The 72,089-nt window shown below is 41.6% G+C and overlaps 1 protein-coding gene across 1 annotated transcript; it reads left to right on the top strand.

The window, feature by feature from the left end:
• Window positions 1-40,300: 40,300 nt before the first annotated feature.
• Window positions 40,301-42,943, top strand: LOC148011806 (putative protein phosphatase 2C 30). The gene is made up of 5 exons (XM_087670729.1): window positions 40,301-41,194; window positions 41,296-41,472; window positions 41,560-41,730; window positions 41,867-42,046; window positions 42,237-42,943. The coding sequence occupies exons 1-5, from the start codon at window positions 40,439-40,441 to the stop codon at window positions 42,510-42,512; spliced, it is 1,560 nt and encodes a 519-aa protein (XP_087526855.1). The 5' UTR covers window positions 40,301-40,438; the 3' UTR covers window positions 42,513-42,943.
• The last annotated feature ends 29,146 nt before the right edge of the window (window positions 42,944-72,089 follow it).

Genomic DNA, 72,089 nt, shown 5'->3' with positions numbered 1-72,089 from the left:
TTCCAAGTCCAGTAAGTCCCATCAAGGCTTGCAACACTTCCATTAGAGGTGGTTGTGACGGTGGAATTGATAGAACCATTAGGTCTACAAGCTTAGATGAGTGTTCTATGAGTGGTTCTAGTTGTGCTCCTAGTAAGGCTCTTGAGAGACCTTTCCAATTTATAGATGAATCATGCTTTCGAGTAGATGCTATTTCTTTTAGTAAAAGCATGGTTCCTATGGCTAAGCAGTTGCAGAGTGGACAAAGGAAAGGGAAGACATCTCATATGAAGAAGATGCGGCATGCCAAGGTTCAACTGCACTAAATAGAAGCCATAAGGCTGTGAGGCCATCTGGTAATGGTGATAAATCCACCATGAGTCCATTGGACCAATGTGGGCAGATGAGGCAGTCCAAGAATATGAAAAGGAATATGAGATGGGTTTGGAGGCCCAAAACCCCTAAAAATACTGTTGGTGTGTTAGATGAAGGGCCAAGAATCGCATGTGGACATGCTTTGATGGATTCCCAAGAGGATGCGACTAAAGGCCATAATGCAACATCTGACAATAGGGACCGCTGCCCTGAGATGCATTTATGTGATGGGTCTAGGCTTGAAGCTCTGTCCAGTTTGGTTCGTATCATTGACATATGGAATGGTCCAATTAGAGAAGAGTTGAATGATCATAAATCCATGATTCTCCCTGTAGGAGGAGTTACTAGAAAGTTGGGGCAAGCGATCCATTTGAATGACAACCAAGGGGATGAGATATATCAACCTAATGATGTCAAAAAAAACCCTAAATATCTGAAAGAAATTATATATATATATATATATATATATATATATATATATATGTGGAGGTGTGTAAAAAGGGGTTTTACCCCTATAAAAATAGAATTGGAAAGAAAGAAAAAACCTTGAGCTATTGGTTATCGCCTTGCGAAGGCGTGGTAGGTTCCTGGGGATGAGACAAGATCCGGGGCCGATGCCTTGTCTTCCTAGGGGTAGCATCTAGCTGGAAAATAAAGAATATAAGAAGGGTGGAGCGAAAATAAAAGTGAGCATTAGAAAAGGATTACATGTCGCCTCGCGAGGGCTTGGTAGGTTCTTGGGTACCGAGATAGGACCCGAGATCGATGCCCTGTTCTCCTTGGGTCACTACGCTCAGGTCCCTCCTTTTTACATGCCCGAGTATGGAAAATGAGAGGTTAAAATCGAAATGTGCTAAAAGAAAATATTTCTTGATCAGGCTTACGGGAGTCCTCGCCTAGTAAGAGCTCTTGGTTGAGTTGTCCTTAGTTAGGTAGTTCAGACCACCACTTAGGATGACCTCTTTGATAGTTCTTTTTAGTTTGGTCATGTTGGAGCAGTTGGTTAGCGACTAGCTTCAAACTTTCTATCAGACTATGCTAGGCCTACTCCTCGTGGATTTCATGCCTTGGTTTTGTCATGGTGTAAGGTATGAGATGTGATGTGTTGTGTTGTGTATTTTTTGTATCAGCTTGATGCTCCTTTTTTGTTGTTAATGTGTAAATCTATTCATGGGATTCGACGAGCTGAGTCGCCCTATCCCATGATCGCCAATGACAGATGATTTTTTATGCCGAGAAGTGCTTAAAAATAGCAAAAAATTACGAATATTAGGGAAAAAATAGACTTCGTCGAAGGCGGTGGTGGTAATCAGTATGATTTTAAGTGGCAAGTCCCTAAAGCACTAGTGCTAATTTTCATGGAAATCAAACGGTGGCGAATGGCCGAGCTGGAGTTTTCCTAAATGCAAAATGGCATCAGGAATCCAACGCAAGTATCGGATCTCCATTCCGAGGTTGTTTGATCCCCCATTTAATCCCAGCAAGGTTTGGGGTTGTGAAGTGGCTACTGGATCTGGAAGCCGAGAAGAGCATGATGGGGCCCAGCTTTGTAGATTTCGATGCCTTGGAACTACCCGTCCAGACAGATCTCGAATCTGATGTCGTTTACTCCTCCAAAAGTGAAAAAGCCACTTGCCGGAAGTGTGAAAGCAAAAGGCATGAACTAGATATTAAGTTGATTAAGAGTTTAAAAGCTCTTAACAAAGAGCTTAAGAGCCAAAATGCTCATGAAATGAAATGATGGGGGAGGGGGGTGTCAATTTTTTGTACCCCATCTTTCCCCCCTTCATCATGATTTTCTAATCAGAACAATGGAGAGGAGCCCTCCTGGCCCTAAGATGCTTCTATCCTTTGCCCTCCATTGCCACAAACAGATCAAGGAATGATGCACTGAGTCAAGAGATAAAAAACCGGTCTTTCTCTCTCCTCTCTCTCTCTCCTGCATAGCGACAATTCATATGCAAGAAATCAAGAAGAAGAGGGGCTAAAGAATGCTTGTCCGGCTGTGATCGGATTGCTTCAAGATGAAGAGGATACTGAGAAAAGAGGTTCAACACTGAAGAATGGTTGTTGGTCGGTCTGTGGGCTGCTCATAATAATTATTAAAAAACCTGCAACATGCAAGTCACGCGATATGCTTCAATTTTATGAAGAATTTTGATTGTTTTTGTTGTTTTATGGTCTAAATGTTGTTCATGTGCGATGAATTTTTGTTTGAACCTTGTTTGCATCATGTTTGAGAGCTGTAACTACAAAAATGCAGAACTCGTGATGATTTAGAGCCATCATTAGTTCTTTAAAACCTGTAAAATGTCATTTTTAATGGAAATTAGTGGATTTTTTTCGATTTTGAGTTGGGGAAAATGAGTAGAAATGGGATAAACTCAGAGAAAATGTTAAGTTTCAGTCAAAATGATAAGCCAACACAAATAAATCAAAAAATATCTATTTTTCATTAATAATAAATAGAAAAAATAGTAAAATTTTAGGTTTTTCGCCCTTAAAAAATGTGAAAAAATAAGATTTATATGTGCGAATGTTTGGCAAGGTCAAAGCATGAGGTCAAGCCTGAGTTTGGCCTCATCCTTTGTGTTATATTACATGTTATTATTTTTTACATGCAAAAATGATACAAAACAACCATTTACACCTATGCACTGCAGCAACACCTAAATGGTGAGGGGAGGAGGAAGTTTGTGCAACGATCTAATTGTTGAAAAGATACAAATTCTGATTTCCCTCTTTGTACATAGCGCTTAGGGATCATTTCATAATTAAATATAGGAGACTAGTAGCACGGAAGTTCCAGTGCTAGTCCCTAAAGCAGCACAGCACGTAACACTTAGTTAAAATTCATGAAAGGGCTGTTTTTCGCACCTCACATGGCTGGTTTTTTAATCATAAAATGGTTGTGCACAATCGTCATACACCTTGTATCAAGCATGCCATGTGGTATCTTCTGGAATGCATTGCAATTGATTGATAAACTTTGACCAACATTGAGAGGATAGGAAATCTAAGCTGTAGATTTAGACGGGTGCTTCCGTTGGGGAAAGTTTTGTTAGGCAAATCAAAATCTCCTGGAACGCTGAATTATGAAAGAGTGGAGTTTGTGCAAATGTTATATGTGTTAGTGACACATCTTGGGGCGAATCCCCGAGGTGTAGGAGAGTCGCAGTGGAGCTATGGCAATTTGCTGAGAGGTGCTTCCCTATGTGTGTATTACGAGGCATCATGCCTATATGCTATGGGATCTCCCTCTAAGGAGAAGGGAAGGTGAACGTTGGACTACATATTGGATACAAACGCAAAATCGTCATAAGCATTTAGTGCAAAGTGAGTTTTAGATGCTCCTGGTCCCCAAGGCCATGTGATGGGGTTGTCTGTCGTATGTATGAGGTCCGACGGCTAGTGCCATAGCTAGTGCCAGCCCATTTTAGGTCCCATCATTTTGACTCCTCCCAAAAGCAAGGGAGTGTTCATACTTCCATTACTATATGTTCTTCCAATAGGCCTAAGTCTAGTCGATCATAGCTTTTGGCCAAGGTCATGAAAGTAGCGTCCAAGTGTTAAAGGCAAGCAACCAAGTCATCCCCCATATTTTTAGCCAAGTCCATGGCCAAGGTTAGAATTGATTGTCACTCATAAGAGCGTCGAAAGCCAGTGGGTGGTTGAGGCTTAACAGGACTAGAGAGTTTAGCAACTAATAGCTGCAGTTTGGGTTGCTCTTTAGGTTGGATCTTGGCCTCACATTCAATGGGTTTGATGGTATTTGCAATTGTCATACTACTAGTTGCATTTGAGATCTGATGGGTATCATCAGCACTAGAGCTTGGCATTTTGCTAGTGGCAGGCTGTGATTTTTGACGATAGGGTGGTGAGCTAGGCTTTGGAGGTTCTATGGACTTAGCGGCCTGATTTTCTTTTGTTGTAAGTGTCTCGGGCATGATTTTTTGTGTGGTCAAGCTGGAGGGTGGCAATTGAGTAGGGCCTTTGGTTGTTTTGGCTTTAGGCAGCCAAATCCAGATGTTATCTACATAGTAGCCTTGCATGTGCAATAAGGCCTTGGGGGCCCATCGTGGCTACTAGACGTTGATGTTTATAGTTTCATCTTGGCTTCCTAGGTTTTGAGTGCAGATCATTAGCTTGGTGAGGTCGTGGTTTTCTATTCCTAAGTTGCGCTTTCTATCCAGTTACCCATTTGAACTAGGGTTCATGGGCTTTAGCGTTGGTTCCAGTGGGTTGCTGGCATTGATATTTGGTAGGTTGTGACAAGTCATGACCTTCCTCCTTAGTCTTGATGGTGGATTCCTCTACTAGTGGCTTTGTGGTCTTGGAAAGATTTGTGTTGCCCTTGTTGAAAGCTATAACAATGCGAGCGTTGCCCATGGCTAGGTGGATATGCTACGACTAATCGTCGACATTGCAACGAGTTTGCTTCTTGAAATTTTGTCCTAATAGTGATTCTGTGCCTACGTTCTTAGTGTTGGGAAACACATAGAAGATTATTGGCATGCTTTCAAACTCGATAGAAACATCAACCTTGCACTTTCCTAACAGCATTAGGGTTGGCCTCCATAAGGGGTGAGATTAGCATTAGTGGGCTACAACTGCGGTTTTCCAATTTGGGTCCAATGGTCATGAGTCAAGATATTAAAATCAGCTCCCTCATTGATCAATGCATTGATGGTTCATGTGTGTTTAGCATTGACCGTCATGCATAGGTAAGTTGGCAGTAGTGCTTTCTCATCGTCATCATCCACCTTAGTGATAGTGGTTACTCGTATGTGGAAAGGGGGTGCTAGCATTGGGGACTCGTGCAATTGGTGCATGGGAGGGAAATACTTCTTTATGCAGCTGCCATTAAAGAAGCCTATGCCCTCACCCTCTAGGATTTATAGTTTGACGTTGCCAATTCAGCTGATGATTTGAACCTTAAAAGGTCCTAGCCCCCAAAACTTCAGCTTTTGCTTATGTCCTTTGATGACTGAGTATAGCAGTACTAAGTCACCTTGCCTTCTCACATATGAGTGCATGGGTGGCTAGAAGCCGGGTTTTCAAAGTTCAATCAAGTGTTCCGTCCATGCCCCCTTCCCATCCCATCTTTCTTGAAGGGCAATCCTGAGGCTTGGCACGAAGAATTCCAAGGGGATGATTGCCTCTGTACCATATTTCAATCTAAAGGGGGTCACCATCTTGTAAGCCATGCAATAGGCCCACAAGGCCACCATCAATTTGTTATTCCAATCACTACGTGAAGTAGAGACAACCTTGGTTAGGACGTTTACTAGGATTTTATTTGTTGATTCAGCTTGATTATTTGCCTGTGGGTAATAAGGTGAGGATTTTCGATGGATGATTAGGTAGACAGGAGGTGAGCTACTAATTTATTGATGAAGTGTATGCCCTAGTCGTTGACTAGTTTGATAAGGCAGTCAAATCATGAGATCACCTGCTCCCATAGGAACTTAGCAGTGGTCCTAGCGTCATTTTTTCTCATAGCTTATGCTTTTGCCCATTTAGTTAGATAGTCAGTGGGCCATAATGATGTATTTAGCTTGTGAATATTGTGTCACCGGACTAGTGGGTCCGATGAAGTCAATCCCCCATTTCTCAAAAGGTTGTTGTGTGATAATTGGGGTTAGCTCCATGCGATCTTTACAAATAGAGACTTTAGTTCGTTGGCACTCATCACAGTGCTCCAAGAATCATGTCGCATCTCGGAAGAGGGTAGGTTACCACAACTGGGACTACAACACTTTGCGAGTTGTCCTGTCTCCACTGAAATGTCCTCCTATGACTCCGCCATGTGCCTCTATCAGTATGTCATGCATCTCATTCTCACACGCGCACCTGCGTAGTAACCTATCATGTCCCATCTTGTAAAGTTGGCCAGCTATCAGCTACCAGCTGATAGGGTTGGATTTTCAAGATAAGCCACGTAAGTTGGGCCTTTTCTATCGGTTGTTCTAGTAGTCCGTGTTCAAGAACTTGAACTATGTCATCTACCCAATATGGCATCATGTTGTCTCTAAAAAAATCTTTTTTGATGGATAAGCAAAATAGTGCACGTCTAGCAGTTCGTCCACAATGACTTGTCCAACCGATTCTCCTGTGGGGATGCGAGATAGATGGTTAGCCATGTAATGTTGTTTCCCCTTACGCACCGTCATGGAGAAATCAAACTACTAAAGCAGAAGAAGTCATCTAGCAATGTGTCCTGTAGCGCATGGTTTGTTAACTAGGTACAATAAGGCTTGATGGTCAACAAAGAAAGTAAAAGACGTAGCCAGAAGATAATGTCAAAATTTCTTTACAACAAACACCATGTCCAAGCCCTCTCACTCCATTGTCAAGTAGTTCATTTCAGTCCCAATGAGTTGTCTACTAGCAAAGCTCACCATGTAGTTGAGATTGTGTTCACTAGGTTGGCACAACACCACTCCTACAGCAAATTTTGAAGCGTCAATGTGCATGTGAAATGTGAGTGTCCAATCAGGGACTCATAATATTGGTGCTGTGGTTAGAGCCTTTTTTAGTTCCTCATATGCGTGTTGGGGTTCCTTGGTCCATTCAAATATAATCAACAACTTGTATAGAGGTCTAGCAATCAATGCATAGTTTAACACAAACCGTCCAGAATACCCTATATGTCCCAAAAAGCACTGAACACCCTTGTAATCAGTTTGGGTGCTGGAAGACCGATAGTGACCATGATCTTCGAGGAATCTATGGCAATGCCATTCTTTGACACCATGTGTCCTAGGATACATCCATGCTTCACTCCAGAACTGGCGCTTCAAGGGGTTCAATGAGAGGCGGTATAGCCGACATCATTCAAAGACCGCTCGGAGCTTGTCTAACTGTTCTCGCAAAGTAGAGTGAACACACAAGTCATCCACGAAGACCTCTAACTCCTTCCTCAACATGTCTTTGAATATTTTACACATTAGTCATTGGAAAGTGGCTGGTGCATTAGTCAATCCAAAAGGCATGACTATGTAGGCAAAGACTCCCCATTCAGTGGCGAATGCAGTCGTATGCTTATAATTAGGGTGCATTGCACCTGACTGTATCTGAAGAAATCATCTAGAAAATTGTAGGCCTCTTTTTTAGCTACTCTCTCGAGCATGTGCTTCGTATACAATAGTAGATAGTTATCTCTCTTCGTAGCTATGTTTACCTTCTTGTAATTGACGCACATTCCAATCTTCACATTCTTCTTTAGTACAATGACTATGGGCGAGACCTAGTCCGTGTGTTCAATTTCGTAGATGAATCTTGCTTTTAATAGCATGAGGCATGAGCGTGCTTTGGATTCATGGGATACGATCGCTGCTTGGCAAGCGTTGCGTCAGGTGTCATGGGTATGTTATGGGTCACCACACTCGAGTCTACCCCTTTGAGTTCTTTTAGGGACCAAGCAAAGACGTCTATATACACTTGCAGGAGAGTAACAAGACTTGCTTCATCTTGCTCAGCCAAGTCATCTGCTATAAAGACAGGTCGGCGGGGGATCTCCCCCTCCTTGGCTAAATTGACCTCCTTGACCTTGGCAAGTCCCTTGATTGGTTTGCTTGCTTACCCTTGTCATTTGGGTCTCGGCAAGATCACCACCCTATCTCCCTTTTTGAACTTTGTGAATCATTTTGGCAAGTCTTGCAGTTTTGTCAGCGTTTCTTTGCTTTGTGCTTGTCATTCCTCCTTTAACCATCAGCGTCGTAGGTGGATGGGTAGGTCCCCCTTAGTGCGCCTAGTCTTGGGAGATCGAGGCATTTCTAGGTCACTATTTGAGTTGACTTCCAATTCAAAATTGAACTCTTCGTCTTCATTAGAAGAGGGGCTCTCTCCTAGTGGCCGTAGCTCAGAAGGTGAGTCCGTTTGCAGCAATGGTGCGTCACTTGGTTGGACTAGGCCTACCTACTCATAGTCAATTACACCCGTGTGCTCCAACCAAGTTTGATCTTAGTCCTTGTGTTTGACTCCTTTCTCTACTTTAAGTGCACTCTGCTTGCGTGGTCTAGGATTTACTCGTATTTGTTTGATTATATGCCCCTAGTATTGTACTCTAGGGTATCGATTTTTCTTTCTCTCTCATCATTGAAGGAACAATAGTCCTCATATTCGTCATCAAAGCTGTCTTTGTCTGGTTGCTCCTCATTCTCCTAGTTTTGACAATTCTCTTCTTGTTGGTCGAGGATTAAGGCCCACTTGTACTTCAACTTTAAATCATGTACCTTGGACCATCGCCATTTAGGCTCATCCAAGAGATCTTGGAGTGGCTTAAGATTCGTTGCTAGATTGCCAGCCAACTTGTTGGTTAAGTACCACCCTAGGATCTCTAGGAGCTCTCATCTATCATTTGGGACTTGGAATGCAACAGGGTTGGGTCTCTCACATAGGTTCCTAGTCATCATGCAAACTAGCACTGAAGGTATGTCCTTGATCTTTCCAGTTGCCTTGATGGCATGTTCATACTCCTCAATATCCGAGAACAGTAGGTTGATGGTAGCAAGAACATGCATCCAGTATCACTCATCCTCAAGGCATGAGATATACTTGGTGAGGGCCCCATAGGATCCCCTAGTCTGTGTCTGTCACCCTTCAGCATGGTGGAGATGGCATCTAGATCAACTAGTGTAGTCTTCCCAATGTCCATCTCTACTCTTACGTCTTCTGTTTGATTGCCTAAGAAGATAAGATTGTTGCCCCAGTCTTCTATGACTCTTGCATTGTGCATCCAGGGTCGGCCTAGTAGGATGTCATAGTCCACTCCCTTCATGAATATGAAGTCAATAGAGAATTGGATTCATGCGATCTTTACTGGCCAATTTTTCAACACTCCGAACGATTTCACCTTCATTTCAATTGCTAGTGTGGCATTAAACCTAGCAATATCGATTAGTGGATTACCCCAAGTTTGGAGTACCGCATGGCTTAGCACACTCACTCCTACCCCTGTGTCTGCAATCCCCTTTCTGGTGACGTCCCCCAGTGCTAAGACTGGTAGGATTTCATGCATTTCCATGCCTTTCCAAAAGGCATTGATGTGCAAGGATTTAGGCATGGAGCTTAGGGTCAAACTTAGTATTTGGATTTCTACACTGTGCTCATGCAAGTCTATGCCAATTGGCTCATTTGGTTCTTCAACCCATTGCTTTAGCCTCAGCCATGGATTTGGGTGATGTCTAAGCAGGTCAGAGTTACCAAGGTGGTCACTAGTGTATTGAGGAGGTTGCTAATCGCTTGCCTCTCTCCTAGGTCTACGGTTCTTGCCAATGGCCTTGATTATCTTACTGGCTCGGAGCATCTAGGCTTTTTGTAGGCGGCCCAACTTGTGGTGCCATTGCCTCCCTTGATCTTGGTCGTGGGAGAGAGATTGGCATGCTTATGCTTGAGAGATCATCGATCTCGTCTTCTAGTATGAGCTCAACATTTTTGAGGTGCTCTTGGGCCTCCTTCACCCATTCTTTCACCTTCTTGATGGCTTCAAGTTGGCGTTTTGGATTGGGGTACTCCCCAACCTTATCCCTTCCCTTTTTAGTAGACCAAGGAGCCAACGTTTCTTCCTCTACGTCAATGAATTTCCTTCTAATAGGTCGTGTAGTGGCACTTTCGGTTTTGAGGGTGACCTTAGCGTCTAGTCTTTTCTTCCTTTGTCTGCGACTCTTCTTTCCAATTGAGGTTTTGTCTAGGTTGCTAGGCCTTGGCAATGATGGCTTGCTTTATCTGCGTATGGGTCATGGCATGCAATGGGATAGGTGTGGCCTCCCCGTTGAGTGTCTCAACGCTAAACAACCCCAATGGAACCAATGGCTCATTTCTTGAACTAGAGGATGGTCCCCACCTAGGGCAATCGACAAAGAGATGAGTGATTCCACACTCAGTGCATCTCAGGTCTTTGCTTGCTCCCTCTCGGGGCAGCACAAAGAAACGTATGGGTTTATGTAAGGATCATCATTGCTAGGCTCATCCACATAGTGGACTAGAGTATCACTAGGTGGATGAGTCATGTAGGGTCTTGGTGGTCTAGGGATACCTATAGGATTTATTTCCATTCTAGGGATGGTCGATTTTGCATCATTAGGTGCCGAGAGAGCCAATGGGGCTCCCCTTCCAAAGAAGTTCGATGGCGTGTTTACAAGGTAGGGTTGACTGTAAGGCTACGGGTATGGAAGCCTCCAAGGGAATCGACAATGCATGGTATCATGGCCGAACCTATCACAATTAGCACAAGGTCATGACCTAGGGTCCTAACACAATTGGTAAGAGGTTTCCACCACAATGCACACATTGGATGTGTGGGCGCATTGGTCATCTCATCATCTCCTGTATTTTGGCAATGTCCATCCTAATCTTTGCTAGTTCTTGTCCTGCTGACTCAGTGTCCTTCCCTTTGTCCTAAGTTCTTGGGTATATTGTCTCACTCGGCATTGAGGTTTTCTTAGAACTCCTGGCATTGGACTCTTCTTGATTCGAGCCTTTAGAGCCTCTTTCCTTGAGCTCATCATCCACTCTAATAGCTTCTTCAAAGACCCTTGCCAGTGCGTCTTACTGCAAGCTTGAGTTGCCAATCAAGGCTTTGTAAAGCTCTTCGCTTCGTATTCTGTTGATGAATACCATGGATACCGCCCTTTCAGTTGGTCTCTCGCCCATCGAAATTCTCTTGAAGAGGCTCCTCACATGGGTCACATAATCTCGAATATCCTCTTTCTCTTTTTGCTTGACATTCATGAGTCGCACTAACAAGTTATCGGAGTATCCAGGTTTGGAAAATCTCTTAATGAAGAGACTTGTCAAGCCATTGAAATTAGCACGCTCCGCAGCATTTAGACTTGTGTACCAGGTCCACCGACCCTTGTCGCCTAAGCATAGTCCGAAGGCTTGGGAGCATTGAGTAGGATCAGTGATGTTGTTGGCCTCGTCGACCTGCTCAAACTGCTCCACAAAGCTGTATAGGTCGTCGGTTGCTTGGTATTTGTCAGCTGCTTTGCTACCATGGTGATTTTCAATTGGCTCCTAGAGCCCCAACCCTGTCAGTGTCGATTTTGCCAATGCTGCAGCACTTTGTTTTGCATCCATGTTATCTAGTAGCCGCTTTGTCAAGAGCTCGCTCAGTGTGAGATCTCCTTCTAGCACTCTCTCGCTCTCTTACTGATTTTTGCTTACTAAGGCTAGCACCCTCTGGATCTTTCACATTTCTAAGCTCTGGTGTAAGTTCCTAGTTTGATGATCCTGGTTGTACACAGCTAGGCCTTGCAGATCCCTACGTGCCAGCTTCTTCTCCTCCTCGAGATCTACTATGACGTCTTTTACAGGTCTACTGTGATACTCTAGCTGGGTTTGAGCATCGTATTTGTTCACTAACTACTAGAAAACCTCAAGAAGTATCCTAGGTTAAGCTCCTCATTGCTTCTATGGCCTGAGCTGCCCTCTTCCATGTTTAGAACTTCCTGTTCTGCCAAGTTCTCGATCAAGTCAATAAGACCGGGTAGATCCACTTTCGCAATATTGTTTGTCCTTGTTGCATTCGGATTTTTTGGCTATGTCCTTCGCTTCTATTGCATTTTCATTTGCTATGGAGATGTGTGAGAGATGGGTTACCTTCTATGGGATCCACAGGTGCGGAAAGTGATCCGCAGCCATGATGTCACCTTTCATGAGGACAAAATGCATATGCAGCCTGAGAAAGTGGTTGAGGTATGCAGAGTTATCTTTCAGAGGAGCCACCTGCTCCCGTTCAGTCCACTCCACGGCCAGCTAGACAACATGAAACATCACCTAATTCTCATGGACCAGATGCTAGACATGCTGATGTTAGACAGGATGTCAGTCAGGCAGCAAAGCCTGGGTTGAGGCATTCTACTAGAGATAGACGACCTCCGGACTGTTTGTTAGAATATCAAGCTCCCATTACTCTCCTGTTAGTATGTATAACCGACATTAGCTGTGTCCAGCTATATCAGCAAGTGTGGGACATTAAATAAGTCGGTGGTCTTAGACCCAGTGTGAATGGTCCTATGGACCTTAGTACTATTGTATACACTTATGTTATGTTAGTAGTCTATGAAATAATGGAATATGATGAACGACCACAAGGTCAGGTTGTTGCTCCATTACATTGTCTCTCTCCCTCTCTCTTCCAACATGGTATCAGAGCCATCATGGATGGGCTCTTGAAGGCATGAAGCTGTGAGAAAGACCTGCAACCTAAAGACTCATGGCAGTGGTTGAACAGAAGCAGGCTGACAGTGTGCAGGCTGTAATTGTATCTGTGAAGGTATGCATTTTGTCATTTTGGGTTCTATGGTTCATGACAGTGCTTGAGGCTTGATTAGAGCCTTCAAGAGACTTGGTTGAGCATGTAGAAGGAGACAAACTGCTGTTGTAAACTGTCATGCTGATGGCGTGTTTGCGCCTGCTGTAAATGAAGGCTGTCCTACTGCTTTCTGCTGAAGACATAAATCACTACTTGAGTGATCCAGAGCTTGTATGCTTGCTTGGGAAGACATATTAATGATCTGACATGTCAATGCTTGGTCTGGAGTTGATAAATGAGCTGGAGTACTGAAGTACATATCTAAAATTGAAGACAGACTGTTGTAAACTGAAACAGGGCAGCATACATTGATCACTCCTTGAAGCATTGAAGCCATTTGATGAGCATTTTGAGCTCTACTGAAGTGAGGGTTCATTCAGGAAGCATATGTACTGAGTTTGATGCATTTGGATTGCATTTTACTGATAAAATATTCAGATCTAAAATTTTATGACAGGCTGAAAACTGTCATCATCATACACTCATTGACTTGAAGAAATACATGCCTTTTGTTACCTACAGGGAGTTGTATGGTACATGATATGATTGTTGAATGCTATAAGCATTGAGATGAGCATTGAAGGCTCTTAAAAACTAAAATCTGAATCAGAGAACAAATGCTTTGACAGTGTATTGGTTGGTCATAAACAGTCCATGTACTTTTTGACATTACTTCTTGAAGACAGAGAGTCTGCGAATGCCTGTATGGTTATGTATTGATCTCTACACACAGTGGCATATGTATGAAGTGGCTTGAGGATCTCTTGGGCTGAAATACATCTTGGTTTGATAGTTTATTGGTTGTATACAATCTGTGAGCAGATTTATGTCACTTGTACTTGTTGGATATGCACTGTTTTGTGCCCGTATGACTATGTCTAGTTGCCTACATATACTAGCAAATGTCTGGGAAAGTTTGGAGCATGTATGACATGTTTTAAAGTGGTTTTTGACAATAAATTCACTGCTGGTTACTGAAAAATTACAGGTTTCAGACTACATATTCTCTTTACGGCAATAAGCTTGCATGACACAGAGTTACAATATCTGCAAAGTCTATGTACTGACTGATGTACCTATGGGTTATGCCACATGTTTGTGGATGTTTTTGAGGTTGTAAAGGGCTGAAATACCATGGGTTTTTGCAGAGAATAGTTGCAAAAAACTGTCACAAACAGTCAAGGGTTGAGGTTGGTCAGAGTGACTTGTTGGCTTGCAGGAAGTCAAGCAGTGACTAAATAGTGTCTGGTACAACATGGCAAATGCAGAAAGGACTGACAACCGAGCTTATCCATGAAGTCACTGCCCTATTAACATGGTACAACTTCTGTGTCTGTGCAGCCTGAAATGCCTGATTTCAATGAGCTAGTTGCATTGCTTATCCATGAAGAGGTTAAGCTTGGTTTGGCTGCAAGATCTAGTAGTTCTAAAAACAAGGATACAATTTTCTATTCCAATCAACGTGGCCATGGAAACCGTGGTAGAGGCTATGGATTTGGCAGAGGACTCCAGCAAAATGCATCCTATGGCAATAACAATCAGCAGATATCGAATGTAAGAGGTGGTGGAAACTTTAGAGGCAGGGGGAGATCTAGCCCTAGAGGTAGAGGCTTCTAGCAACAGCAGCGTCCATCTGACAATCTGAACAAGGATAAGGATTTTCATTACTACGGAAAGTATGGGCATATTGCCAAGGACTGCTGGAAGAAGTAGGGCAATCAGAAAGGCAAACAACATGGGCATTTTGCTACATCTAGTCAGGCAGATGATACTTCAGGAGATAGATTGTTTGCCATGTAGTATGTAAAAGACAGAGTTGCTGAAAAATGCATTGATGATGCAGTTTGGTACATTGATTCAGGGGCATCAAACCATACGACTCCTCATGGCGATTGGTTCATTGATATGGTGGCTGAAAAAAATGGCTATGTCTGTACAGGTGATGACACGCAGCATAGCATTGAGCATAAAGGCAAAGTGCCTCTTGTGGTTCATGATGGCAAAAAGAAAAATTTACATGATGTATTGCATGTCCCTTCGATTACAAAGAACCTACTGTCTGTTGGTCAGATGACGAAGCAAAACTTGCAGGTTAGATTCAACAAGCATGGTTGCTTTATTGAAGAGTTTGGTAATGGATGCAAGTTGATAGCTCGCGGTCACAGGAATGGTAGAATGTTTAGCAAAACTTGCAGGTTAGATTCAACAAGCATGGTTGCTTTATTGAAGAGTTTGGTAATGGATGCAAGTTGATAGCTCACGATCACAGGAATGGCAGAATGTTTACTCTTGATGCCACCTTGCCAGAGGTAAATTCAGCTATGTTTGCCCATGGTTCTAGCACTATCAGAGACTTGGAAATTTGGCATAAGAGAGTGGGGCATGTAAATTTACAAAGGCTGCAAATTATGCAAAAAAGACAGCTTGTTACAGGTTTACCCAAGTTCCAATATTCAGATATTGGTCGTGTATGTGATGCTTGCCAATTTGGTAAGCAGTCAAGATTGCCATTTGTCAGGCATGTAAGGCAGAGTACACGTCCATTGCAGTTAATGCACTCTGATGTTTGGGAGCTAGCATAATGCATGCATGGCAGGCTCGAAGTATTATGTTACATTCACTTATGATTACAGCTGCTATACTTGGGTTTACATTCTGAAGACAAAGGATGAGGTGTTTGCTATTTTTCAGCAATTTAAAAAGCAGACCGTTATATCTCTTGGTTGAGGTCAGATAGCTGTGGGGAGTATGTGTCAAATGAGTTTGACAACTTTCTGGTTGAAAATGGCATACGTAGGCAGCTTACCTGTAGCTACACTCCTCAGCAAAATGGGGTAGCTAAAAGGAAGAAAAGGGTCTTGATGGAAGTTGCTCGTGCCATGATGAATGAGAAGAAGATGCCACTCTATTATTGGGCTGAGGCTGTTATGATAGCCATGTATATCTTGAATCGGACTCCCACTGCAAGTATTCATGAGATGACACTGTTTGAGAAGCTGTATGGCTATAAGTCGGATGTAAGTCACATGAAAGTCTTTGGTTGTCTTGCTTATGTGCATATTCCAGATGAAAAAAGGAAGAAGCTGGATCCAAAAGCGCATAAGTGTGTTTTCATTGGATATTCGCAGGAAAAGAAGGCATACAAATGCTATGATCCCTCTACCAGGGAGACCTTGGTGAGCAGGGATGTTATTTTTTATGAGATGGGTTCTTTGTATGTATCACCGGCTACAGTGCCATCGGATATGCCTTCCACTCATGTATCTACAGTTGATATGCAGTAGATCACTGCTATGACAGGACCTAGTAGTCAGACAGTATCTCCATGGACAGGGAGATTGAGGAACTCACCGTCCACTGACACTAGTATGTTAGTGAGAGGGAGATATGATGTCGCGGACAAAGGAAAAGAGAAAGTTACTGAGGATGTATCTGGGATGATGACACCTGGTAGGATGACTTCTGGATATGAGTCTACTGACACTTTAGATAGTGAACTTGGTATTCCGACTGTCTATACGCCTTGGCGCAAGGCAGAGCAGGTACATTTCGCCTCATGAGAGAGGGGAATCGAGTAATGCACCACAGCTTAGATGCTCACAAAGGGTTAGATACCCTGTTGACATGTTGACATATAGTGGCTACACTGCAAAGCATTATGCTTACATGACAAAAGTGATGGAGATTAAAGAACTAGGTACATATGCTGAAGCAGTGGAAAATGAGAACTGGTGTGCAGTGATGGATGAAGAAATGAATGCCTTGGCTGAAAATAAGACATGGGATCTTGTGCCACTACCTGAAGGAAAAAAGACCATTTGCTGGAAATGGGTCTACAAAATCAAATGCAAGTCAGATGGCAGTGTGGAAAGGTACAAAGCCAGGCTGGTTGCTAAGGGGTATACCCAACAGTATGGACTTGATTATGAGGAAACATTCAGCCCTGTTGCCAAAATGGTAACCATACGCACTGTGATTGCTTTGGCTACTGCTAGAGGCTGGAAATTATAGCAGATGGATGTTAAGAATGCATTTCTTAATAGTGACTTAGCAGAGGATGTCTATATGGTTCATGTTCACCCTAATTTTCAGCATTATGTATGCAAGCTGAAAAAGGCACTGTATGGGCTGAAGCAGGCTCTGAGAGCTTGGCATGCTAGGATCAGTAACTACTTGCAGAGGTTGGGTTTTACTGTTGGTAGGGCTGATCATAGCCTATTTACAAAGAAGACCAACAGTGGCTTGGTAGTGCTGGTCATATATGTTGATGATTTGATAATCACTGGTGATGATGACTTAGGCATACAGCATGTAATGAAGATGTTGAAATCTGAATTTGACATGAAAGATCTAGATGAATTGAAATACTTTTTGGGTATTGAGGTAATCAAGGCTGAAAATGGTTTATGGCTAATGCAGAAACATTATGCCATGGAAATGCTGAAGAAGTATGGCATGGCTGAATGCAAACCATTGGATACACCCCTTGATCAGAATGTCAAGCTGGACATTAGCACTGGAGCTGAAATTCAGGATGTGACTATGTACAGGCAGATGGCTGGAAGTCTGATCTACTTGACCATCACTAGGCTAGATTTGAGTTATGCAGTTGGGCTCATAAGTCAGTTTATGCAGAAGCCCAGGAAGCCACATTTGGATGCTATTAGGCAAATTATGAGATATGTTAAGTCCACTGTAGATTATGGGCTGTTCTATATGAGAGATAAGCCCTTGAAACTAGTTGGATACACAGATGCAGATTGGGCAGGATGCTCATATGATCGCAGATCTATGAGTGGTTATGCTTTTGGCCTTGGAAGTGGCATGATCAGTTGGAGCAGCAAGAAGCAACCAACGGTTGCATTGTCTAGCACTGAGGCAGAGTACAGGGGTGCTGCATTGGCAGCATGTGAGATTTCATGGCTACTCAAGCTTATGGCTGATTTGGATATTCAGGTGGATGCTCCAGTGACCTTATTATGTGACAATCTCAGTAGTGTACTCCTGGCAACGAATCCAGTATACCATGCCATGACAAAACACATAGAGGTACACTACCATTTTATCAAAGAGATGGTTCTTGCAGGGAGAGTAGATCTTATGCATGTGAAGACTGATGAGCAGGTTGTAGATATCTTTACCAAGTCTTTGGGTAAAGATAAGTTTAGTAGTTTCAGACAGCTACTTGGAGTTCATCAGATGATTTGAGCTTGAGGGGGAGTGTTAGAATATCAAGCTCCCATGACTCTCATGTCAGTATGTATGACCGACATTAGCTATGTCTAGCTATATCAGCAAGTGTGGGACATTAAATAAGTCGATGTCTTAGACCCAGTGTGAATGGTCCTACGGACCTTAGTACTATTGTATACACTTATGTTATGTTAGTAGTCTATGAAATAATGGAATATGATGAATGACCTGAAGGTCAGGTTGCTGCTCCATTACATTGTCTCTCTCCCTCTCTCTTCCAACACTGTTTTGCGGCCTCTATGTATTATGTACTGGTTATAGATACAGGAGAGGCTCTCACTCATGATGAGGCTATGCGTACGGGTGATTGTCACTCTTGAGAGAGGGCTATACAGACTGAGCTTGACTCATTACATAAGAATCAGACTTGGGATTTGGTTTCCTTGCCTCAAGGTAAGAAAGCTTTGCCATGCAAGTGGAAGTACGAGATGAAAAGTACGCCTGGACATCCCAAGCCGGCATACAAGGCTCGATTGGTTGCTAAGGGTTTTAAGCAAGAGCATGGTGTTGACTTTGATGAAGTCTTTTCTCCTGTGGTCAAGATGATCACCCTATGCTTAGTCTTGGCCTTGGTTGCACAGCTTGACCTGGACTTGTACCAGAAGGATGTCAAGACAGCTTTTCTACATGGGGACTTGCATGATGAGATTTACATGGAGCAGCCTAAGGGCTTTGCAGACCCTAGCAGGGAACACCTAGTGTGCAAGCTAAAGAAAAGTCTATATGGCTTGAAGTAGGCACCTAGGAAATGGTACCATAAGTTTAATGCATTCATGCAGTCATAGGGCTACAACCGCAGTGCTATGGATCCCTACTTGTACACGAAGAAAGCCCGTGACGGTTCTTTACTGATTTTGGTGCTCTATGTGGATGACATGCTTTTATAGCAGGGACAACTCATGAGGAGCTAGACACTCTTAAGGCTCAGCTCAAGAAAAGCTTTGAGATGAAAGATCTGGGACATGCCTCTCATATACTTGGTATGCGCATTACGCGTGATAGACCTCAGGGACTACTCTATCTGTCATCACAAAGGGAGCATATTAATAAAGTCCTTGAGTGCTTCCACATGTAGAATTTTAAGCCTATTGGCTGTCCATTACCTTCTCATGTGAAGGTTTCACAAGACAATTATTCGCAGACAGATGAGTAGAGGGCCGAGATGGCCAAGATTCCCTATGCATTAGCAGTGGGCACTCTTATGTACGCCATGATAGCCACCCGTCCAGATATTGCTTTTGCGTTGGGGTTGTGGCATGTTATATGGCTACACCTCGCAAGAAACATTGGGATGCCGTGAAGGGTATCATGAGGTACCTGAAGGGTACAGCAAATATGTGTCTTTATTATGGTAGCCAGAATACAGGAGTCATGGGTTACACTAACTCTGATTATGCAGGACATGCAGATAGTAGAAAGTCCACTTCTGGCTATATGTTCACTTATGCTGGAGGGGCTATCTCTTGGATGTCCAAGGCACATAAGTGTATGGCCCTTTCTACTACAGAGGCTGAGTATATTGTAGCCACAGAGGCTTGCAAGGAGGCTATCTGGTTAGTCCGTTTGATTGCTGACCTTGGTATGATAGATGTTATGCCTACACTGCATTCGGATTCCATGAGTGCCATTCAGTAAGCCAAGAATCTGGTCTTTCATGCGAAGACAAAACATATTGAGGTGAGGTATCACTTCATTCGCGAGGTCGTTGAGGACAGGTCTATTAAATTTGTCAAGATTCTGACTAAGCAGCAAAATCCTGCAGACATGCTCACAAAGAGCCTCACTACCAAGCGCTTTCCCTTCCTCAGGAGATTGATGGGCATTGGATGAAGATGACATCTTTTTCCTCATCCTGTTATACATGTGTACATGTTGTACTGCCTTTTCTTTTTTCTCTCTCACTGGGGCAGATTCGCCTTTAAGTGGGAGGTTGTTGGGGGTAAAGGCACCTTCGCCTAGCCGCCCGTGTATTACTACACTGACAATACCCACCACTACACACTGTAGGTGGCGAATGCCCGTCACAGTCACTTATTCTTTATTCTTCTAGTGACAGCTTGAATAAAGGAAGGCCCAGCCACACATTGTGGTTGTTGGACTTCCCACTTTTGAGTGTCTCTCTCTCTCTCTCTCGGCTCTTGCTCTCCATCTGCCATAGCTCTCACCGCCAAGCTTCTTCCTCCTGGGTTCCCCTTCGCTTTCATCAATTAGAATTTTAAGCGACTTACCCTGATATTTTGATGGTGTTTGAATCACCGAAAACTGTCGATTTGGGCCTTTCTTATGGAGGGTGGAACTAATGCCCTCTCCATATTGGCTTCCATAGTTGGGTTTCCCTCTTCTTCAAGCTCTTTAAGAATTATAGCAAATGCTTTTTCTTTTGTAATTGAAGCTTGGTTATGATCTGTGTACTATCCTTGGCAAGGAATTTATCCAAGCTTTGGGCACTGTCTTTTAAAGTGGCCTGGCTCATTACAATAGAATCACCTAGGTACTCCTTAATTACTTCTCGTAGGTATGAAGTTCCCGACCTCATTTGTTTTGGCCCTCTTTCCTTAACCAAGCAGACGTTGACCTTGGGCTCACTTAACATAGCCCCGTGAAGTCCCTTTGTTTTGTTTCCAAAGCCTATTATTCCTTGGCTTTAACTGAATCTCCTCAACAAGAGGTGTTGGGCGAATCAAAGCATCTTGTAGATCAATTGGGCGCATAGATTCAAGGCATGTGTTCAAAGGAGCACTCAATCCATTCAGGCTCATTCCCAGCTGTCTTAAGTTAAAGAACTCGCTCATTTTTAGTGTGCGATAAGCTAGTGGAAAATATCAACCATGGACAGCTTTTTTAAGCTTTTCCCAAGTAATAACTATCTCAGTAAGTCCCTAGTCTTTACACCACTGTTTCCACCACAGGAGTGCCTCACTAGTCAATTTCAACTTGGCGATCATAGCCTGATTAGCAGGGGTAGTTCTTGTGGTAGTAAAATAGTCCTCCATGGTCTCAATCCAAATCTCTGCCTCGGCTTCAACATCTTTGCCCTTACCATCAAAATCCAGTGGCTGAACCTACTTAAGGAGATACGTCTTCTCCTAAATGTTAGTCAAACTAGTGATAGTTGTATTACCCTGGGTTATCATAAGTTTCACAATTTAGTTTAGAGCTTAAACTTTTCAGCTTCATTTCGACATTAACATACCTTACTAGTTTTGTAAAACAATGATGGGCCAAAGAGCACAACATTTTTACGAAGTCTAGCTGTTATATTTTATTGTCAGTAACCATATGCTACGATTTTTACAAGTAGGGGATATTTACAAATTGTAGATGTTTACAAGTAGAGATACATCAGCATCGATATGATTTTCAAAACAAGATATCATTATATCTTTATTTTTCAAGGATGGATATCAGTCACATTCATGTAGAAGAAAGTAGGCCAATTGTTGTCTATGTCTAGAAACCTATAATCTGGACATGGTAAATCTGGAAAACCATGGATATGGTAATCCCGATACTTGTGACATCCTTGGATTATAATCCTATCGTTTGGGATTACCTTCAGTACCTTGTCATAGACATAACGGTCTAGACATATCTGCCGACCACTAGCAATCATAAGTGGATTCCTTCTGGACGGTAAAGGCCACTACTTTTAAATTTTCCATCCATTCAAGGCATTTTAGATTAGTTTGCATGTTAAAAAATCAATCGGCCTCAATGTAACAATAACTCTCATCCTAAAATCATCTTCTTTTGGGATTCACAGGGGATGGATCATATAGGTGATCGAGTATCCTCATCATTTCTCTTCTCCACTCGTCATCCGTGGAGTTCAATGCAAATGTGTACATTGCTCGAAAAACAAGGAACTGGTTACCGGCTTCATTATTCTACTAAATTTTATGCCTTAACAATTAGCAAGCTCATTATTCCTTAGAACAATTGGTCTTTAAAACCATAGATATTTTTAATTTCAATTATGCTCTGATACCACGTGACACGTGCCTACCTAACAATTCCTTGGCAACATGTTTTAGTGGTTCATCAGGGAACTATCCTAGACGGCTTCACTTGGCACTCGTGACAATACACGAGGTCTATCATCTAGGTTTTCCAAAGTCCACCCCGTAATGGAAGCTACCGACCATCCCCACGAGGATCAACCTGCAAGCTCGGGGTCCTAATTTGACAACTGAGGTCTTGATGCATCAGCTAGCTCCATCGGAGGTGTCCCACAAGGGCTTCTCATCCAACTGGAGCGATCGTAGTTACCCTTGGTTCATGGAGTGCAACGCTTTTTTCCAGCAACCGGTTAGGATTCAACCTTAGCGCAGTTCTGGCACAGTTGCTGCACCTTTCTCGTAAGATAATTATTGATCAAGGTTTTAAGACCCGACCCTAGGTAATTCAATGCTCGGCCCTACCTAATTTTTACTAGTTAGCATTTTTTTTAATCTCTTGAGAGAAGCTCCCAGCTTACCAAGACCACCCATCCGTAGGACAGATCCATCAGGGATCTCGCCCACTTGCTTCGCACAAATGGTTTTCTTTAGTTTTCTAATTATCTATCACATTAAGTTATGACATATGAAAGAAGCTTCTTTATTTAACCTGTTATCATAGGTTCCTTCTCATAATTTTACGGCACAACACAAAGACATAGAAAATTGTATTTTGGCAAAACATATTTCGCAAAGTTATTTGCAATACTTTTCCCCTTCTGCCTACATAGAAGACAAAATCTCCATTCACTGGAAAATCCCTTCTGTCTGTGCAGAAGAAAACAAACCCTCCAAGATTTCCATCCCTTCACTAGTACTCGGGACTCTAGGATCCCATCCTGATTCACGTGAGGGTCAGGTAGTTCCTAGGAGCAATTAAGATATTTACGGCCATAGTCCCCCTAGCACTCCCGCCTAGCGAATTCCTCACTGAGTGACCTCTTGTCATCGGGGCCGATCCAAAGCTCCTCCCGGTGATATAAAAACAATCCCCCTTGGAGCAAAGTTTCATGTCTAGCCATGGGGGAGGCATAGCGCGATCTTTCCTCTTATTATCCTAATTATATATTTATAATCAAATCTAACTATTGCAAGCACAATCAATCTTTCTTGTGTAACCATCAATGCATGCACAAATTAAAAAAAAACAGCAGCAAGTGTTTTTAGCATAGAAAGCAGCCCCACCCAAATCTAGGGTTTCTCTTTTAAGGTCCCACCTTATTCTTAGGGTTTCCCTTCCTACTTACAACTCTTTTTCAGGATCCGCAAGTTATTTCGTGAATCTGAAGTCTGTTTTATCCTTATAAAAAATTTGGTATTTCTACCCTAAAGATAATATGGGCATTTATACCTATGGCAGGCAATTCATGCGTTGTCTTGCTCTATCCCGCACTTTGCATGATTTCAAATGCTTTTCCAAGTCTGTTTAGACTTCAAAATTTGTATTGACAAACTCTTATTAATGTCTAACAAGTCCTATAGACTTTCGATATTTATTTGATTTCATGATACTGATAGTTTCAGGGTTGTCGAGTATTTCATAGTTGTTTTTGCTTCAGCATTCTCGATATTTTAGGTAAGGTTTTCTCGCTAACTCATACGTGGGTCAACTCATGATATTGACACTCTCGCTAATGTAATCATTAATATTAACATTGAGTGTGTTTTTAGTGAGAAAATAATTGTTATTTTATTTTAATCATATTCCATGGTTTAATCAATGATGTCCGACCATTTGTCGAACTTTCAACGTTATCTAGAAAGATCAATTTTCATTTAGTTATGTCTTAAATGCAATGTTGATTGTTTTTCTAAAAACTTTATTCTAAGCAATGCAAAAATCATAAGTGCAATTTTTCTTTCATCTTTCATATATTGAATTATATTTTCACTCACCTAATTTACGCGCATCTAGTATATATTTTTCTATGCAATTTTCTATTGATTTAATGCATTGATTATTTCATGATATTATCAAAATGCTTTTCTATAAATCATTATAAAACTCATATGCGTTTGTTTATCATTAGCAAAATGAAATAGAGATAGTCACTTTCAAGGAAAATTTATAAAATATTCCCTTTCCCTAACACCATTTATCTTTTTTTTGTTATTATGAGCACATGCATCATTAACAAAATAACAATAAATATCATAAAATAAACCATAATTACGATATTTTCTTAATGACAGACATATAATCCTTTTCCAAGTGAAAGAGTCTTTTCACTTAATATTTAATTATTATATTGCTTAGGCTATTTATTTACGAGGTGTCTTTGCTTTTTGTTGGCTGGGAACATTGAGGCGTCTTTTCGGGTCGGATTGCAGAATTGATGTAATGCAAGACTCGATATTAAAAAAAGTTATTTACAGTCACTTATGTGATAACTCAACGAGTAATTTTTAAAATGTCTCAAGTCCGAATTCATTTCTTGATATGAAGTGTTATGGCTGGAATATTACAGACAGCCACACAACTTACTGTGAGACTGTCCACACAACTGAACGAGATCGATGAGAGTCTCTCCCACAGCAAACATTACCACTCCTACCATTATTGCTTCTAACTGTCAAAGACTAAGATGTATGGAAGCATCAACATTCTTTTTGATAACCTCTTTAGTCAAAAGTGCACCCTCTACATCGTACAACTACCCCATCAGTAGATATGTTGGCACACATAGTAGTAGAAATGTATCCCATGATTCAAGTAGTGTAACTAAGAGGAACAAGAGGAGTAGAGTACCCTTAAATTCAATCCCCTACGAAAAAAAATGATTGATAATAGAATGAAACTTATTTAACTGAACTGACATAGAAGTATCCTCTTTTATACAAAGGTCCATGAGTCACTTCAGCCAATACGCCTGAGAAGCGGGACTCTGCTGGTCATAGACATTGCAAATATTTTCCCATAAGTCCCATGCAGACTATCCATTAGATTTAACATTATAGAAAACATGCTTAGAGAGGGAGAATATGGTGGTGGACTTACATAACTCATCTAATTCAACGTAGTCCTCTGCATTAATAGGTTGGAGCTTGACACCCTTATGTTTCAAATGCCTAACCTGCATTTTATGCAGTAAAACTTGTCTAATTTGGGCCTTCCACTAGTAGTTGTAGTTAGTGCCATCCATCTTGTCAATATTAAAGATAGCATTATCATCAGCTATAATGAAGGCAAACAATTGCATAAGCTATCAAAGTAGACTGTTGTAATTACTGAAAATAGCCCTAAAACCACTACTAAATTACTGATTAAGTAATGAACAGTCCACAAAGTCAATGCAAAGAACTATCAAATGGAGGTGACTACTCGCATAAACAATGCAATAAATTGCGATTAAAACATGCTGAAAACGAAGTATAATAGTAAAAAATAAATGCCAAAGTTGGGCAATCATTGATATAAGACAAACTGCAACAACTGGTAAGGAATAGCTCTAACTAGCAATGAGTGAATATGCGACTAGCACCAAGAACTATCAAAGAATCAGTATATCAAACTAATATACATCCCATAGGCATAACCATCATGCATAGAGTGGGTCTCATAGAAGAGACCAACTAAAGGCACAACAAACTCAGCAATGTAATGGAAGCTCAATACATAACCACCAACCAAGATGCATACATTGCTAACAACATCATGACAAAGATAGGTGTCGGCCCAAGAGGAATGTCAAATCAGCCACTAAGCATCAACTACGTACATAAAGTATTACAAGAGCATGTACATGTCACCAAGCCCCATAGTCTCACTGGAAGACCCTCAAGCTCAATTGAGTAACCAAATGCTTAATGTAATATCCAAGTATCAAGTAGTGGCTCCCACTAGAACAAGAGTCAAATGAGAAATAAGCAAGCAATTAGACATAAACATCCAAGAGGATTACCCAAGTATCATCCAAGGATAAGAGGCATAAGCTGTCTCAAAGAATGCTTTGTGTAGGCAAATGATAGACAATATCAAGCAAAATGAGCTTCAATCACTACTCAAAAGCATTCTAAAATCATGAAAAATCATGTTGCATGAACCATAAGCATCAGTATATCAACCCAAGTAGTCAGTAAGCACCTGAGAAGCAATAGGCATGTATTTCATTGACCAAATGAGCTTTAACCATGGTTATTACAACAACCAGATCACTATCAAACTGAGCAAGAATAGTGCTTAAATCAGCTCCAAAATGATCTCTAGTCAATAGGTAAGCTTCCTCGAATGTATGGGCATCAATCAAGCATGAATGGGCATCATTTATACATCACCACATAGCAAGGGGCATCAAAGATAGGGGTTGCCCTGTTATTACATCCTTAATGCTAATTACACAATCAACGAACTGAATATAAGCTATCCAATCTCAATGCCAAGGGTTGAAGCCAATGCTGAGCATCCAAGAGGAGTTGTAAGTGCTCAATGAGTAGCCCAATGAGGAGGAAATGTCGAAGGAGTGTTGTTATCCTAATCAACTTGCAAACTGGCACAAATTAGCGTGGAGTTGTTGTTGCCTTTGCTGCCCATAGTTGGGGCTGAAAATAGTGATGAATGACCTCTACTAAGGTCCTAGATTAGGCTTGAAGAGGTTTTGATGAGTGTTGGAGCAATAGATGATTGGTACGAATCTCAAGAGATGAAGCAATGGCTGCCAATGGCGAATCCCTGCTATAGGTAGCTCAAATGGAAGCTGTGAAGCAATGCCAGACCAAGCTTGAGCTCAAAAGAAGAAAGCTCTAATACCAATTGAAGGGAGTGAGCCCTAAAGTGGAAGCTAGAGCAAAAGCAAGAGCTATGGTGGAAGGAGCAAGAGAGAGAGATGCACAAGATGTGGGAACTCCAAAAGTCACAATGTGTGAGCGGCCTTTCGTTTATTCAAATGTCATTGAAATAATAAAGAATGAAGTGACAATGATGGACGCCTACCACCTGTAGTGTACATGTGTGTGGGTGTGTGGGTATGTGGGTACTATCAGTGTAACTAATACATGAGCGGCTAGGCATAGGCACCTTTATCCCCAACACTTGGTTTGAATGTTGAGCTGAACCATTTGCTCTACCACTTAATCTAATTTAGAAACCAACTCCATATGTCTGATAGAGTGCCTAGTTTCATGGTTACAAGGTGTGGCATTGTGAGTGCTACAGGCACCATATTCTTGATATTCTTCCTCATCATGATGTGGCTTAGGTATTTCCTCACATGCTTCCTTGATTTGTTATTGAACACCATCATTAGCCTCATTCTTTCCTTTATTTCTAGCCATTTTTGCTCACTATCACAGACTAGTCCAAGTAGACCACCTATCACAAAAATGGCTACAATTCTTCACCACAATATTGAAATCAAGGACTCTTTGATTTAAAAACAAAGCCAACAAATAGCTCTTCAAGGTGAGCTATAGCACTTGACTTCAAAATTGAAACAAAATATTCTAGGAATATTCTTTTCTTGTTGTATAGAATAGTCTATCATCTTGTAAATACATTGTTTTGGCCTCAAGATGGTCGCTCTTCCTCTAGTATACATAGTGCTAGCAAACGTAGCGGTCAAGAATCCAAGCATGTGATTGAAGCATACATAAGGCTGCCAAAACAACTATAGATTTCACTTTTCTAGATTCATCCTGTCAATGGTTGTAGGTAACTATAGCCTAGCCTCAAAAAAGGATTTGAGTAGCCTTTGAGAGCCAAATTACTGATATTTTTCCATGATTCTTCATAGATGTATTGATTTTTGGATGAGTTTGGAGCTCCAATATGAAGCTCTGCAACAAGGGAATGCAAGAGAAGACAATTCCCAATATTTTAAAGCCAAGATATCAGTCTACATTGAAGAAAGCAAGGTAAGATGCCTCCTCACCCCCCCCCCCCCCCCCGCCCCCCACCAAATTCATCACATCTTTTTGGCTTTGTGGCCTCTAGAGCCTGGCTACAAAACATTCATCACCTTTTTTTTGGCTTTGTGGCCTCTAGAGCATAGCTACGGAACATTATTTTAATTGGTTCCTAAGCTTCTGCCTTTTCATTACTCTATCTATTATGGGGATGCCTTGCAAGTGTTTAACGAGGTGGGATTCATAGTTGGGAAATTGTTTGAAGCTATTTTATTGTAGATCTTGAAGACCCACTAAGAAAATCACCAATAGTGGGTTATGATGGATGTACGTGAAGGAAGACTTGAGCGGGTACACTTAGGACTTGAGTGCTTGCATATTCTTAGTGTACACTAGTCACCATGTGCCTTTAATAATAAAGAAGATCTATTGGGCCATTGATGCAACAAAGTCAAGATGAGACGGGCGTGGCTATCTAGCTTGGGCATTTTTCTTATTGTTGTAGTAGAGCACTGATCCTCAAGCTCTCTTGGTAATATTATGAATAATCACATATTATTCATTTGTTACCAATACTTATTAATATATTTGGACTAATTTTTGTAGCTTCTATTGTTATATTTTATTATATAGTATTAGCATGTATTTATGTATATGATGTAGTATTGATCATAATAATCAATTTTATATCTAAGAAGATATAGCATCTACACACTATTATTAGACAAAGTAAATTATATTTATAGTATTATTACATGTTATTAGTAGTGCACTACCATGTTAAAGTTAATAATAGTTATTACGTACTAATTTTAATATCTACTACGATTACCATTGTCCCTACTCACAAAAAGGTCCAAATCATGTTTTTGATATAAGTAAGCTTTCTGCCTCTATCATTTCAATCATGTGTTGCAACAATCTTGTTGTTGAATAGTTGTTCTTGATGCACTTATGTTCCTAATCATACTAACTATTATTTAGAAGGGATGCAATTGGATCTTTTTAAAATGATAAGTGCTACTATCGAGAGATGCACCTAATGGGAAATAGCATTCAATGGCACATATACTCTTGTGCTTGGAAAGTGCTAGCCTCACCTAAATGGATATGGCCTCCTCATCTCTCATCACTATATGTGGAAGTGATCCCAAAATCCTCCACTCTTCCAAGAGATTCCTCTATGCAACTATTCCTATCTATGGCCTAATTGTTTGCAACTCACATTGAGTGTGTTCATATAGAAGATGCTCTTTTCCCCTTGTATGTTACCGTGAGACCTCCTCAATTGGACCATACCATGCCATTGTAGTTCCACATTTGTGTGCTTCCACCCCTTCTCAAACCATCATATTCTCAAACCATCCCTAGTCCTAATAGGCAACCCATCTCCCCTTCTATTTAGTTGCCCATCCCTTATCCCTATTGATGACTCATTCCCCTACATTTTTAACTATGAGAATCCTTAACTATTTGGACCTTTAAAATCCTACTTGCATAGCTATCAAGACATCTCCTATGTATATTTTCTTAGTCTATACTTTTGATGATGATTTTTGAAACATGTTTTCACTATCATGCTTATACATTACAAACTTTCCCTAGTGGCATCTTCTCCGCTCTCCAAGAATTTATGAATGTTCCCCCTTCAATATGAAACTTTTCACACAAAAGACTTCACATCTTCTTTGGGGTTTTGGTCTTTGGTTAGCCCTTTTGTCCACACATTTAGAGTATTGATCACTTTTCTTCACTTTAGGCTCTCTTCAATGTGGTAGCTTTTTCATGTCTTTGTTACTATTTCCTTTCATTCTTTTCACACCATTTCAACCTATTTGTCAATGACATTAAAACTAACTCTTTTAGTTCAAAGGTTCTTTGATGGTGCACAACCTAGTATGTATATGTGAACATGTGCAAATCAACCTTGTGTAGATGAGGTCTATGGAAAGATTGGTAGAGTTTACATAGTCCATGTCACCTTAAATGGCCCCTTCAATATGTTTGAGGAGGCCATCATTTGCTTTGATTAAGCCAAGCCAGATTTCTTCTAAAGCATAAATATATCATGATATGGTCAAATACCCTGATTCAAATTGAATAATTAATTCGCATGCAAGTTATCATTAATTTGTGATGTTATTTTGTGGTGTGCAACCAATGAGATTTAGCATAGGATGAGGGAGGATAAATAGTGAGTCATAGAAAAAGATATCTTTTGGTCTAAAGAGTTTATATTTTCGTAGTGGTGGTAGCACATGTTGTTGTGCTCACTATTGTGTCATGTATGTATAGAAAGACACCTCCTCCTCCTATATCCATTCCTTCATGTGTGCTACAAACCTCTTCTTCTAACCTGCCCTGTGATTCTAACCTGCCCTGTGATTAAGTAGATTATTCGTTTCATTTGCTGGGTATGGAAAAGTGTAACACTAGAGGGCTACTAATTATGCACATGTATCAAGAAGAATGCCTCGAGTTAAGAAAATTCAATCAAAACATTTCCATTTGTTTCACTTCTACATTGGATTGGGATTTGGCCTCTAATGTACTAAAACTTATTGATATGTGTCTAGTACATGTCTTTCAATTTATTCGTAGTATATATATATATATATATATAGTGTTTAGAAATGATTATGCAAAAGGATTTATTCTTATTTTTGTAAATGATTAGCCTTTTTTGTTTACCAAACACTAGCCCATTGTGTTCATTCTTGGGGTTCCCATTTCTCCTTAATCCAAGGTTTTTAAATCATGAATTAGCTTCAAAGATCTTATTGGTTTAATGTATAATGCATTGTAAAATGATGGCTTTCTCCACATGTCATCTTATAGTTTATTCTTCCTCTTCATCTTCTTCCTCGTGTGTGTGTGTGTGTGTGTGTGTGTGTGTGTGTGTGTGTGTGTGTGTGTGTGTGTGTGTGTGTGTGTGTGTGTGTGTGTGTGTGTGTGTGTGTGTGTGTGTGTGTGTGTGTGTGTGTGTGTGATTTTCATAATACACACCTTCCGCTCTTTTGAAATGTTTGATATAAATGCTCTTTTGCTATGGCTTCTCACAATTGTAACATTTAGCCATACAAATGTTTTGAACTTTTCAGACATAATTGATAGTCTAGTAACTATTAGGCGCTCAGTTCCTAGATTCTCTTGGTGCTTTGTGCCAGTCTTCTCCCAATGCTAGTGTTCTCTCGATGCCAATTGAGAAACTTTTGTGCTGCTTACATAGCTTCTCTCACAATCCAAGTGGATCCTACTTAAGTGGTGACCCTGACGTGGTGAACACGTAGCATGTCAAAGGCTACACCAAACTAACATGTTAAAAAGTTTATTTGCCACCTCAAACTAACATGTCAAATAGTTTATTTTGCCCATTTTTGGCTCGAATCCAAATAAAAGGTGCATACATTATACCTAGGACAATTCTTTGTACTCATAACATCTCTCTCTCTCTCTCTCTCTCTCTCTCTCTCTCTCTCTCTCTCTCTCTCTCTCTCTCTCTCTCTCTCTCTCTCTCTCTCTCTCATACACACACGCACAATATATAGTATATATAGTATATAGATATATGTATGTATGTATGTACGTACATATTTGTACATTTGGATATGCATACATACATACATACATATATTTAATGTATGTGTATATTCATATTAGTATTATATAAATATACATATATGTATGTGTTGATATAAATTTATTTATTTATTTATATTAATATATATACCTTCATATGTGTATATGTATTTTGATAAGTTATTATGATGCCTATGTATTTTGATATGTTATTATGATACGTGATGATGGGCATACAAACGATGATGGTCAATGGTGTCTAGTATAGCATAATAACAATGGTACACTGTGTTATATAAGGACTGTATCATGAATTTCAAGGTGTGAGGGTGGTCGAGCTATCACTTGAATGTAGTCAGAGGTGGAGCAAGAAAGGCCAAAACCAAGAGAAAGGAAGAGGCGAGCAAGGGCACATGGAGTTGATTATTTACTTGATCTCTAATTGGACTACCAATAGTAGTACTCCTACTAATAAGCTTGACAATAACTCTCATGAGAAGCTTCACAAGATCAATGGAGGAATGTAATGTAGAGCAATGGTTAGATTTCATGGCATAGGAGCGAAGAGTTTCGAGCTTCTACTTGCAAGATGATATCAGGCACATTAATCCAATAGTCATGGGATTAATCTTTGCAAATAGATGATCGGGGAGTCTCTCAAGAGCTTACCCCTCAACTCTTTCAGTAATCGAAAGCTACTTCTATCCACCTAATTTGTATTTGCCATTCACACACACACACACACACACACACACACACACACACACACACAATCTCTCTCTCTCTCTCATTTGCTATAGGCAACCCAACACTTACCTGAATTATTGTACATGATTCATTTACCTTTAGAGTGGCCCGTTTGCATCTAAAAAGTTGTTTTTTCCTAAACTTGTTGGTCCTCATGAGGAGGCTTGGGAGAGAGAGAGAGAGAGTTTCAAAAGGTTTTGAGGAGTGGTCAACGTTTGCCAATGGCACCCCTAAGGGGTGTTGAACATTTGCCACATGCTCCCCCCCCCCCAAAACCTTCCTATAATAATAGTAATAAATGTTGTTTGCATGCACACATAAGTACATATCTCTATATGCATAAATACTTGCAAAGTTAATGCATATCTACACACACACACACACATGCATGCATGCACATGTAACTTGCACATGGACCTACAAATTGCATATATATATGCACATGCACAATTAACATAAATCGCTAAACTAAATATATATAATATAGTATGATAGAGAAATTTCTAATGGATCTTGATATATATCTTACCATTTCGCTTGTATGATAAAAACTTGAGACTAGTAGCATAACAAAGTCTACAAGTGTGAATTGATTAATTTATGTTTCAAGCTCTATCCAAAATTTGTGATGATCCGATGCAAGATTATGCAAATTTTCCATCTTACTACTATATTATTTTAGCTATAGGTTCGGAAAGCCCCGAACCTCCAGAGGGCTTCCCGAACCTACTCCCTTTTCCAAACCTCCTTTCTTTAATCAAAACCCCCTCCTCTCCTCTCTAAATGAATGAACTTGCTGGTACTACTCTTCACGCAATGTGAATCATTCCAAAGCTTAAGACTTTTATAAGAGAATATTTTTAAGGTTCATAACATCCAAGTTGAAGTGGGTGCCACTAACTTTTTACACCCAAAAAAAATCCAATAAGAGTTATTGCTTCATTAAAACCATATCTTAGACAAAGGTGAAGAATATACCTAATTAAAATTTCAATTACACTCATACAATCCATTTAAAGAACATTAGATGTTATTATTCTCATTTCATACAAATGAATAATATTACAAATTTACACACGAGATAATGCTTGCTTTTAAACATACAAAGGGATAGTATACCCATGAATGTATGTATTTAGAACAAACTTGAGGGAAGAACCTATGGATGAATATCTTAATTCAAAATCATGAATGGTGTAAGCGGTTCATTTCGACTTCTTTCATTCTCACATCATGAAATACACTCATACCAATACATATACATGTATACACCCATATCTTATCTTACTACTATATTATTTTAGCTATAGGTTCAGAAAGCCTTGAACCTCCAGAGGGCTTCCCGAACCTACTCCCTTTTCCAAACCTCCTTTCTTTAATCAAAACCCCCTCCCCTCCTCTCTTTCTCACGTGTAATATCTCATTTTGATTAAAGCCTCCCCTCCTCACCTCCCTTTTTTTAATTAAAACCCCATTCCCTTTTTAATTAAATTCATCCCCCCTCCCCCCCTCTCTCTCATGTGTGGGGCGTAGGTTTTCTCTCTCTCTCTCTCTCTCTCTCTCTCTCTCTCTCTCTCTCTCTCTTAGATTAAACTTTTTAATTTAAACTTTTTTAATTAAACATTTTAAAAGCTTTTTTTAATTTAAAATTTTTTGAACATAGTTTTTCACACACTTTGAGAAGGAGATAGAATAAGAGAGAGAGAGAGAGAGAAGAAAAAGAAGAAGAATAAGACAGAGAGAGAAGGGGGAGAAAGAGAAAAGAGAATAGTCTTTTTTTAATTAAACATTTTAAAAGTTTTTTTAATTTAAAATTTTTCAAACATAGTTTTTCACACATTTTGAGAAGTAAAAGAGAGAGAGAGAGAAGAAGAAGAAGAAGAAGAAGAAGAAGGATAAAAAGAAAAAGACGGAGAGAGAAGGGGGAGAAAGAGGAAAGAGAATAGTCTTTTTTTCATTAAACATTTTTCTTCTCCCCCTCCCCCCTCTCTCTCATGCGTAAGGCTTAGGTTCTCTCTCTCTCTCTCTCTCTCTCTCTCTCTCTCTCTCTCTCTCTCTCTCTCTCCTTTAATTAAATCAAACTTCTTTTTAAATCAAAAGTCTCTCTCTCTCTCTCTCTCTCTCTCTCTCTCTCTCTCATTAAACTTTTTAATTAAACATTTTAAAAGCTTTTTTTAATTTAAAATTTTTCGAACATAGTTTTTCACACACTTTGAGAAGGAGATAGAATAAAAGAGAGAGAGAGAATAAGAAGAAGAAGAAAAATGATAAAAAGAAGAAGACGGAGAGAAAAGGGGGAGAAAGAGAAAAGAGAATAGTCTTTTTTTAATTAAACATTTTTCTTCTCCCCCTCCCCCTTCTCTCTCATGTGTAGGGCCTAGGTTTTCTCTCTCTCTCTCTCTCCCTCTCTCTCTCTCTCTTTGTGATTAAACTTTTTAATTTAAATTTTTTTAATTAAAGATTTTAAAAGCTTTTTTAATTTAAAATTTTTCAAACATAGTTTTTCACACACTTTGAGAAGTAAAAGAGAGAGAGAGAAGAAGCAGAATGATAAAAAGAAAAAGACTGAGAGAGAAGGGGGAGAAAGAGGAAAGAGAATAGTCTTTTTTTAATTAAACATTTTTCTTCTCCCCCTTCCCCCTCTCTCTCATGCGTAAGGCTTAGGTTTTCTCTTGAGAGAGAGAGAGAGAGAGAGAGAGAGAGAGAGAGAGAGAAGAATAAGAATAAGAATAAGAAAAGAGAGGAAAAGAGAAAGAGAGATGGAGAAAAAGAGAAAAGAGAAAAGTCTTTTTAAAATTTAAATATTTTTTGAGAGAGAGAGGAAGGGAAAGAGAGAGAGAGAAGAAAAGTACAAAGAGAAGAAAAGGAGAGAGAGAGAGAGAGAGAAAATAAAAAATTTAAAAAGAGAATGAAGAGAGAGAGAGAAGAAAAAAAAAGAGGAGAGAGAGAGAAGGAAAAGAGAGGAGAGAGACGAGAGAATAAAAGGAGAGAGAGAGAGAGAGAGAAGAAAAACGGGGAGAGAAAAAAAAGAGAGAGAGAATCAGGAGAGGAAAGAAAAAACTAAAATAGAAGGCAAAGAAAGAGAGAGAGAGAGAGAAAATTAAACATACAGAATTTTTAAGGGAGGAGAGAGAAAAATAAGAAATGGATTGTTGAACACGGCAACTTCACAAGTAGCCTAGCATTTTGTGCGCGCGAAGCGCATGCAAAACGCTAGTAGAATATTAATTTTGACATTAGTGCTTTCACCTTCACTAACCCTTCGAACGTGGCCTCTACACGCACCTTGGGCGGCCCTTGTGATTGCATCACCTTGATTAAGGTTGCAAGGGGAGGGAAGGTGCCTAGGCAGTGAGGTAAAAATATCTTGGCGCAGCGCGTTAAGACAAAAATGACGTGACAATAGAGAATCTTGTTGAGATTCGGGAATCTCCAAAGGGACCCGAGACCCGCTTGCTGCCGTTCGTGCCTTGCAAGTTGCCCGTTGGCGAGTGACGTACATTCCAGGTGGCGTGGGCGCGTGCCTGCCTCCAGGGGTTCCCGCTAGTAAGAGGCTGCCACGTGGAGATCTCACCAGTCAACGGTCAGTGGCCAGTTCTTTTGCCGAAAGTTTAACTTTACGTCGCCTGCAGCCTGCCGCTGGCCGCCTGCCACGTGTCTCCAACTGGAGTTGCCCGTTCAGGAAAAGAGAATCTTCAAACGGCTACGACAAGTTATAACGCATTTTTTTTTCCTAAATAAACGGAAATTGATAAAACGAGAGGCTGCTCGAAAAAAAGAAGAAGAATATATTTTCCAATTTCAATTTTCAACCATGCGAACAAAAGAAAAAAGACATGATTTTCTCAACCCATCAAATTGAACTGTTCCATATCTTTCTTTTTGGGGGATAGAAATAAGATATTAGTTGGTTTTCTATCTAAGGAACTGTTCCTGTGAGGGGGTTTCTTGGAAGCCATTCCTAGGGGCCTTTATATAAATCCGAAACCAATAGTTGATTTTCATAAGAGCCGCCTTGCACCTAGGAGCTACGGGGCCAACGGGGATTTTATGTAGCTCCTCTCACATTGCATCACACCCAATCGTCGTTGACGTTTGTGAGTTTTTTAATGAGATGACAAAAAATCCCAGCGTTAATATGCAAGATACCCTCTTCTCATTGGCTAGCAAGCCCTACAACTTTTCCCTTGAAGAATTGCATGTGTTAGCCCTACAAGCTCTCTGTAGCACTGTGTTTTTGGCAATGGCTTGTAAGGGGAATAAAAGGGTAAAGAAACCCCAATGCCCCTACTTTGCAGAGAGTGTGACTGTGAGATTGTGTTGGGAGTGGGTTCTCACTAACCCCATTGCACCCGGGTGTGATTGGGATCTAAAGAATTATGGAATAAAAGTACCACTAAACTTGACTAGGAAAATAAATGCAAACCAAAATTCTAAGCAAGAAGTCAGAAAATCAATCAAGAAATTCACACTAAAAGTGCCACTAAACTTGACCAGGAAAATAAATGCAAACCAAAATTCTAAGCAAGAAGTCAGAAAATCAATCAAGAAATTCACACTACGAATCAAGTTATGTGAGGATTGGCCAGTTCAAGATCTCGAGGTTTAGTTCACTTGATTTTTATTTGTGGCTTGGTCCACTGGAAATTGAGGTTTCGAGTGGCTCTTACACATAGGGAGATGTACTCAAATATGTCATGGAATGTTTGTCTTGCTCACGCATTAAGGTAGAGCATGTCAAGATGCCTGGGAGCTACAACCGCTTAACATTCCTCAAATGAAGTGGGAATTTATCACCATGGACTTTGTTGTTGGGTTACCTTCAATTCAAGGAGGATACAATTCAATTATGGTTATAGTAGATATGCTCACCAAAGTTGCACATCTCATTCTAGTCAAGACAATCTATAAAGCTTCAAATATTGACAATAAGAATTGATATGTATTGGGTAGTAGATCTTTGTGGTGTGAAGAATTCCTCTTTTTCTTCATGTAGTTATTACAATTTGGTGACTTCGTCCATTCCTTTAGTGTTGGTATGGAAGTCTTTCACAACTTCGGTTAGGCATTGAGAAAGTAGTTATTACAATTTTGGTGACTTAGTCCATTCCTTTAGTGTTGATATGGAAGTCCTTCACAACTTGGGCTAGGCATTGAGAAACCTGCTACTTGTCATCAAGAGAAGCAATTACATTAAACATAGATTGAATGGCATAAGAAAGTGACATTTGAATATTGAAAGTTAAATCTATGTAAGAAAGAACTCTTGGCTAGCCTTTTTTCATCACTTTTGTATAGATAGAAGGTGTAAAATTTGGCAACATTAATGTATTGCTAACCAATGATTTGTGGTTAGAGATATTATAGTGTCAACATGATTGTAACAAACACTTGGTTTTAAGACTCTAGATCTTTGGTGATACTTCTTGAAAGGGCCTTGATTGCATCTTTGGACTAAGGCTTTCACTTTCCTAGAGTCACTTTTAGGTCTTGAGCTATTCCATCTTTAATAATGCTAGGCCTTATATAGTATCTTTCAAGTCTTACATTCTTTCATCTTTTAGCGGTGATAATATTTGCTATAGCTATTCAAAGGTAAAGTTGTTTATTCTACTAGTGGCATGGAACAAGTGAATCTCTACTATAGGTGAAAGGTTTTTGACCTCTAGAGATTCAAAGGTAAAGTTGTTTATTCTACTGGTGGCATGGAACGAGTGAATCTCTACTATAGATGAAAGGTTTTTTACCATATATATATATATATATATATATATATATATAGAGAGAGAGAGAGAGAGAGAGAGAGAGAGAGTGTGTGTGTGTGTGTGTGTGTGTGTGTGTGCACAAAGCCCCTAATGAGTCCTATTGAGGACCAATATATTGCCAAGTTGGATCACTGTAGAAGTTAGCCAATGTATAACAAGTGTTCTAGGAGCTATGCCATGCCAAGTTGATTTGACTTGTGTGAGTCCATAGACTCAAGTTTATGGATGTGTGGCCAAGCTTATTGACTTGCACTCTAGATAAAGTGGTTCCGTCTAGCTGGTTAACTAAGTAGTCACAAAAAAATGAAGGTAGTAAGGTTTGCTCTACTTACCTATAGGGGCCCATGTTGATGTGGCGAGTTGACATGGGTATGCCCCTAATAGGCCTCACCCAAAATGTGTTTTCTCTCTCCTCCCACTATGTTTTTCTCTCCTCGCACATGGCATTGGGCTTGTTGATAGTGGGAGCCATTGTTTACTCTGCGCTTATACTTGTCCTGGATTATTCATCTTCTTGATTGCCAATTGCATGATTGAGTCAATGGAAAATGAATTTGAGAGAGGGGGAAAAGTTTCTTCTAAATGTTGCTTTGTGAGTGTGGATTGATGTTTTTCCTATTTAATGAAGGGAATCTACTTTACTTCTCCATTGCTTAAGCTTTCTTAAAATGTCTCGTAAAGGGTAGGTGTGCATTAAGATTTCCTAAAATGAAGTATACATGGTAGGTATGCTAGGCTAGATCAACTTAGTTTTTCAAAAATCACTCATGAAAACATTATAGCTTAACAATTACGATTTCTTAAGTCATAGTGAGTTAAACCCTTGCTCAATGTGTCAAAGGAAGACCAAGCCTTGAGAGGTAGAGCATTCAAACCAACCAATTGGAAGCATGTAAGGTGTTTTCCCATTGTGCCATTGCTCCAAAACCTACAATGTAATGTGTTGAGAAGGATCTTGAAATTGATAGTGCATTTGAGAAGTGTTATGACCTTTGGCATGATTGCCATATAACTAGTTTCTAGGCACAAGTTTTCTCTCACCAACTAGCAATTGTCATCTTAAACTCATACACTACCCAAGGGTTTGCAAAAATGTGAGTTTGCTTCATCATAAGGCTTATTCAAATTTTTGCGGAAGGTTGCAAAAATGTGAGTTTGCTTCATCGTAAGGTTTATTCAAAATTTTGCAAAAGGTTGTTGGGGATCGCTTGAGAAGGAAACTTTGAGAAAAGGTGGGTTTGCTTAATTCTGGGGTTGACTCAAATTTCGAAAAAAGGTTCTCATGACAGCCTAAGAAAGAAGGTTCAATTATATGACTACTCATGGACCTCAATGCAAGAAGAGGAGGGTTCGTGCATGGTTCAATAGAAGTAGTCAACCGTGCATGGTTTAGTGGAAAAAGTCAATTGTGTGTTGCAACGATGAACTCTAGTTGTAAGCTAAGAGCTAGATTGGACTGAAGGTTAGTGGAGGGAGTGGAACACCACTCCTACCACTCTTGCCACTAACCCTTAGTAGCACTCAAGCTTGTTTAGCAAAAGTCTACTCACCTGGCTACTAATACCCCCTCAAAAGGGCGTGCAAGCAGCATGCTAGCAGGGTGAAGCACATCTTCTCTTTGGGATTGGTTAATTTGAAAGTGTGAACCACAAGTATTTATTTATGCTCCAATTGTTTTGCTTGCTTTTTAGCATTAATGAAGAGCACATAAATACTCCCTCTTCTTGTGTTGTTGGCACGACCATTGTGGAAGGCACAAACCACATGTCCTCGCAAGCATGAGCGCAACCCAACCCTAATAGATTTTTGTAAGTGTCATACTTGGCTAAGGTGAGTTTTTTTTTTTGTTGTTGAGTGTGCTGTGCTGAGGATCATTGTGCAAGCACATGCCCTAAGAGTTAGATGCTAACTCATATATCAACGTTACACAATTCTTGAACGCGCTTGTGGTGTAGATGTTTTGTGGTTGAGTGGTGGGATTGCGTGTGAAGGGGCCTTAAGGTGGTGGTGACCGACACGTCATTGGGTCAGCCGGTCAAAGGACGGTTGACTCCTGGAATTGTGCTGTGGCTGTGGGTGGGTTTTGGAGAGAAAAGTCACACGCGGACATAAAACTGTAAACAGACTGTAGTCTGTCACACACACACACACACACACTCTCTCTCTCTCTCTCTCTCTCTCAGATACACACACGCCGGAGGGAGTCTCAGTCACAGACACACATAAAGAACGAGTCACCCCACTGACCCCAAAACCCTTTTATACTCTTCACATTGTAGTCTGTCATACACACACACTCTCTCTCTCTCTCTCTCTCTCTCTCTCAGATACACACGCACACAGCGGAGGGAGTCTCAGTCACAGACACACATAAAGAACGAGTCACCCTACTGACCCCAAAACCCTTTTATACTCTTCTGCAGAATTCTTATTTGTTCATCATTAGCATCTCTCTCTCTCTCTCTCTCTCTCTCTCTCTCTCTCTGCTCCTCTTGATGATCCTTCTTCTCGAGGGAGAGACAGAGGCATAGAGAGAGAGCCACACACACAGGGAGAGAGCAACTGAAACAACACATTTCACCATGTCGTGTGCCTCTCCCCTGCCCGCTTCCTCCCCTGCCAGCCGTCTCCTCCTGGGCGGCTGCACAGACCCTCACCCAGACCACCACCATAATGCCTCCCCTTCCCATCCCTCCTTCTCCTTCTCCTTCTCCACACCTAAGCGCCCTGCTGCTTCTTGCTCTTCGTCTTACCCCTCCAAGAAACCCTTCTGCCGCTGTACAGATCAACTCCCCTGCCATTGCTCCCCACTCTCTTCTTCTTCCTCCTCCGGCAGCAAGCTCCATATCGTCCTCACAGAGCAATCTCCCTCCTCTTCCCCTTCCTTGAATAATAATCTCAACAGGGCTTCCAAACATGGTCGCCCATCTACCTCTCCCCTGTCCGAGAGGCTCGCTTTTGCAGATCTCCGGTCCAACAGCCATGGCACCACCTTGCCCAATAAGCAGGACAGGCACCTGGCGTTCTCCATTGGGTCCTCCCCTTCCATCAGAAGTTTGAAGGAAAACAGGGGCCAGGATGACAGAGGAGCCGCAGAAGGAGGCCTGCCATCCTCGCCTTCCCCACTGAAACGGAAACGTCCTGCGAAACTCACCATCCCCGAGTCTGCACGGCTTGCATCTTACAGTCACATGCAGAGATTTGGCTTGCAGCACGAGGAACAGGAAATCTCCAGCCAAGAGAACTCTCTGTTTGCTGTCTCCTCCAAGAAAGGAAGAAAAGACCTCATGGAGGATACTCACAAGGCCTTGTTGAATTTCCAAGGAAGCTCAAGCCAGGTATAGTGACATATGCCAGTAGCTTCTTCAGCATTATCTATGGCTTAAAGTATGCAGCTTGAGAACACCTTCTCACGCGCTCTACATAATTGCAAATGCAGGCTTTTTTCGGAGTTTTTGATGGACATGGTGGCCAGAAGGCAGCTGAATTTGCTGCTGAAAACCTAGGGAAACACATTGCCACTGCTATGGAAGAACTATCTAAGGATGAACCAGATAGCCTGGAGAAGGCAGTCCAAACTGGCTACTTGAATACAGATTCAGACTTTCTTTCCCAGGTACATAGTGTGATTCGCAGTGGATGTTGTGCTAAATTTGAAGCTTCAAACTCGAGCTCAGCTCATCATATTTCCTGTTTTTGCCAGTGTGTTGGTAGTGGTGCATGCGCTGTTTCCGCTTTGATATGCAATCGTCAACTAGTAGTTGCCAATGCCGGTGATTGCAAGGCAGTGCTTTGTAGGAATGGAAAGGCTGAAGCCCTAACCACTCTGCATCATGCCAGCAATGAAGATGAACGCCGGAGGGTTGAAAGCCTGGTAAGTGGATCAGAGGTGCAATCACCATCACAACATAAATCCCAGTACTGCAAATTATGTGGTGTGTTATAAATAGGTCGTTGCATTGCATGCTTTGAGCTAGATGTGGTAATGATCATGCCATTTGTTATTTCAGGGGGGTTATGTTGATTGCTTCAATGGAGTGTGGCGAGTACAAGGCACACTGGCTGTCACAAGGAGTTTTGGTGACATGCACTTCAAGCAGTGGGTCAGTGCTGAACCTGAAGTTCGAAGTATTGAGATCACAGAAGATTGTGAATTTCTGATACTGGCTTCAGATGGTCTTTGGGACAAGGTGAGATTATGCTAATCATACTGTATATTGTTATGGATGTATCAGAATGCCACTTTGTGGGCTTTCAGATAGTATGTCAAAGAATTCTATTCAATAATTACTAGTATTTTGTGGCTTCCAATTTATATGGTAAATGGAATGACTTTTATTTGATGTCTCTTATCTATGCTATGTACATTTTCTTTCTCAGGTCAGTGATCAAGAAGCTGTTGATGGTGCCAGACCATTTGTAACCTCTAGGGCTTTGAAGGGCGAGCTGAATGATGTGCCACTTTTGAGACCAAATAAGGCACAAAAGTGCCACTGCACCAGTACTCCTGGAAGCAAGAATGATGATGGGGAAAGCAAAGAGATCTCGGGCAAGGTCAGGGCATGCCAGAAGCTCGTTTCAATGGCTTCAGATAGGGGCACCTTAGATGACATCACAGTTATGATAGTGATACTACAAGGCTTTTCCAAAGCTTGACATTGTTGTAACTGGCATGAAAACTAACAAACATTTAGGATATTTGTAGAGGACCTGTCCTTAAACATCACTATTCAGGCATAGTACATGGTGATCCTAATTGTACAGTGAGGTCCAGATCACCTATCAAAGAGAGATTTTTCCTTTTTGTGCCAAATGTATACGTACACTGGTCTTTAGAAAAGGAGCCAGTAGCGAAGCTGCATGGTCTCTCCTTCCTTCTTTCACCAGAGAAGCACCAGTGGAAATTCTTTGTTTGCCCAATGGGTCCATTACAGGACTTCCATGCTTTTTGTGTTCACTAAGAAACAAGAACATGAAAAGAATTGGAATATATGAGTGTCCTGATACATGCCAAATGTATGTTGATTGATGGATGAAACACATATGACCTATGTTCAAGAAGACGCGAATTTGATTTTGTGCAAGGAGCTACTGCTTCAGTTTACTTTCCTGTATTTGTTCAGCAAAGATGCATTACACTAATGTTGGCTTCAGTATTGTTGGCTGTTTTTACCTTAAACTGGAATGATCTTAATCTTTTTAGTCAGTTTCTTTCCTTGTGCAGCATACCCTCTATTAGAGAGTATAGATGGTCATAATGGTATGTGGGTTGGCAAGCAAGAGGGGAGTAGAAGGAGAAAACTAGGGTCTGCAAAATCAAGAAAGTGTAGATGTTTTCTTTTGGGGTGTGGGTTGTGTTGTGCTTGGAGATCGAATGTGTGTTGACTACACATATATGTTGACAGGAAGTGAAGACGAGAGCGTTTTCTTATTGTATCTTTCACCAATGTCAAGTATGTCTAGATGAGAGGAGCCAGCCAGAGCCTGTATGTGTAGACTACAATCTATGTTGACAGGGAGGAGGGGGAAAGTACAGCCCTGCAATTCAATAAGAAGTGTACACATCTATGTTGACAGGTAGGGGGAAAGGAGAGCCTTGCCAGGGCATATGTGTAGGCTACGCTACACATCTATCTAATCTATGTTGAGAGGGAAAGTAGAGCCCTGCAAATCAAGATGGTCTATGTTGAGAGGGAAAGTAGAGCCCTGCAAATCAAGATGGAGTGGACGAGAGTCTTGCCAAGGCATGTGTAGGCTACACATCTATCTATGTTGAGAGGGAAAGTAGAGCCCTGCAAATCAAGATGGAGTGGACGAGAGCCTTCATCTTATTGAGCCTTCATCTTATTGTGTCTTTCACCAATGTCTTCTGAACAGTTTTCTGAGCTCTGAGCACTGGCATCTTTCAATTCAATGTATCTAGCCTAAACATCCATCCCAATTTTGAATTTCTTTCTTAGATCTTGAAAGAATTCTTATTATATCAATTCAATGTATCTAGCCTAAACATCCATCCCAATTTTGAATTTCTTTCTTAGATCTTGAAAGAATTCTTATTGTATCTATGGCATATGTGTAGGCTACACATCTATCTATGTTGAGAGGGAAAGTAGAGCCCTGCAAATCAAGATGGAGTGTGGACCTTCATCTCATTGAGCCTTCATCTTATTGTGTCTTTCACCAATGTCTTCTGAACAATTTTCTGAGCTCTGAGCACTGGCATCTTTCAATCCAATGTGTCTTTCACCAATGTCTTCTGAACAATTTTCTGAGCTCTGAGCACTGGCATCTTTCAATCCAATGTATCTAGCACTGGCATCTTTCAATCCAATGTGTCTTTCACCAATGTCTTCTGAACAATTTTCTGAGCTCTGAGCACTGGCATCTTTCAATCCAATGTATCTAGCCTAAACATCCATTTCAACCCTGCAATTCAAGATGGGAGTGTGGACGAGAGCCTCCATCTTATTGTGTCTTTCACCAATGTCTTCTGAACAATTTTCTGAGCTCTGAGCACTGGCATCTTTCAATGTATCTAGTCTAAACATCCATCCCAATTTTGAATTTCTTTCTTAGATCTTGAAAGAATTCTTATTGTATCTATCTTGCTCCACCAATGTGGTTTGAGCAAATTTCCGAGCTCTGAGCTCAAGTATCTTATAATGTGTCTAGCCTGACTGACCTGACCATTCATCTCAATTCTGAACGTGTTTCTCTTAGATTTTGAAATTCTCTGCATGGTTTCTGCCTCAGTGTCTTTACTCTGATCCCTGTGTATTGTGAGGTATTCTCGTTGTAGTGCAGGGGTGGACGAAGAAGAATGGTGGAAGGCTTTCGTATATCACAGAGGCGACTCCCGTGCCTGGGGGGGTGCGGATGGGTTGCACAGACAGAGGGAAAGTCCACCCTCCCTCCGCCCACTAACTAACTAAAGCAAGACATAATCAACGAAAGTAGGTCAAAAAAGAAGCTGTGGCTTTTTAGGCTGTCATATTTGAATCGGTTTTTTTCTTCACCTTTTATGTATTTTCGGCACACAATTTTTAATTTTTTTAATTTTTAATTTTAATTTTATTTTTTGAGAAAGGCTGGAAATTTGAAAGATGCCTTAAAGGTGTGCCCAAGGTGTCACTAAAACTATGTATCTTCGAGTAGGCATTTTCCCTTCTTAGGCCCTATTAACATACTGGGGAAGAACTTCTTCCTGTCTTGAAGACCATCCAAATGTTTCATTACACAGTTTGTGCCTTGCCCATCCATTGGTTTTAAAGAGGAAGCTAAAGATGATTTGATTGGTGGAGGTTCAACTCCTGTCACTAAAACTATGTATCTTCGAGTAGGCATTTTCCCTTCTTAGGCCCTATTAACATACTGGGGAAGAACTTCTTCCTGTCTTAAAGACCATCCAAATGTTTCATTACACAGTCTGTGCCTTGCCCATCCATTGGTTTTAAGGAGGAAGCTAAAGATGATTTGATTGGTGGAGGTTCAACTCCTGCTACGCTCATGCGTGTTTAGCTTTTTGGTGGAAAAGCAATGTCACAATGTGCTTTGAGTGTAGACAGAAATTTGGGTGTGGGAGGTCGCCACCCACAAGTGCCCATCCATTGGTTTTAAGGAGGAAGCTAAAGATGATTTGATTGGTGGAGGTTCAACTCTTGCTACGCTCATGCGTGTTTAGCTTTTTGGTGGAAAAGCAATGTCACAATGTGCTTTGAGTGTAGATAGAAATTTGGGTGAGGGAGGTCGCCACCCACAAGTGTCCATCGGTCACACAAATATGGAGCATACAAAATCATGACACATGGGTTGGTGGACACTTGCTCTTTTTACAAACTTGTACGTCCACACTTGTGTGTAACTAGCCTTATGCAATTTTGAGAAGGCGTCATATTTGAATCGGTCTTTCTTCATGTTTTCGAAGATTATATAACTAAACTATGTATTTTTGAGAAGTTGCCATATTTGAATTGGTTTTTTCTTCATGTTTTTGAAAAAGTACAAATAACTAAAACTATGTACTTTTGAGTAGGCATTTTCCCTTCTTACACAATTTTGAGAAATCGCCATGTTTGAATCGGTCTTTCTTCATGTTTTCAAAAATTATAACTAAAGTTATGTTTTAAGGAGGAAGCTAAAGATGATTTGATTGGTGGAGGTTCAACTCATGCTACACTCATGCGTGTTTAGCTTTTTGGTGGAAAAGTAATGTCACAATGTGCTTTGAGTGTAGATAGAAATTTGGGTGTGGGAGGTCGCCACCCACAAGTGCCCATCCATTGGTTTTAAGGAGGAAGCTAAAGATGATTTGATTGGTGGAGGTTCAACTCCTACTACGCTCATGCTACGCTCATGCGTGTTTAGCTTTTTGGTGGAAAAGCAATGTCACAATGTGCTTTGAGTGTAGATAGAAATTTGGGTGAGGGAGGTCGCCACCCACAAGTGTCCATCGGTCACACAAATATGGAGCATACAAAATCATGACACATGGGTTGGTGGACACTTGCTCTTTTTACAAACTTGTAAGTCCACACTTGTGTGTAACTAGCCTTATGCAATTTTGAGAAGGCGTCATATTTGAATCGGTCTTTCTTCATGTTTTCGAAGATTATAACTAAACTATGTATTTTTGAGAAGTTGCCATATTTGAATTGGTTTTTTCTTCATGTTTTTGAAAAAGTACAAGTAACTAAAACTATGTACTTTTGAGTAGGCATTTTCCCTTCTTACACAATTTTGAGAAATCGCCATGTTTGAATCGGTCTTTCGTCATGTTTTCAAAAATTATAACTAAAATTATGTATTTTTGAGGAAGATTATAACTACAACTAAGTATTTTCGAGTATAGGCATTATCCTTTCTCACACAATTTTGAGACAACTCCTTTGAAACTCAATGAAAATTATAACTCAAGTAGGCATTGTTCTTTCTCACACAAGTCTAAGATGGCTCATTTGAAACTCCAATGAAATTATTATAACTACAACTATGGATTTTTTAGAAGGCATTCTCTCTTCTCACACAATTTTGAGACGGCTCTTTTGAAACTCGAGTAAGCTTTAGGATGAAGAAATGAATGAAGCCCATCTTGTTGAAAATGTTAACATCTTGGAATTTTTTTCATACATGTCCATAGGCTCTACTATTTTTCTTTAAATACAAAAAGGCTCCCAAGTACTTCCTTTGTGACTTAGGCCACTTACCTTTCAGCCCAACTCTTGAAAGTATGAGAATAAAAGAAAGAAAAGAGATACTTGAGAAGAAAACACAAGTAGCCTAAAAACTATCGTAAAAAAAGACTATATATATTTAAATAAGTTTTAGTGGGTTCTTTCCCTTGTTATGTGAAGTAAGGCATACTTTAAAACAAACAACATATGTAATAATTCCAAGAATCACAAGGAATGATGAAGCTATAGGCATGCCATGTAGCCATAACATGGAATCAAGTGAAACTATACAATGGTAACATGCCAATGGTCGCCATAAAAACACACCTCCTTGATAGGCAGGAGGTCCAAGAAGAGATCCTCAAGATGAAAGAAACAAATGACAAATGTTTAAGACGTGGACATTGCTTATTCTCTACCTTTTATACCCAAACCCTAATTCTCAAGGGGCTAAGGCTAAGCCTAATTTCCTACATGACAAGCAATCTTGGCCCAAAATAGTTTGGTCCTCAAAACTAAAATATGGTGCAATGTACACTGGAAACTCAAACTAATAAGTATTGTAACATGTAGGTCCTTGTTGAAAAAGCATCCACAGAATGTGAAGAGTAATGAACATGGTTGGTTATAGTAAAATGCCCATAACTCTTCGTAGATAGCTCCAGATTGTGTAAATGAAGTGTTGTTGTAAAATATATTATAAGTTGTTCTTATGCAATGAATTTAGTCATCTTCTGGTATAAGCCATGGAAAAGAATCAAGATATGGGGATGGTTGCCAAGTTGACTCTTCCATAAGTAGGCCTCACCATTTAATGAGATATTCTAGCACTATATGATTTCTTAAAACCTTTTCTCACTTTTACCAATGACCTTCTCAAGTTCATATATAATCATATTATCTTCATCCATAGGAGGTAATTCCTCAAGTAATTTGATTTCAAAACCCACATACATATTGAGTTGAGAGACATGAGAAACATTGTGTATAAAATGGGCTAGTTTGGTCAACTGATCGACCACAACAAAAATGCTATTCCATCCATGCTACCGTAATAAAATCCATGCTAATGTTGGTACATTTTCCATGAGGTAGATGCAAAGATTGAAGTAAACTACTAGGCAAAAGAGTGGAATCCTTGTCTTGTTGGCAATGCAAGCATCGGAAAACATAATCTTTAATATCCTTCCAAATCCCTTTTCAATATAAGCTCTTGTGGATCTTGTTAAAGGTTTTAAACAATCCAAGATGTTCTATGAATGGGGAAAAATGCATCTCTTGTAAAATCTAGTGCTTGAAAGTTGTTTTAGTTGTCAAACACACTCTCCCTTAACCAAAGGAGCCCATTATGCCACTTGAAATTAGGGAATTCATCTCCATTCCTTGTTGCAATTTTCTCATCATGATGGTAGCTTGATCATCCAATAGATACTCCTCTTGAATATCTTGTATCCAATCTTTATCTAAGGTAGAGATAGTAGATATGGAACATGCCCACGTTTGTGAGAGTGCATCAACCATAATATTGTCCTTACCTACCATATATGAAATCTTAAAATCATAACTTTGTTGTATGGTGAACCATTGTCTTTGTTTTGGAGATTGGTTGAGTTGTGAGGAAACACTTAAAAACTCTATGATCACTCTTGACTTTGACTCAAGGCTACCATAGATATAATGATGCCACTTCTTTATGGTGTAAAGGATTGCTTTGGAGATTGGTTGGGTTGTGAGGAAGCACTTAAAGCTCTATGATCACTCTTGACTTTGACTCATGGCTACCATAGATATAATGATGCTACTTCTTTATGGTGTAAAGGATTGCAAACATTTCTTGTTCATAGACATGGAGTTGTCTTTCCTTATTATCGAGCTTCCTACTCTCATAGGCAAGAATCCCATGGTCTTGATACAAAAAAGCCCCAACATCACAGCCACTAGCATCTCCACAAATGGTAAACTCTTGGAGAAGTCAGTGTTGCTGGGATCAAGGCCGATGGCCAATGGTTGTGGGCATGTATCTGTTATATATGTACACACTGTATAGTCATATATAAGTGAATGTAATAAATAATAAGGGCACCATTCATTTGTATCCATGTAAAACTCTTGTGTTCTTTTGTCTTTCTCAAACTCTTACACTCCATAGCTTCTACCTTTCATCCCACAATTACTTTCCTCTCAATTGGTATTAAGGCAACATTTAGTAATCATGGGAGCTCATGATTGGAGTGACAAGGTAGAGGAGAGAAGCTTTGTTGTAACGATTGAGGATTTTAGCTTTTTATTTAACATTGATGCTTCTTGCTCACATCTTGTAGAGGTACTATTCTTATCATCAGGATCTAGATTTTGAGTCAAGTAGGTGTTTAAGCCATTGATGCTTGATTCGGGGCTACAATAGCCAAATTTAGCATTGGTTTGGGCAGCCATTAGTGGTTGGGATTGAAGAAAAATAGCTTGGGTTTGGATGCTCAGAAAAAGACAAGCTTACATAAGTAGTGGTAGCTTGTCTCTTACAAGCATGGGGCTTGCTTATTGCAAGTAGATGGTTTAAGAAGAGGGCTCAAGTTGGGGCCTTAAGTAGAGGCTCTACTTATGTCTTTAAAATAGAAAGGGAAAAAGAGAGAGACTTGATGATTTACTGAGATTGCAATGTCTATGGACTATGCTACTTGTTAAGGACCTTCAACATACAACAACAAATTATTAATCAAAAATTGAAAGTGAAAAAATTGAACAAGAAAGAAAATAGAGATAAGAGAAGAGAAATTCAGAAAGGCATGCATGACACAAGATTGGGTACAATCTCCCCCCATGCATGGGTGAGCATCTCCCCCATGCATGTATTTATAATATTGATTTAGGCTCTTGTGTTTAAAATACATTGAAAGCATACCTTTTGAGTTCTTACTTTTCTTATCCTTACACAACTTGCTTTTGTGTAAATAAACCAAATATACCTTATAACTGTACAATTAAAAAAATATTTTGTCATCTCTAATAAATACATCAAAAGATATTTGTTGCACATGTGTGCATGCAAACTCCTTATGCTAACATGTGCATACAAAAATATAATGTTTTTGATGATGTTTTTTCATGCTATGAAGTGCACAAATTCCACGCATTAAAATACACAGTTTAAGATAATAATTCTACTTAACTCCATCTATTTATCTTCTCACCATAACATAAAACACATTAGTATTCTTCCATTTATCTACCAAGCATAATGTCACAAGCACACGGCAAATAGACAAAATTTAGAATTTCATAAATTTTAGTAAAATACTATAATAAATATAATTCCATATAATTTTATGGGGATTAAAAGGAAAATTTCCCAAGTACTTGATAAGTCAAAGAAAAATATTTAAGGATGGCCAACCACATGTAGGTGGTGCCTCATGTGGCGAATCCGCATTGTATACTAGTCTTGCATCCTGCGGTGGCAAATCTGCACCGTAAAATTCTAAATAGTGCTACCTCCTGTGAAAAATGTACACTTTAAAGTTCCATGGATTTTACACAAAATATTTTCTTTTGTAGTGAATTTGTGCCCGTGGGATATTCAATGCAATTGTGAGTAATAAACATTTATTAGATTAGATTATCTATGTTAAAGTTAGTACTGATTTTTGAATCCATTGTGATTCTTCCACAGAATGATTTTTGCACTTGATTAAACACATGTAATATTGATTTCTTGTTTTACTAGTGGTCCGAAGCATAACTTCAAGAACTAAAATTTCAATATCTTCCTCTAAAAAATGAGGGTCATCAACAACAGGAGTAACTGGAGATGTTCCCTTAAATGGTTTCAATAGATTAATGTGAAAAGAATTGTGATTTTTCCAATGAGGCAGAATGCCTAATCTAAATGCATTTCTTGTTTTGCTTGGGTTGCATGTCTCAAATATGATTGTTTAACCTTTTTGGTCACTTCATCTAGGATTTTCCTATGGTCATGATCTAAAGTATTAACTAGATGTACTAGAACATCAATTGCAATATTGGTGAGATGAATGGGTAACTTCTTGCCATAAACTATTATAAAAGATGGTCTAAACACCTAGTCCATGGCTAGACACTTAGACACTTAATGCCTAGATATTTAAATAATAGATTTAACTAGGAACTCTTCTCTTAATAATAAACAATCACAATTCAAGAACTCAATTTCTCAAATACAAATAGTCTACACACTCTTCTAGCAATGTGTCAATGTTAGATCACAACAATAATTTACTACAAGCACCACATCTAATGAATGATTAGATTTCTCAAGCAACATAATCACAAAGAGAGAAACAAAATGCAACCATGAAGTACACACCATAGCTTTTGCACATTAACAAACAAAGCAGGACAATGAAACAAACAACATAGCTCCTTTTAGGAATAAAACCACCACTGAAAATTTAGAGTGAAAATCAAGTTTAGGAGCCTACTTTGGATACAAATAACTTCTATTCTATTGAGAATTGGATTTTGATCATGAACATGTAAAAAATAGGTCTAAATTTGGATAAGATACCAATTTTCTAGAAAAAATTGTAACATAGGAGTTTGTGGAAATTTTGGGTAGAATTTAATCTATGCATCTTTAGTAAAAAAACTATGTCTAATACAAGTTGTAGACCTTTGTACAAGCTTTTTTTTTTTTTTTGGAGTATATGCAAATTTCAAATGGATTGAAAGATATCTTTCCAAGAAATCAAGTGTCTAGATTGGTTTAGACTTAGAATTTTTTGTTGTTTGAGTTAGCTAGAAGGCATACTTTGAAGACCAATAACTGTGTATGGATATAGAACCAAGTCAAGATGATATCTAGAGAGTTCTAGATTAGAAAAAGTTCTACAAATCATATCCTTATGATAGATCACTAAAACTCAAGGTAAGATTAGAAAAACAAGGTCCAAAGTGGATTAGAAGACAATTTTTTGCTTATTGCTGTAAGATATGCATTTAGGGTCACTTTAGGACTAAAATAACTCACTATATATCAAGGATCTACAAAAATTGTGACTTTGGGCATACAAGATGGCAACTTCTCGACTTCTTGTTTCATATCTTGTAGTTTGTTCCATGCTAGAATTTCTATTAGACGAGTGAAATGAGTGAAGCCCCTAGTTGAAATGGGTGTTGATCTTGATGTACGAGCACATATTTAGGAAGCTACTGTTTTCTTTAATCCTGTGTATCCTCATTGCTTGCTCTCATGGTTTTGGCCTTATACACTCCCTTTATAAAGACTGAATCATGTAGTGTATTGGATTAAGGAAAAGGATATGATTGAGTCTTTGAGTAGGAGTATATAAAAATAAAGGTTGTCACCATCAGAGACTTGGAAGAGTTGAGTCTTTATCTTTGACAAAGAGGGGCAAGACTTAATTTTGTGAAGGCTTAATAAGTAGGCCTTAGTTTGTCTAATATGGGCTTGTTGAATCAAAAAGGGTGCCCATTTGATGAAGAGTTGTGAAAGAAGGAAGAAGTGCTAACTATCATCAAAGCCAACAGTCTTGAAGACAACCTCAATTTGGCTGGTGGGTGGTGGTGATGTTGGTAGGAGCACTGATGAAAGATGACTTTGATTGTGGTTGGAGGTCTATTTGATCTCACAAGAGTATCTTGTTTGGACTTGGAGCAGTAGTAATGTCTCATAGTGAAATTATGGTGCCAAAATGATGGAGTGCTAGGCTATACATCCATGATGCATGGATGTATAGCCTAGCACTCCATCATTTTGGCACCATAATTGCACTATGAGTTCTTACATGGCTCTGCTATACTGCCCATCCTTCCATGGATGTATAGCCTAGCACTCCATCATTTTGGCACCATAATTTCACTATGAGTTCTTACATGGCTCTGCTATACTGCCCATCCTTCCCCTATGTGTTGTTATATGGCAACCGGTCTATTAACTCATTGTGTAGGCTAACATCAAGGAAAAATATGCTTTATTTTTCTCGTTAACTCTAAAATGCAATGCTTGTGGTGTCAATTTTGGAGTGATGATGAAGAGAGGGCTACTATTAGTTGAATAAGTAGTGAGAAGGCATTGTTGAGTAGAGGCTACTCTAGCTTGCAAGATTTCTACATCATCGTATGGCATAAACATTGGTAGATAACTTGAATTTTTTGTCATCTAGAGGTAGGCTCCATGGGAAACCTAATTTCTCTTACAAGATGTGAGTAGATCATAATCGAAGATGTGTGATCTAGAAGGCTGTATGTGTCAATCCTACCTTCAACTTGGGCATAGTGTAAGCCTTAAACTACTTACCCCCTATTGTACCATATATCCTTTTGTGCCTTCACTATCTAATACATTTGATCCAATAGAAATCCTCATCTCTGTGCTACCTTCACTGCAAAAGTGTGCCAAATGGACAAAAACTCATACAAATGATCAAGGTTCCTTCATAAATGGGTAGGTCAGAATCATAGTGCACTAGCAAATCAAAACCATAACTATCAATGTAAATTTAGTTAGTTAATTAATAAGTTAGCAAGGTTACTAATTAAAGTAAAAACTAACTAACATTAAAAACTCACAATTTTTATTTAATTAAAAATATATTAAAAAATTGAGAGTTGTAATCCGACATTTTTCTCGGATTGACAAGGACCGTAGCCACCCTTCATAAAAGTTACAACGCGAACGAGAGTTATGAGAGCCATATTAATCACTAGTGTTAATGTGTATAAATGGATGGTCCAAAAATATTAGATTTTTGGGCAAAAACTAGCATATTTTAGATAATCTAGATATTACTTATTGTAAAGATCCTAAAAAGATATGAAAATTTCTAGAATTGGATGCCATGTTAAAAAAATCAAGTGATTTTTCAACTAGTTTTGGAGTTTTAATACAAAAAAAAGAAGGAATAGAAAAATTGTGCGCATTGCGATTATAATTTACAGGTACTAAATAACACTTTGAATAGGGAAAAAAAGGAGTGATCCGAAATATTTCTAATCAAGTGTCTTGGAGTTTTACCCCCTTTTTAGAGCCAATGGAACCAAAGACAGTGAAATTAACTGAGAAACCATACAGAGCCGAAACCATATCATAGATCGATCGGCTGAAACTTAGAGCAAGTAGTTCAAAATTTGGCTATAAACGGTCCTCCAAATTGCACATGGTGTTTATCGTAACGGCCCTGCGGGCTGGGGGGATTGTCCCCCCGGATCCCCGCCGCAGAGGGGGCTTTGCCCCTTGCGCATCTCCCCCAAGTAGGTTGGAGAGAAAACACGCGCTGTGACAGGTCCTCCAAATTGGACCCTAGTGTAGCAATGGCTCTACACGAGCATGGATCCTCGCTTGTAAAAGAGGAACCAAAAGCCCATACCTGAACAGAGAGAAATAAAGACCCTAGAACCTCAACGGGCCAATCTAGCCATCCAGGGCAAAAAGGCCACACCACGAGAACACAAAGACATTGTGTTTAGACCAGGTCTAGTCAGAGCGGAAGGCAACATCAGCAAGCTACAAATGCCAAGATGACTAGACATGATACTCTTGACGAGAGATGTACCTTGAGCAACACTACACAGACAACCCAAGACATTGGTGGAGAATCCACGTCTGGTCATGCAAGTGGGGACTCAAGGGCATCTGTCAGAGGGCTTAAATTTACAAGCCAGGACCCAGAAGATGAAGACATAATACCACCTGCTTATCTTAGGGTCAAACTCACCGTGAAAAGAGAGCATACTATCAATGCTCTGATTGATGAAGGATCAGATTTTAACATCTTGACCTATGAATCATGGACCCTACTAGGCCAACCAGAGCTCACACCGACTAGTGCAATTCTTAGCCCTTATGGGGGACACCCACAAGCACTCATAGGGAAGTGAAAAATCCTTGCGACAATTGAGACGGAAAGCTTGCCTATCCTATTTCATGTTCCTCCAAATAGTGCTAGCTGCGGGAAAGAAACCCTCCTAGGAAGACCCTTCAATAGGGTGACCAAGTGTGAGGCTGACTATGTAGCACAGAGGATACACCTGACACTACCGGGTGTGAGGATAGTCATGACCTTTAGCAAGGGTGGCCTCATCGAACCTCAAGGGAAAGGCATGCAGGGTGTTGACATGACAGTCAAGCCTGCTAACGAGAGCAGGGACTTGTTGGAAGAGTTAATACAAGCACAGGTCGAACACTGAGAACCAGTGAGTGAGGCCATGCCTGAAATAAGAAGGTCAAGAGACAATGCCAAGGACGGGCTTTGGACTTACAAATATCGTAGAAGACCCCAAAAGAAGCCCAAGCCTTATAGACAAAGGCATCGATGGAGAGTCAATACAATGCCGCGATGGATATCCAAAGCATTGCTACTGGCTCAAGGGTATTATGCAGGTAACCGATGGATTTGGGTACCAAAATCCCCTGCTAAACCGCCTCCATCAGCTGAGGCCAAAGTGCATCAAAAGCAATGAAGCACAGAAGGAAATCTAAGAGAAACTCTAGGTCTCGAGGCAACAAACCAGACATGATTGTTCAAAAGAAAGAGCCTCAGCCTAGCATGCTAAATAGACAAATGTCATATGTAGCCATTGAGCATGCACAAAAATCATTAGTGCCCAAAGAGCCTTTGATTTCCCAAGGGGAGAACGAGCATCATAGGCACAAGATTGCTCATGGCAAGGCTGCCTGCTCAACAAAGCAAATGGCACAATCGTCTAATAGCCTTGAGCAAATCATTCAGCTAGTGCCACGCCCACCTATGAGTCCTAGATCTCCTATGCCCTCTTTTCCCAAACAGACACAGGAAGCACTACAACAGCTATCAAGGGTGACTGCTCAATTCCAATCTCTATCTCCATCAAAGCTTCCAAATTTCCAAGAGGAGGGACATGACGCCATCTGTAGCTCTCGACCCAAGGATATGCTTGAGCAACCTAATGTGACTAGATCAACTCATGCTCGATCTACATAGATGAGTGCTCAAAGGGCAACAAAAGACACGACCACTTCCGATTGCCACATGGACTTGACACCGCAATCCACCAAGGATAGCCAGCCCACTAAACTCGCTGCTACTACTTCCAACCAAGGATTACAGCAGTCACAGCCCTTGGCCATGACAATGCCCCTTGCAAAACGTGTGCTTAGCAATTTACCTGTGGAGGAGGTGTCGTAACCAACTTCCTCGACAACTCTAGCACTTTCAAAGTGCCTAAATCCTAGGCTGGAGGAGTTACACAAAAGGGAGTTGGTTGAAGAGCTAGATTCTCCGAAAAGGGAGGCAGTTGTGCTCTCACAACCTAGCGAGGCTATTCAGCAGGCCACGGCCATGTCCCATAAGGACACACTAGAGAAAGAGAATGCTGAGGCCCAACCAAGCACATCAACGGTTGACCTAGTCCAGGGTCCTGAGTCGTTGAGAGATGCACCTTCACTGACCAAGAAAAAGAGGAGAAAACAACAAAGACAACAACAATCACAGGTGGTTGGGGATCCCAAGAACATTGACACCAAGACCGCTGGAGAGCTGGGGAATAAAGCATCAAGTCCACCCACCAGTGAATCCATTGATATCTCTCCGAATAGCGGTGAAACCGCAGACACATCCGTGTGCTCTCACAAATCAAAGCAGTCGTTACCATCAATGGCTGCTTGCAACACTCTATCCACTGACAATAGAACTCGCAACGACAAATCAAGAGTGGATACAACACTGTCGCAACAAGGTGACGAACTCACACCAGTCACATCCAAGGAGAACCATAGCGCAATAACAAAGCCTCTAGAGAAACATGGAAACCTCAAGAGCATGAGAAATCCTAGCATTGACCAAGCTTTCTCATCTAGGCCTGAGCCCCCGGCTACACTAAAACCCAGACAAACTCCTAGAACCTTGCATGAGATGGCAACCGAGCAAGCCCTCGTTGAACATAGAAGTATCCTAGAATGCTTAGCTGAGTTGGATGCTAAGCTCAAGGTGTTCGCACGAGTTTATGTCCTTGCGGACGTGGGCACAATCCCCAAGGAGCAGCTTGGACATTACTTGCCCTTTCCTCTATCCTGGGAAGAGCAAGAACATCTTAACGAGCACTATGATAGGCTCCTACATGAATGCATGCGACCCATCTCTGATGAGGAGGTTGACGAACTGCGCTTAACTGTCACGTTCAATGAAGTGCGCTGCCGACCAAATCTCGTAGACATAGAGCAACTAAAGTGACTGTCAACATGCAAGAGTCAATTTGAGTAGCGTTGGTGCGAATGACGCGTTACAATGGCCAAACTAGGGGCTCAAATCATGACAGTCTTTGAGGAGCGATTGGCCAAATGGCGATCCCAAAGGGACCCAACCTATGTGGCACCAACTTCCCTTCGAGTGCTGACTGCCATTCGGGGTACGGACTTGGTTGAGCCTAGCCAAGAAAACTCTCTGGTTGATAAGGTTCTCACTGAGGAGGAGTTACATGTTGCTAGTAGACTCGGACAAGGGTCCATGCTGCTCGATGTGGCAAAATATCTATCGGTACTAAGTAAGCTGCCACGAGTGCTGGATGCGTGTGCCACACTCCAGTACAACCCTGAATTCTACACTTGGTTTTTATCCTCGTGAAGTGACATGGATTCATAAATATGTATATACATAAACACTGATTTTTGTGTCACTGTGTATAAACAATGTCAACACACACAAGCCATGATAGTCAAGTGCAGGGAGAAGAGTTGGGTCTAACAAACTAAGCTCCTCAAGTCCTCCTCTCATCACGCATTTAAAAGCTGTGTGACCATCCCTACCTCCAAGTGAAGGGCATGCAATCCACATTATCGCCATAAGAAGCCTTGACCAACAACTCTGATGGTGTAGACAGGGTGTAGTCCCTTTCTATACACCTTCTTCCCTTTTTGGTTTATCCTTTCGAGGATGTGCCTTGTCCCACTCCATGACAACTAGTCCACACAACTTAGCATAAGCCAATATCTGCTAATGGCTGGAGGCAAAACAAACATCATCATGGGGGCCATCCCTCTACAACAAACACTGGATGACTCACCCCTCCCTTTCTTGTCATATGCGCTTGATAAACCACACTAAAATCCCTTCCATGCGAACAGTTGTATCCTGTATCAAGGTCTAACCCTTGGTTCGCACCTTGCAGGTCCCCCTACGAGGAAAACATGGAGAGCCTAGGGTAGCTGGCTTGCAAAGACGCTCTTAGTTGTTGCCAATGGGAACATGCAGCACACGCCCCTCCGCCGGTGTGCTACGTGCCCACCCTCAAGAGGTATGCCGAGAAGTGAGGCCCTAAGCGACACCGTCCCGGATGAAGGCCGAAGAACCCCCGAGCCAAGAAAGTCGAGACTCAAAGAAATGCGCAGCATATGGCAACGCCAGTGGCACAAACCCCCAACGTACGCTCGGGCACCAGATGCTCAAGGGCAGAAAAGGCGGCCCGGGATAGGGAAGAATTTAATGAACTATTTAAAGACATTTTGGAAACGGTCGCGACCCGGGGCTACACCATTCATGTCCCGGCCGACATGTTTCCTGCCCAACCTCACGGGAGCCCCGCACTAGCATCGGCGCAGTCGCCTAGCCAACCGGACTCACCCCGCCTAGTACCTATCGAGTAAGCCACCATGATGTACAAGAAGCTTGACAAGTCATCATGCCATAACTTTTTGTTCTTGATGAGTAAAGGGGCAAGATCCCCACTTGTACAAACTTCCTTCACCTACCGTTAATGTATGCGATCTTAACAATTAATGAGATAGGCATCATAGCATTCTGAAAAATTATGTCTTAACAGGATTGCATTGGTTTGATGTACTTAACGCAAGTGAGCATATACTCTCACGAAGTGACAAGTGGATGCAGAATGACACAGGTCAAGGTTTAGAAGTGTTTAATATCCAGGTCACCACAAGACCACCAACCTCACAAAGAACCATTATGGAGGAAGTGACAAGAATACCAAGAAACAAAAGTCATGATGGAAATGCCACTGGATGAGAACCCAAGGACACCTCTGCAGAAAAAGCACATATGGCAAACTGAGCATGGCCAAAGCATAATCATCGATTACCTCCTCCTTCTTGGCTAAACTCTATGTTTGGGCAGGAGCCACGCTCTCAACAAGGGCGAACATCTCTTCATCATCCAGGATTCAATTTGCAAGATGCTCTGCCCTTGTCCATGCACAGCTCACTCCAAGTGCTACCTCAATTGTTCGATATCTCACATGTTACGAAGAGGTTTGCAAAATCTCAAGTATCTCTTCATCTCAACAACAGTTCCTCTAGCATCAAGGCTGGTGACACAATCATCTCTATAATATCAATTCTTCATAGCCTTTGAATCCCAATGTTTCTCAATCCAAATGAAAGGCTAACAGCCTCAATGTATGGCATTGATTGTATTCATTTTTTCCACAAAAAAAAAAGAGAAAAGAAAGAAAGAAAGAAAAAAAGCACACACGATCACATCACCACACCTAAGGGTCCTCATATTAGGTACATCCAGTGACCTTGGTTGCCTAGCTCCGTCCCTACCCTAGCCCTTTGTACATCCCCCACAATTGTTTAGGGCACATTAAGGACAGGACATACCTAGGGAGCTCACCTCGCCTATGGTTAGACCTATCACCCTGAACCACTTGCACAATTCTTTTGCACTCCATCTTAATGCCATTACAATCAACAATGGTAAGCAAGGCATGAAAGACAATGGAAAAGTACAACATACTTTTCAAGTACTACAAGTAGCCACTAGCTACCAAAAGCTAAGACATCAAGTAGCTCAATTATGCTACATTGCCTTGACAAGACCATAATGATGTCTCAAGCAATCTTCAAGTGTACTCCCCATCTTCATCAACAAATTTTTCCATCAACTTAGCCCCTTGCTTCACTCACCCATTGCTATACAAGGAATTAGGCTGATAGTCTTCTAACTAAGTAATACCTAAATATGCACGTGTACTCACTTAATATTCACACTATAACCTATACATGGTTTGGGTCCTCAAGTGCAAGACAATACTCCAAGCTTGCTTAGAGTTCGACCTGTCTCCCAAACTAATCAAAATATGTCTTGTGCACGATAAAGAAGACTAGCACTTGCCCTTAGGGAGAGACCACATGAGCGGTTTTTCAATTGCAGGTATTGTAGATCCAACAATGGTGTTGTTCACTCTTCATCCACACTCAACTCTGAATTCCTATCCTTATCACCTGGTAAGCCTGCCATGAATCATCATGTATAGAAACCTCACCAAACCGCCACTTGTACTCCATTAGTGCAACCCACCCCCCATTAGTGCAACCCCCCCAAAGAATAGACCTACCACCAACTCCCATTGCCCTCCCACCTACCACTTAACCCACCAACGTGCCCCGAACGACCTCCCTCCCCACCACTACCAACACTCCGCCATGGCAACCATTGACATCCTTGCCACCCACGTCTTTCGGTGCATGCTAACGCCTGCTACCTACGATGGTGAGTGCCATGGGACTGGCACTCATCTAGGAGGGGATAATGTTAACCCCAACACGCAGAAAGCAAAAGGAAATAAAAAAGATGCAGGTTAAAGGCGGAGAAAAGGTAGCCCGACTGAAGAAAGAAGAGGAGAAAAGGCCAAAAATGCAAGGGCAACCTTAAAAGTCCAAGGGAAATGCAAAAGGGGAAAGACACATTTTAAAAAACAAAGGCGCACCCTGAAATCTTGTAAAAGAGTGCTAGGTGGTGGAAAATCCGGAAAGCTAAAACAGAAGATAAAGACAAAGGCCAAGGCAAAGAGAAACAGAAGACAAAGGCGCACGAGGAAAAGCACAAGTCAAACTATTGTAAAAGAGTGCAAGTGCATCATGGTTTAATTCAAGGAGCGTGGGGCTCTCACCCGGTGCAATTTGTAAATGTAGACAGGCGGTGGAAAGAAAGCTAGGAAGATAGAAAAACAATGGGAAAAAGGGCCTAGGCTATGGCCGGCCATGTAAAAAAGGAGAAAAGGGGATGACCGGCCAAAAGGGATTTAGGGTTTTGTATATAAAGTTGAAAAGTGAATGAGAAGCTCATTCTTGTGTGTGGCCAAAAGTAGCTCTCTTCTTCTTCTTCTTCTTCTTGTTCTTGCTTGCTTGAGCTTGTGCTTGAGAGAGGGAGTGTGAGAGTGTGAGGGTGAGGGACCGAGGAGGAGAAGCTCTCCATCTTCTCCTCTCTTCTTCTCTTCTCTTCTCTTCTCTTGTCTTGCTCGCGGCAATGGAGCTTGAGGATGGAGCTTGCTTGAAGCTTGCACTTGGATCGTGGAGCTATTGGAGTGCACGGGAGAGGAGGTAACTCGAATGGCATGGAGGTAAGCTCACTACACTCGTAGATATGGATGGCGTATCGACTATGTGAGAGGTAGCCATTAGTGCTCGGCTCAGAATGCTTGAAACAATAAGCGGTCCGTGGGTCTTGGCGGTTGAGCGAAGGCTCCCACAAATCCTCCCCCATTGTAATTGGGAAAGATGATGGATGCAAAATAGAGTATATTACTTCATTGATGCCAAGCACCTTCTATACATTTGAACTAACCTTAAAAGATTACAATGGATGGGAATTTTGAAAGTTGTTAGGATATTTATATTTAAAGAGCCTAGGGTTAATCCAAATCTTTTTTATGTAAGAATATCAAGCTCCCACTACTCTTCAGTTAGTCTATCTTTATGTATATGACCGACATTAGCTGGATACAGTTGTACACGCGTGTGCCATTCAATAAGTTGGTGTAGTCAGTGACTTAACCCAGTTAGTCTTGGTTAGTCATACCTAAGTGTGTAAGTCTCTTTCAGTGAGTATGATGGAAGAATAATGGAAGAAGAACAACAATGAGATGAGACTCATCTTCCGCTCCACTCTGTCTCTCTCCCTCTCTTCCAACATGGTATCAAGCCTAAATGCTTGAAGCTTGAAGGCTTGGCAATGGCCATTTGACATAAAGACATCAGATCTGAAGAAAACATCATCAAAAGAGACTGTGCATGTAGCCCTTTTTTTTTTGAAAAAGATATATCTTGCTACAGAAATGATTTTTGGAGAAACAGCCCATTACTCCTGATCGTTTTAATGTGGTCTACAACTTTGCAGAAGAAAGTTTTTTCAAATTCCTCATAAAATTTTGAGATATTCAGCACAGACCTATGCAGACTGGCTATTTATTGCAGTAAATAACAAGTGATTCCAGGGCATTGGTGGCTTTCATCCTAACAATGTATATGCCCTTATTATCATGCATTTGAGCATGATTTTGGAGTGTTAAATACTCAGTTTTAGAGCTTATTTGTAGACTGGAAATAGTGAGTTGGTTGCTGTCTTGAATTTGGAAACAATATACTTGCAAGGTTGAAGTATCTGTGATACTTATTTGCTATTGACAAATGCTTGGATCATACCACTTGAGTGGTAGATGCTTTTTGGGATATTGTGAGTGCTGAAAGTCCAAATTTTGGATTGATTTGTTGCTGGTTATACCAGGGTATTGACTGGTTATTGTCTGCAGGAAGGATACCTATCATCTTCACTTGATATACATGCAATATATTTTGACCGGTTGGACATGTATCAACTCCTGCATAGAGTGGCAACTGAATGAGATATTTTGGGGCTATTTTGAGGTCTGAATACTCTTTTTTAAATAGAGAAAATACTGCAGGTTATAGCAGTGGGCTGGCTGTATTTAGTACTATTACTTGCATACAGTACAAACATTGGTACTTGTATGGATATAGTTTATTGCTGGGATGTTTTTCCCCTACCATAGAATGTTTTGAACTGATTTGAGCTTGGTTTATGCTCAATTGAATGTGTTTTTTCATTGTTGGAATACAGTTTATAGCAAGCAAGTTGTTAGGAAAACTGTCTTGAATAGCAGGAAACTGGTCTTGAACTGTAGGAAAAGGAGTCAGATACTTACAAGTTATATACATCACTTGTTTACCGCAGCATAGAGGAGCGGGAAATGGAAAAAAGGAAATAGCAAAAGGCGCAGGAAAAAAAGAAGAAAAAGACGCCTTAACTGGTAACCAGACCCTAGAAAAAATTAAAAGCACGGGCACGACCCTCAAGAAGTCTTAGAGTCACCCAAGGAGAGTTAACGAGTAAAAAGCGCACCATTAAGTGCGAAAACGCTTCCAAATCCTTGTAAGAGAGCACCAGGCTCACTCCTGTGCAAATTGTATGCATTAGTTGGGGGTAGGATAGACTAGAACGGTGGGAAATGAGAAATGGGCCTAGGCTAATGTCCGGCCATGTAAAAAAGGGGATGACCGCCCATGAAAAGTAGGGCATGTATATGAAGTTGAAAAGTGAATGAGAAGCTCATTCTTGTGTGTGGCCAAAGCTTTTTCTTCTTCTTCTTCTTCTTCTTCTTCTTCTCATCTTGTTCTCTTGCCTTCTTGCTTGTGCTTGAGAGAGAGATTGAGAGAGTGTGAGGGAGTGATTGTGTGAGAGTGAGGGATCTTAGAGAAGAAGCTCTCCATATTCTCTCTCCATCTTCCCCTCCTCTCTTCTCTTCTCTTGTCTCGCGCGTGGCTATGGAGGATGAAGCTCATGGGAGAGGGATTGAGGTTGCTTGAGCTTGCCTCACAGATCGTGGAGCTACCGGTGTGCAAGAAAGAGGAGGGTACTTGATCGAGCATCAAGGTAAGCTCACTACACCCGTAGGGTAGGCATTGCGCGTCAGCTATGTGAGAGGTAGCCATGGCCGCTGGGTTCGAAACACTTGAGCAATAAGTGGTTCACAGGTCTCGAGATAGAGCTAGAAGCTCCCCTCCATTTTGGTTATGTTGCCGGGACAGACGGAATCGAGCCTTGAGCGCCGGGCGCATCAAAATCGAGCATAGAAGTGGGGTTTGCAGCCTGAACCGGTGCTCGAGATAACTAGGAGATTTAGCAGGGTTTAATCCGTGAAACAAGTAAGTATTTGGGTTTGTTGGAAGCATTAGATTAGGATTACCATTCTGCATTTCTGTTTTGCATGTTGGCTGCACTAGATTAATGTTAGACTAGGTTAAGAAAAGAGAAAACAGAGGTTTTGGTTGCTACTGGAAACAGGGAAACAGGGGACCAGATTCAAGTTTCTGGGTGAAACAGGGAAAGGGAACTGGCTATAAGGTTTTGCAGTGCTAGGAAAGGACCTTAAGAGGCTTGGGAGGCCAGGACAAACCTCATTTCACTGGTTAGCCTTGTGTGAGAGAGAGAGAGAGAGAGCTTCTGGTTGACAGGAAGAGGGAGCGCTACCATGATTCTGGGTGCCATCGATTCGTACTGCTCTAGGTGAGTTTGGTGTTTTTCAATAATGCTCTAATCAAATATGGGAAGTCTGTAGTGATTGTGTACAGCAGACATTAAGAGGGATCCAAACGCATCGGAATCGCGCCCGCCGGCCGCAGACGCAGTCGACCAGCTCGCAGTGGTCCGATTCCCAGAATCGAACCACCCGAGTCCTGGGGTCGGACCGTCCGACTCCCAGAATTGGACACCTCGATCGGATGTGCCACGTGGCACTTGGACTGCCCACTAGAGTCGGACCATCATAGTCGGACTGTCCATAATCGGATCACTTTGAAAATAAGACCACCCTCCTGGTCTGATTCCTAGAATCGGATCAGCAGGATCGGACGAGTCCTAGAATCGGACCAACCCCGTCCGACTACTAGAGTCGGACCAGGCCTGTCCGATTGCAAGAATCGGACCCCGTCCAATTGCAAGAATCGGACCATCCGACTCCTAGAGTCAGACCAGCTCTATCCGATTCCCAAGATCAGACCATCCTGCCAGAAGGAAAAGATAGGGATTTTTAGTTGACCCTGCCATAGACCTGACCCCCCGGACGCAACCCTGAATACCCCCAAGACCCAGTTTGACCATTAGAACCTCAGAGACCAATCGAACTTAGGGCAGAACAAAAAACACAGCACAGACCTGCAAAAAGACCGTAGAATAGCCGGGACTCGAGTTAGAACTCAAATTAGGCTGGGAATGTGGGCGGAAACAAGGTGGAGTTCGCATTAAACGCTTTCTACATCGGCACTTCACTCTTGTGTCACACTAAGTCTGCATGGCAAGAAAAGAGAAAAGCCTGTTTTCGCACCAAGCACCACGAAAGCACTAAGCACAACGTGTGAGTAAGGATCGCACCTGCTTTCGAATAACAAGGAACACACCAGGATATCTAATAACATTAAGGAACCCACTAGTAGGAGAAGACCCCAAGACTTAGACAGGTGCCTGAGTGCCCTACTAGTAGTACCTTGAGAAGACACGAAGACACGAAGACACGGGAAGCAACGAGATAGAGGAGTGGACGTTGCCGGAGCTGATTGGATTCATTGACAACCTCGTGGAGCTAGAAGCAGAAACAATGTCTGGATCAAGAGGCGAACAAGGGGAAGACCAGTTAGACTTAGGAGAATTTCCAACCTCGGTCCAGGAACTGGTCCACGACTATGATCTCCTCACCAGGACCGTGATCTAAGGTAGACTTGTAGAGGAAGTGGTAGCTAACCTGGAAGAAGAGAGAAGAGCTATCAAGAGAGCGCTGGAAGGCATAATTGCCTACAACCATGAGCAAAGGGCTAGAAGGCTACAGCAAGACGTAGATATGTACGAGGCTAGATGAGTACTAGACCTAGTTGGGGTAGCCAAAGCCAGACCGAACGTAGAGAGGGAACGTGCAGCAGAGGCTGGCATGACATTGAGTGAACTGGTGGCAAAGCGACTCATGGACAATACATCCGTGGAACAGAGTGCTACTGCCCTAGCCACCGCGCTACTATCAAGATTGGGAGCCGCGCAAGGGGCTAAAGGGCAGGCTAGAATCCCCATAGTAGCAAAACAACTAGCTCGATACGAACCTAGTAGTGACCCGTACAGCTTCATGGAGTAGTTCGAGCAAGTATGTGAGGCAAACGGTCTTACTGACCTTGCGTAGCGAGCTCAAGCCTTCGGCCTGTGCTTAGGCGATAAGGGGAGGACCTGGTATTCTAGTCTGGATGACGCAAAACGTACGAACTTTGCTCGCCTTAAGGGCCTCTTCATCAAGAGGTTTTCGGAGGTGGGGTATTCAGATAACCTCATTGTTAGGTTGATGAATATTAGTCAAAGGGAGAAAGAGGACGTTAGGGATTATGTCACTCAGGTGCACAGCCTCTACAAGAGAATCCCTGCCAATGAGCAATCTACCGAGAGGGCAGTGTCTACAGTGTTCATGAACGGGATTCGCAGTGAGGAGCTCTACAAGGCTTTGGCCAGTAACCCCACCTTGCAACGAGATGTGCTAGCTCGAGTCTTCGAGGAGGCAATACGCGTAGATGATCAACTCAGGGAACGTAGCATGAGGACTACCAACTGAGATAGTGCAAGCCAAAGGGACCCTGAGAGATCAACCACTTTGGGGGAAAAAGCAACTGCTAGCGTGCAGGATAAGGGAAAGAGTGTAGACCACGACCAAGGGATGGCAGAGATGAGAATGGAGATTGCACGGTTGCAAGTGCTCATGAGGAAGCCTGTGAGATCGCATGTACAATGTGTATACAATGGTGTCAATCATCTCCCAGTTGAGTGCCAAGATCCTAGATCTCCGCCGTGCTTAAATTGCGGTAGATTCGGGCATGATGTAGTGCATTGCAGAATGTCGAGGAGATTCCCATACACGCAGCAGTACAACCCTCCATACTTGGGTAATAGGCCACCTAATTTCTTTGGCAGGGGAGCCCAATTAGCTCTTCCAGCACCGACTAACTCGAGACCTGCCGTGCCTAGGTTGGAGATGAACCCAATTGGTATACCTAGGCCACCGGGTCCTTTTGTAACCCACCCATCTAGCGATACTCCTGTTCACTTTGTGGAGGAGCCTAATGAGGAAGAAACATACGTCAACCTGTACATATCCTATTACGAGGAGGGAAACCTAATCCTGATGGACTATCGGCCAGTGCCGGTGATGGCTTTAGGAAGAGGGAGAGGCAGAGGCTTTGGAGGGCCCAGCCAGGATCCAGTCACATGCTGGACTTGCGGCCACCCAGGCCACATTTCATCACGCTGCCCAGAATGAGAACAAGCTAACAAGGACAAAGCAGACCTCTGATGCACAGAGTGTGGAATCACACATTTGTTTCCTAACTGTCCTAGGCGGAAGCCATCAACCAGCTCTGCCAACATGCCATCGGTGCCGTTGGGGCTCTTTGGAGTGGAAACGTTTGGTAGTGAGGATACGCCCATCCCACTACATGCTATGACGCGAGCTCAAACGAAACAAGCAGGCATCTCCTTGCTAGGGCCAAGTAACCTTGATGCAACCTCAATGGGGAAGAAAAGCCGGAGGATATGGAAAAAGAGAACCGATGCAAATATAACCCTTAAAACCAAGGAAGCAACTACGCTAGTAACGGGAAAGAAGGTCACATACACAGAGGCAGAGACCTCGGCTCCTAAGACAGCTGAGCTAGGGAGTGCCAAGGTAGGGGAATATCCCTACCCCAAACGGCAACTTGAGGCTATAGCCAAGGTCAAGGAGTGGGTCAAGGACGCCCAAAAGCACCTCGAGGATGCTGAACCCATATTGGAAGATCCTATGGATGACTTCTCCGGTGTGAGCACACCAGTCTCACCCTCAAAACCACAAGCTGTGAGCATACTTGCACCACTAGGAGCGACTCAGCAGCAAGGCCGGGGGGAAACTTACCAGGGCAGATAGAATGCATGGCCTAGAACTGCTAGCCTCAGAGGAAGACAAGAGTCCAGTAACCTCCTCACAACCTTGTTGTCCGCTCCAGTAACTCTAAGCTTGGAAGATCTGCTTAGGCAAAATCATTCCTTGTGGCAGGAGTTAAAAGACTTGATCAAGGGACACAAAGGACTTACGGGTGCTGATCCGAAAGATCATGATGCAGTTACACGGATCCCAAGTCTAACTCTACACTCAAATCCTAAGTCTTTGCACATCAATGCTTTTTGGGAAGGCATTGAAATGCACGCAGTTTTGCCCGTTCTAGCCTTAGGAGACATGACGCGGAAAGGAATTGTAGACACAGGCACAGGTGTTAGTGTACTAAACCATGCAGTCTTAGAGGCATGGGGAAACCCTGCTGTAGAGATTGCTAGGTTTAACGTCACGTTAGAAAACGGAATGAGGGTAAGACCATTCGGGGTCTTAAAGAATTGGCCAGTAAAGATTTCCGGTGTGCAATTTTTGGTAAACTTCATTGTCATGAAGGGAGTGGATTACGACATACTATTAGGCTGACCTTGGATGAGGAATGCACGTGTCATAGAGGACTGGGGCAATGGGTTGATTTTCCTAGGGAATAGAACTAGTGCAGTGAGGGTAGAGATGGACACTTAAAAGATGACACCTGTTGACCTAGCTGCCATCTTGGCTATGCTGAAAGGCGATACTCAAATGACCAAACCCTATGGATCGCTCGCTAATTATATTCTTTGCCCTGAGGATGAGAGGGATTGGATGCACGTTTTGGCAACCATTGACCTACCATTCTCGGATGAGGAAGAACCATATCGGCAGGCTGCTAAAGCCACAACCATGCCAATTGAGGAGCCAGTTGTGCCACTTTGCATGATGGTAGGAAGCTCACTCAACCCGGGCAAACCAGCCTTGTCCCACATCCCCAACAACAAATTAGAGCTTCAGGAAATCGTAGCCACTAAATTGGATGGCAATTTGGCTGCTAACTTAAAACCTCTACATGATCTTTTAGCTAAACTAGAATGGAAATGGACCAAGGTCCACGACCTGAATTTGCTATATAAATGGGGTTTAGTTACCGATGACAAGGAGATTGAAGAGGGAAGATTAGGGGATGATGAGAAGCTAGAAGGACATGACTCGGATGATGAGGAGTATGAGGACTGTCACTCTATGGGAGAAGAGAGTGAAGAAGAGATAGACACAATAGAGTACGACACGGAAGGAAAAGCGATAGAACAAATCAGGGTAGACTCCAGGCCTAGGAAAGAAGGGACTAGTCGGAACAAAAAAGGAGTCATGCGGATGGAGTGTGACAGATCCTGGCTAGAACGCATAGGAGCCGTGGATTACGAGCAAGCTGGAGTAGCACAACCATGGGTAATCCCAGTGCTCAAGACGGATGCACCTAGGAAACTACGATCCCCTGGGGAAACACCTTCCTCAAGTGAGGAATGCAAGTTTAACTCAGAGTCGGAAGTCAGCACTGAAAGTGATCCCGAGATACCACAACCCTCTAAGATCAAACACACCAAGAGAGACTTGCCAGTCCACCTGAGGCGCAGGAGGCTAAAAGAGGAGGCCAGAAAGCAAGCAAGGGACTCAGAAGTAGAAAGGCAGAAGAAACTGCAGGATCTGCCCAAACGGTTTACAAAATTTAAAAAGGGTGACAGAGTGGTGATTCTGTTAGGTGCAAAAAGACAAGGTCACACTAGTGAACCGATCGAAGGACCCGCCAAAGTCAAGGAGGTTAACTTGGCTGGGGAAGGTGAAAAGCCAAGACTGGTGTTCATTGCAGATGACTTGGCAGAGGATGAAGAGACCAAACTCGTTGCGCTCCTGCAAGAGTACATTGACGTATTTGCTTGGCGAACTTAAGGGAGTTGACCCTAGGGTCGTGACTCATAATATCCTAATGGTCCGGGATGCAGTGCCAACGAAACAATGACCTTACCCCATGAATCCCAAGCACGCCCATGCAATAAAAGAGGAGATTGATAAACTCATGAGGGCAGGATTCATATATGAGATCAAGCACACGGACTGGGTATCACCTATCGTGATTGTCATGAAGAAAAATGGAAAAATCTGAGTGTGCGTGAACTACAAGAAAGTGAATGCCGCTACGAAGAGGGATAACTATCCTTTACCCTACACCGAGCACATGCTTGAGAGGGTAGTAGGTAAAGAAGCCTACAATTTTCTGGATGGTTTCTCGGGCTATAAATCACTTGCAAGTGCACCTCGACGACACAGGCATAAGACTGACTTTGCCATGGAATGGGGTGTGTTCGCCTACATTGTCATGCCATTTGGGCTAATGAACGCACCTGCAACTTTCCAACGCCTAATGTGCACTATCTTTAAGGACATGCTTAGGCACGAACTGGAAGTGTTTGTAGATGACTTATGTTTACACTCTAGTTGGGCCGAACACTTGGAGAAATTGAGAGTTGTCTTTGAAAGGTGTAGGTTGTACCACCTCTCGTTGAACCCCTTAAAGTGCCAGTTCTCGGTGAAACACGGATGCATCTTAGGGCACGTAGTGTCAAGGAACGGCATTGCTACTGACTTTTCCAAAGTCAGAGTCATTGTTGACTTACCGCCACCCGATAACTACAAGGGAGTTCAGTGCTTCTTAGGACACACTGGATATTATCAACACTTTGTACTAAATTACACACTAATTGCTAGACCATTGTACAAGCTATTGATAGTGTTCGAGTGGATGGAGGAATGCCAGCTCGCATATGAGGAGTTGAAAAAGGCTCTTAAGATTGCACCAATCTTACGAGCCCCAGACTGGAACATAATGTTTCATGTACACATAGACGCCTCTAAGTTCGCTATTGGAGCTGTGCTATGCCAGCCTGATGAACATAACTTGGATTACCCGGTGAGTTTTGCCAGGAGGCAGCTCACAGAGACTGAGATGAACTATTCCATGATGGAAAGGGAGGGGTTGGCCATGGTATTTGCAGTAAAGAAATTTAGGCACTACCTGTTGGCCACTTCCTTTGTCTTTTTTGTTGACCATTAAGCCTTGCTGTATCTTGTGAACAAGCCTTGCGCTATGGGACGCATAGCTAGATGGTTACTCCTTCTACTGGAGTTTGACTTCTTTGTGGTTGTACGCAAAGGAAACAACATTACATGGTTGACCACATGTCCCGCATACCCATAGGAGAAGCCGCTGGACAAGGCATGCTTGACGATTTGCCGAATGCTCATCTCTTTAACCTGTCTAGTGAGAGAGAATTATTTAAAGCTGATCTGACGCTGTATTGGGCCGATGACATAGTGCAAGTGCTAGAAAATGGACTACCTGAGTGACCCATTGAGAAGGCCAGACTGAAAAGACTTATCTTGAAAATTCAGCCATACCAACTGATAGCCGGCCAACTCTACAAGTTGGGACAAGACGGTTTATTGCGCAGGTGTGTGTGTGAGCACGAGATGCACGATGCATTGAACAAAGCACATGGAGAAATCGCTGGAGGACACTTTAGCAGGGACACGACAGGCCAAAAGGTGCTACAATCCTAGCTATGGTGGCCCACCCTCTTCCGTGATGCAACTAAATTCGTGAAGCACTGCGATGAGTGCCAACAGACCAAAGTGCCTGTGAGGAAAGACAAGATGGAGTTGACCCCTGTTATAGCCTGAAAACCCTTTGAAAAATGGGGCATCAATTTTATTAGACCGATCAGTCCTGCAGCACAATATTCCCAAGCTTGCTACATCATAGTGGCAACCGACTATCTAACGAAGTGGGGAGAGGCACGAGCCACGAGGAAGAATGATGCTAGGACCACTGCAAAGTTCTTGTGGGAGTAGGTCATTTCACAATTTGGCTGTCCAATGGAGCTTGTAAGTGACCAAGGCACGCACTTCATTAACGAAGTGATTGCCCACCTGCTCTCTACCTTCCTAATAATGCATCGGAAGTCCTCTCCCTATTATCCTCAGGCTAACGGCCAAGCCAAATCCACAAATAAAATCCTAGTCAACGTGCTTACAAAGGTCGCGTCTACTTCAAGAAGCGACTGGGACAACAAGCTAATGGCGGCCTTGTGGGCCTATCGCACAGCTTATAAAACGGCGGTAGGACAGATGCCTTTTAGGCTGACGTACGGAACTGAAGCCATTTTGCCCTTAGAATTCTTTGTCCCTAGCTTAAGACTAGTAGTCCAAGAGTGTTGGGAGGGAAAAGAGGCTTGGACCAACTGCTTAGTGGAGCTAGAACGCCTAACGGAGACCCGACTCCTCGCCACTCACTCTCTGATTTGTGAGAAGGCTCGACGAAAGATGTGGTTTGACAAGCATGTCAAACAACAAGACT

The sequence above is a fragment of the Lygodium microphyllum genome, chromosome 28 (assembly GCF_053477565.2).
Source record: "Lygodium microphyllum isolate KBCC chromosome 28, Lygodium_microphyllum_v1.1.10, whole genome shotgun sequence".
Classification (NCBI taxonomy): Eukaryota; Viridiplantae; Streptophyta; class Polypodiopsida; order Schizaeales; family Lygodiaceae; genus Lygodium; species Lygodium microphyllum.
This window is presented reverse-complemented; position numbering and strand designations above follow the sequence as displayed.

Coding starts and splice junctions, on each gene's coding strand:
- LOC148011806 (XM_087670729.1), top strand. CDS start 40,439: ATGTCGTGTGCCTCTCCCCTGCCCGCTTCCTCCCCTGCCAGCCGTCTC. Junction 41,473..41,559: donor ATTCAGACTTTCTTTCCCAG/GTACATAGTGTG, acceptor TGTTTTTGCCAG/TGTGTTGGTAGTGGTGCATG. Junction 42,047..42,236: donor CAGATGGTCTTTGGGACAAG/GTGAGATTATGC, acceptor TTTCTTTCTCAG/GTCAGTGATCAAGAAGCTGT.